The sequence below is a fragment of the Cyrtonyx montezumae genome, unplaced genomic scaffold, assembly GCF_038088225.1.
Source record: "Cyrtonyx montezumae isolate F1298 unplaced genomic scaffold, pur_monq_1.0 scaffold_17, whole genome shotgun sequence".
Taxonomy (NCBI): domain Eukaryota; kingdom Metazoa; phylum Chordata; class Aves; order Galliformes; family Odontophoridae; genus Cyrtonyx; species Cyrtonyx montezumae.
The window spans coordinates 29,149,611-29,208,882 of record NW_027071903.1 but is presented as its reverse complement, the minus strand read 5'-3'; the positions used below and the strand labels follow the sequence as shown (position 1 = coordinate 29,208,882).

General features: G+C 49.6%; 3 protein-coding genes across 5 annotated transcripts; 1 reads left to right on the top strand and 2 right to left on the bottom strand.

The window, feature by feature from the left end:
• Positions 1-21,231: 21,231 nt before the first annotated feature.
• MRPL46 (mitochondrial ribosomal protein L46) lies at positions 21,232-23,677 on the bottom strand. The gene is made up of 4 exons (XM_065733993.1): positions 23,501-23,677; positions 22,996-23,200; positions 22,346-22,519; positions 21,232-21,673 (listed from the first exon to the last, which is right to left on the bottom strand). The coding sequence occupies exons 1-4, from the start codon at positions 23,675-23,677 to the stop codon at positions 21,423-21,425; spliced, it is 807 nt and encodes a 268-aa protein (XP_065590065.1). The 3' UTR covers positions 21,232-21,422.
• Positions 23,678-23,729: 52 nt separating this feature from the next.
• Positions 23,730-27,191, top strand: MRPS11 (mitochondrial ribosomal protein S11). Its single transcript, XM_065733995.1, has 6 exons — positions 23,730-23,832; positions 23,937-24,029; positions 24,142-24,231; positions 24,801-24,930; positions 26,339-26,404; positions 26,866-27,191. The coding sequence occupies exons 1-6, from the start codon at positions 23,780-23,782 to the stop codon at positions 26,971-26,973; spliced, it is 540 nt and encodes a 179-aa protein (XP_065590067.1). The 5' UTR covers positions 23,730-23,779; the 3' UTR covers positions 26,974-27,191.
• A 7,903-nt stretch (positions 27,192-35,094) lies between these two features.
• Positions 35,095-48,560, bottom strand: DET1 (DET1 partner of COP1 E3 ubiquitin ligase). Of its 3 annotated transcripts, none has more exons than XM_065733990.1 (5): positions 48,519-48,560; positions 46,779-47,890; positions 43,676-43,866; positions 41,852-42,043; positions 35,095-38,086 (listed from the first exon to the last, which is right to left on the bottom strand). In XM_065733990.1, exons 2-5 carry the CDS (start codon positions 47,859-47,861, stop codon positions 37,897-37,899), a joined length of 1,656 nt encoding a protein of 551 aa, XP_065590062.1. In that variant the 5' UTR covers positions 47,862-47,890; positions 48,519-48,560; the 3' UTR covers positions 35,095-37,896. The 3 variants fall into 3 exon arrangements, with proteins under 3 accessions (XP_065590062.1, XP_065590064.1, XP_065590063.1); XM_065733992.1 differs by having other exon boundaries at positions 48,481-48,541; XM_065733991.1 differs by lacking the exon at positions 48,519-48,560 and having other exon boundaries at positions 46,779-47,955.
• Between the last annotated feature and the right edge of the window lie 10,712 nt (positions 48,561-59,272).

Here is a 59,272-nt window from a genome sequence, read left to right as displayed (position 1 = left end):
AGTCATCAAAAAGTTGCAAAGAAAAGCAATTTCCTTTCTGCCATTCAGCACTCCACGGCCGTGTTCCCGTTGGAAGATTTGTAGCGGACCTTGGGTTGACGAAGCTGAAAGCCACTGTGGTGTGTGTATTAATGCAAAAGGGGAAAGAACAAGTGAGCATCGTCAACAGAAGGGCAGCTCCTGCAGGGAGGGAAGATGTGCATGTGAACAGAGGAATTCATGGGCTGCAGCCTGGCTGCGTGCTTCATGGGGTTTGCTTGAGTGTTTCAGAATGAGTTTTGGAATGGCACGGATGAACTCCAGCCACTTTATTCCCAGAAGGAGTGCATGGAGTGTGATCCTCCTGGAAGGCTTTGATGAAATATGTGAGTTTGGTGGAAGGAGATGAAAGCAAATCTCACAAATGTCACAAGAGCGTTCGCAGCAAAGTTAGCTGCTGGAAATTAACTGCCGTCACCACAAGCCGCAGGCTGGGATCTTAATCCCAGGCCTTGGAAGGATGGTCCTGAAAAACACCTCTAAAATAAGTGGGGCAATGGAAAGGAAATCTCCGCCTGAAAAAAATAAAAATGTGTCCCCATCTGTTAAACAGCATTCAGGTGCTCCTGCATTTACGCTTCCTCCATACTTAAGCAGTAATGGCTTTCGAAGGCAGATTGCCTATGTGAAGAACAGATGGAGGGAGCAATCCTCCTATCCAAGCTCTGCACCAGAACTGAAGAAGTTTGTAATCTGCTTCTTGTTCACAGAGCCAAGGCTTCAAACACAGCCCCTCTGCTCCAACACTCTGGGTAGCTCAGGAGCTTGCATACTCTTGGTTTTCCTCATCCTTCCCTGCAGATTTTTCCACTGAGCACTATTTTGTGAGTGCAGCAATGGTGTCCAGAATCTGTTTTGAGTGGGCAAAGGTAACAGGGAATCCAAGCCCAAATGTCCTGCTTCCCCATAGAGATGGGAGAGAATCTCGTCCATGAGCTGGTGAGCAAAGCCTCCCAGCTGCTCACACACTGCCCCAGCTTTTCATCTGCACCAAATTCGCAGCAAAATAGGAAAAGTCATTTTGTGAAAGCAAAATAATACACAGTCACATCAACATCTCGCCTCTCAATCTCTGTTTTCTGCATCTCCGTTGACGCTCCAAGGAAAACAATGTGATTGTTAATTGCAAACTGTTTTGAATGCATGCAAGGAAGCAGGAAAGCTGAGGATACAGCATGTGCCAAACTGCTTGAAAGGGCAGCAAGTTCCATTGTAATGAATGCTGATGCAATCGTCGTTGCAGACACAAGGTGGAAGCGTTACCTTGCGCAGCTCCCCACTGTTCTGTGCCTGTTGGGTTCTGCTTTGGACCCTTGAAAATGCTGAAATATCAAGGGAGCACTTTGCATTTCAAAGTTAGTGCAGAAATGAAGGTGTGACTCATTAGCTCTCTACCAATGCATTGTTGTCCCGGGCTCCACAGGTACATTGGCAGCTCATGGTCCAGCCCACTGTGGGGAAAGTAATCACAGCAACCTGATGATGTGTGGGGTGGAAGAGGGTCTGGATACCATAACAAGGTAACACACATACTGGCATGGAGCACACATAGCACCCCTGTGTGTATTTGGGAGAGTCAAGAACAGGCTCAGATGCATGGACATGTGTGACATGAGACCACAGAGCAGGTCCTGGCAGCAGCTCATGGTGCAAGGATGCTCGCTGGCTCTCAGCCATTTGCTTGGCACAGTTCTGACTTACCTGGGGTTGGAGGCTACCAGGCCACAGCAAAACTTGCAGCTGTCAGCAATGAATACGGGGAAAAGAGGGCTTTGCACTCCCACCTGCCCTGGAAATAGGGCAGCTGCTGCTTTGTTGCTGGCTGGGCTGAAGCTTATTTGCAAGGAAGGTGATGGTGCTTCTGTGGTTGCTCTCTCCTCCAATCTGCTGCTCTAACACTCTGCAGGACTTGGAAGCTGCAAAGAAGGAAGTGGTTGTTGAACAGAGCTCGTCTCAGAGCTGAGCTTTGTGTTTCTCAGCCAGGAACGTGCAGTGGCCCTGGGCCAGGCAGAGAATGGCTCTGGGGACATTGTCTGGGGAGACCTCTCCCCAGCCCCCCCGAGGCATCTCACTTCCCCACGGGCACCCATCTTCTCCAGCCTCACACTCCCCACTAGGCTCTTCCTCCTACTCAGAAAGTCCACAGCTCCATCCCAAGGGAAACACTTCAGCAGCTCTGCCTCCTGTCCTCCCACGCTGCTTCCCCCTCTCCAGGTTCTCCTAGCTGGATTTTTCCAACCTGCCCAGCCTCAGGATGCTGCCTGAGCCCGTTGCCATCATTTCAGCCCCTACCACATGCAGAGGGACAGCCGTCAGCTCCGCACTGTGGCTGCGCTCCTCCTCCTCCTCTGCTCACAGCCTTCCTCCTACAGGAACGGTGACTAATGCTGCTCCTCCACACAGTGCATCATCCCGTGGGGGTGTGCGAGGGTGAGGAGCGGGCGTGGGTAGAGGAAGCAGGGAGCACAGGTGCCAAACGTGAGACAGCACCAAGGGACAGCAGCTGAGCTGGGGATGTGGAGAGGTGGCACTCGGTAGCGGGATGTCATCACCAGGGCCTCGTGCACATGATTGACCTGGAGGAGCTGGGTGCACTGGGTTGGAATGATGCGCTGCCCTACTGGCATCACACGATAAGGAGTGGTGGGGCAGCATGAAATGAGACCCTTCGCCATCTCCTTGTCACAGTGCCAAAGGGAAACTGCAGTGCTTTTAAACAAGCCGGCTTAACACGCTTCTGCTCTCCCCAGGCACGTGGGGGTGGTTTCCTTTACCAGCCCACTTAAGAGTGGAGGAAGGCATGAGGGCTGGCTGCTGGGCCAGCATCCCTGCGGGGCCCGGCGCCCACACTGCCAACCGCAGCCCTGAGCCCGGAGTAATGGCCTAAATGGGGGGAGAAAGAGAGCAGTGCTAATGGGAGTGGAGCAGGCAGCTGCCTGCCTGCTGCCTCAGCCTCTCCTCCTGCCTCCATCAGAGTCCTGCACTGAGGGGACTGAAAGGGATGGAATGAGGATATAGGCAGAAATGGGGTTGGGGATAGGAATGGGGTTATGGGTGAGAATGGGGAGAGGAAGGAGTTATGGATGGGAACGAAGCTGCGGTTGGGGAGGGAGATAAGGTTATGGATGGGGAAGGGAATGGGGTTATCGATGGGAATTAGGATGGGGAAGGAGATGGGTTTATGGATGGGGGTGGAAGTAGAATGGAAATGGTAATACGAATGAGGATGGAGATAAGGAAGCCCCTCTCTCACCTCACATCCTTCCATGGGAGGTTCTCCAATGTGGTGATTAGGGGCAATCCCTGCCCTCGCCCTGTCCAGCCAAGCCAGGGGTATGGAGGAAGCAGGATTCAGCTTCTACAGCCAGCTCTGAGGCTGGGAGCTGCCCGTTTCAATATTCACAGCCTTGGTCCTCTCTTTTATCAGTGGTGTGTCACCTTCAAAGGGGACAGGGATGGAAGCAGAGAGAGCAGAGATTCTTTGCCCAGATCCTGTCCAAATCTCACCAGAAACACACTGTGGGACAATAAGGATAGGTTTAAATATGCTGAAAGCATTCAAGGCTCTGTTTGCAAAGTTTCAAGATGCAGCAGTTGGCAAATATTGAAGCAGCAGTTTGGTATCAGCTTTGACTTAAAGGATTTCTCACAACCAAGAATCCCAATCTCCAGCCCCACCACCAACTCAGTGACCACAGGAGATGTGGCCCCACTATGGTGGGGAGCTGCCTTACAAACCTTCTCCATTAGCAGCAGGACGGAGTCCCAGCAGTAGGTTTCATAGGCAGTCCTGAGCAGTTCTGGGCACCCATTTGTCTCAGAAGTACAGTTCACAAGGCACCTCCAGTCACAGAAACAGACAGAGAAGCAACAAATCCTCCTCACTCCTTGTTGTAAAAGCAAAAAGTATGTTCCTCCATAAAGGAGGAACAGGAGCATCTTAACCCAAGTGTCAGCAGTCCAGAGGGTCCTGCCCCCACATCACCCCACCCTCAGCTGGTTCATGCCTTCAACCCATGGCATGAGGATGGGGTTTCTCATCCATCCCTCACTGAGACATCGGGGCTTTTGGCAGCTGCTGCACCACGAGATGATTTCCCACCTCCAACACAAAGCTCTGTGCTCAAAGAGAGCCCATCAGATGACCAGACAGAGGTTTTGTGCTGAAGCCTGCAGCTCCTCAGAGGATTGGGCATTCCTGCTCACAGCAGCATGACTGCAGGGCGTCAGCTGATGATATGAGGCTGAAACTGAAGATAAATGAGAGCAGAAGGAAAAAAAAAAGAAATCCCTCTCTTCAAAACACATTTGAAGTCACAATAAAGAAAAAAAAACAACTCCGCACTGAGGGTTTTTCTTTTCTTCTCCCCAAACTTCAGGAACACGAATGTGGGTGTGAATATCACTTTAAGGATTTATAAAATGACACATGGCCTCACCTGTCAGCATGCCAAAATCTGAATGTCGGTTTTAATTACACCGAATATTTTACTTTCTTATGCAGAGGCATAATCAATTATCTTATTTAAAGGCATTACGATAATGTGTGTGTAAAATGGAGCCATTCCCTGTATTGCATTAGATTCTCTAATTATAGAAGAATGTTTGGAGCTAAAATGTCAGCCTGTCATCTGGCGGGTGTGTAATTCATGATCTGCATTCGCCGGCGCGGATGGAGCTGACAAAAATTGCATCCATTCCCTTCCACCACTTTGGCCTCTGATTTGCTGCTCTGGAGGTGACAAATCCCATCCGCCTGAGCCCTGCCCCATCCCATTCCCATTCTGTCCCCAGGAAGGGGAGCAGAGATGGAATAAATACTCTCTGCCTGTGGGTGTTGCTTGTTAAAACTGAGGGTGCGCTCATCTGTAGGGCAGCATGGCATCCTCCTCTGAATTACTAATAACCCCCTCCAGCTCCCCAAAGCTGAGGGATTATACAAAAATAAAGCCTGATCCTTGGGAGCCCAGCCCTTTCCATGAGCATTACCCAAGCAAAAGCAGCCCAGAAGCTTCCCTCCTGGTCCCAGCCAGCTGGGTTTGCCAGGACATTTCTCAGTCACGTCCCCACTGGAACTTGCAGATCAGCAACCAGGATCAGAGGAACCCCTTTGGAACAGGGGGGCAGACAGGCTTCACGTTTTGTTAATCATTCAATCATTAAGGTTGGAAATGATCTCTAAGATTATCTAATCTAGCTGCCCACCTACTGTCAACATTGCTCACTAAACCACGTCCCTAAGTATCACATCTCTTCCTTCCTTGAACACCTTCAGGGACAGTGACTCCACCACCCCCCTGGGCAGCCTGTGCCAACGCCTCACCACTCATTCTGAGAAGGATTTCTTCCTCATATCGAATCTGAACCTCCCCTAATGCAACTTGGGACCATTCCCTCTCATCCTACCGCTGCTACCTGGGAGAAGAGGAGCCTCACCTCACCACCACCTCCTTTCAGGGTGTTGTAGAGAGTGATAATGTCTCTCATGAGCCTCCTCTCCTCCAGACTGAACCATCCCAGATGCAGCTTATCATGCAGCTTTCACAGCAAAACAAAAATCATGCAGAAATAGTAGCAGTCAGGCGGGCACTTGGACCCATCGCCTGTCCCATAGGGCTCAGCAACATCATCCCTAAGGCATCCCCATCCTTCAGCCAGGGACAGGGCTGAGCTCAGCTGGGCACCACTTCAAATCCTGCTCAGTCTCAAACAGGAGAAAGACAAAACCTGGAATCGCTCTGACAGCCCCAGAGCAGGGATGGCGATGCACGCATGAGGAGCATCACCCTTGATGTGACACCTCAGCAGCACCATCACAAAGAGGACGGTCCCAATGATGAGGTTGGTCTGATGGTAAGGACGACCCTGATGATGAAGGAGATGGTCCCAAAGAGGGGAACACAGGAGCTGGGTACATCCTTTGGCTCTGCATCACTCCTGCATCTCCAATCTTCTGGTACCTGGCACCACCTCCGCCTTCCATTACTCACCCCAGCATGTGGGTACTGTAATGGAGGCATCCCAGAGCTGCCAAGGAGCTGCATCATGCCATTAGGAGGCTTATTAAAAAGTGATGCTCCAATTTAACACCTATTAGCAAGTGTGGTGCCCTTTAGCTGCACGGGGGAGCCTGCAAATGGAAGCCCCAGCTCCCAGCAGAACCCTAAGTGGCCAGGTTTAACTTTATGGCTCCAATTAGAGGCATGCTAAAGCAGCCCTGGTGCTGAGGATTTATTCACACTCGCTCCATCCTCAGGCAGGAGCTGTGCCATGGAGGGCGATGCTCTGTGCCACATGATACTGCAACCCAGCTGAGGCACGCTGTGGGATTTAGGGGAGCAGCCGCCTTCCCATGCAATCTGGAGTCACTTAAACAGTCTGCTTGTTCCAGGAGGTTCACAGGCTGCTTTCGCCTAATAAAGACATTTCTTTTTAGCAGCTCGCATCACCCTTGTTATTCGTCACAGCAACAGGACTAGCTAAGAAGGATGGCAATGGGGGGATGCAAGCTGATCTGTAGGGTGGGGACTTAGCATTGTGTTGGGAATTCCCCGTACACCTGTGCTTCCCCATTTCCCCACCACAGCTCCATAAAGGGGCCACGCTCACACTGCAGGGATGGGAGGCAACGGGGATGCCCTGTGCCCCATTCTGGACCCCACAGCACATGGCACAGGGTCAGAGCTTTCTCCCATCTGCAGCATCACTCATGTCACCTGGAGTGCCCTCACTGCCTCACACTGAGTAACATCCAACAGTTCTCCATTCACCAAACAAACAATTCCAAGCCCTCGCAACCACAGGAAAATTAGTAGCAGGTGAAAGCAGATTATAATGAGATCAAATTGTTCCTAGCACAGACTGGGAATAATGTTTCCTCCCTCTCCTTTTTGCCCTTCTGTGGTTTGTATGGGCAAAAAAGCAAATGAGGGAACAAAGCACATGCCTGAAGGAGAGCTGGTCCTGGGCACCTTATCCCCCTGCTCTCTGCATGGACCCAGCACGCACCAAACACTCACCCTACAAACAGGGAACTTCACAGCCCAGCGATGAACAGAGAAAACAATAAAACTTCATTCCAGCTCAACTGTTTTGCTTCATGTATTAAAGCAACATTATAAGGTATTTATAGCTCAGTTGTGCTTGCTAAATGCCTTCTAGGAAAGCAGTTAATCAAAGTGCCTACGTTCACCTCTCCTTTAATTCCCCCTGGGCCATCTGCTGCAAATGCTGGAAACCCATACAAGCTCAGCATCACCTGTGTCAGGACAGGCACATGGGGACATCACCTCTGCACAGCAAAACACCTTTTGGTGCCATGGTGCTCCTGCTGCTGGGCTGGGAGCCGCACAGAGCTGAAGTGGTCTTTCCCAGCCCTCTGTCTACCAGCACACCCTGCACAGAATGCTGCCCAATTCGTCCCCTGGATGCTCAGATCCCCCCCAACATCGGCACTTCGACCAAACCCTGTGCTGCTCCCTCTTAATATAGAGGAGAGAAACATCTGAGATCACTGTGGTTTTTTTTTTATTGTCAGATTTGGCAGCCTTTGCTATTTGCTTGGATTGAGACATAAATTGAATTTGGTTTTCTCCCGCTGACTCAGTTATTTGTTATAGGAATAAGCATGCAGTAATGCATTAGACAGGGGAAAGAGATTTTCAGGCACGGGCGAGGTGGGATTTGCTGTCCCTGCCCCATGTTCTCCTGGTGTGGCTCTGCACAGCCAGTGACGTCACAAGCTCTGTCCCTTCTCCCTTCAGCCACAGCTGGCAATGGGATCTTTTGGGGAAAGAGGAGCGAGGACATCTCCAATCTCAGCGCACAGAAAATTTAATCAATGATGAAATCATTTCCTAAATCTGCTCCCCACCCATATCCATCCTCCTCCCTCAACCCCTATCAGTCACTTCACTAGAAACATCACAGCAGAGCATTTCTGAGGTTCTCCATGTCTGCCTGCAGCCATCTCTCTGCCCAAGGATTCTCCAGGCTCCCTTTGCCCCCTTGTCTCCCACCTGCGCAGACCAGGACCAGCACGTGATCCTCTCTACACCCAGTGCTGTACCAGCTGTGCTGTGCCATGTTCACCTCAGAACCTTCCACTGTGCTACCAGCTAAGGACTTCCCATGGGAAAACCACAAACCCCTCCCCATCCCAGCTTCTGGCCTCGCAGCATCCCTGGAACCACAGCACACTCTGCAGGCACTCCCACCACAGCACTCACCCCAAACCCTCAGCAAGTCTGGACCATCACAGCCCTGAGCCCCCTCCAGCCCATGCACCCAGGGATGGGGATACCTCCCTGCATTGGGGTCCACGCGTGGTGCCATGCTCTGAAGCAAGAGGGACAATGGGGCTGCAAGGAGGCCAGAAGAGGACATTCCTGGTGCAGGGCTGCTCAGCTCTGATTTTGTTCTAATGTCATAAAACTTCACCAACTCTGAAGCAAATGTGTTCTCGCAGACTGCATCACTGAGCTCTGTGCCTGCTCCCAGCTTTAAGGCCCCTTAAGAAATCATAGAAACCTACAATCATTAAGGTCAGAAAAGACCTCTATGGTCATCTAGTCCAACTGTCAACCCATCAACCCATCCCCACTATTCCTACTAACCATATCCCCTCAGTGCCACATCCCCACAGTTCTTGAATGCCTGGAAGTACCGGGAGTTCTTCAGGACACCAAGATTGCCCCCAGGTGGGAAAACTAAACAGAAAAACAAGCAAGCAAGTTCCAGCCTGATGGGTTTTGTTACAGAGGTGCTGGGCTGCAGTGGGGCAGCTCAGCCCAAGCCATCCACCATGAATGTCAGACACGTGTTTCTCTTGCAAGTATTTAAAAATAGAAAGAATAACAACCTCCTCTAGCCTTCCTGTCTAGTTGGAGAAATGGCTTAATTAGTTAATAAGGGGTTTAATTTGTTGCATCACTGTGCGAGGAATTTGCAGAGGGCAAGTCAACAAGTCAAAGAAACAAGCATCAGTGGGGCAGGAAGGGCTTGTTGGAAAAGATCCCTAAGATCATTTAGTCCAAGCGTTGACCCACCCCCCACCTGCTGACCACATCCCTCAGTGCCACATCCCCACACTTCTGAAGCACCTCCAGGGATGGTGACCTCCCCACCTCCCCATGCAGCCTGTGCCAGCACATCATCACTCCTTCAGAGTAGAAGAGTGAGATGGAGAAGCAACACTTTTCAGGGCCAGGGTCAGCTGGCAGCCCTGGGGAATCTGAAGGCTTCTCCCCAGGCTGCAGTGAGCCAAAAGAAAGCCGTGACCAACTCATCTGTTGTCCCTTCCATGTCCCATCTGGGTGTCACTGGAGGTAATTCCCAGCTTGACACCTCGCCAGAGGCGGGGAGGGAGGCCCCAGTTCAAGGAAAGACAAAAGGGCTCTTTCTTCATCAGCATTAACCTCGGGCAGCTCTCAAGAAAAATTCTGGGCAATTAGTGGAGCATAAGAAGATTTATAATTGAAATCTAGTTTGTAGCACTACAGGCAGCTCCCTCCAAAGACATTTCTCATCAACCAAAAAAAAAGAAAGGGAAGAAATGAATAGAGAGACAGAGGGGGAGAGAGAACTAGTTAAAGAGTTTCAAAATCTCGACGAAAACTCCATTTAGTTTAACATTGCATGATAGCTTTCATAATTCAGAACAAAGTGCAAAGCTCTTTAATGAGGCCATTAATGACCCTTTAATTTACTCCATCAGGGCTGAATTCATAAAACATTTATGTCCCATTTACACAGGATTTTCCTGCGACTCTGTGGGGCAAGTCACCACCGCAGCGCAGGTGGGATGGAATGAAGGCCTGGTGCTTCTGTTCCCTCTGCTCTCCTCCTCATCCTGCTGCTGCAGCTCTGCGTGCACCTTTTAATTCTGCTAGAGAAACTGCAGGGACCCCGGGGGGAAAAGAACCATTTTTGACCCTTCTGCATGGTAAACAGATGCAGAGCATTCTCTTACATTTCTGCTTTAGGTACAGCGAAACCCTTTTTAATATCTGACTGGGGCAGCCAAAGCCAAAGCTTTAATTTTCTTTTTTTAGATCATTACAGCCCAGCTGCAGTTCAACACTCACCTGTCCTCCCTATAGCTCTAGCAGGTTTGCTTCTGGTGTAACACTGTTGATCACGAAGCACTTGGGGGGAAGTGCATCCCACCAGACTGGGACAGTAAGGCAGGTGTGGGAAGCTCCCCTGAAGCAACCAAGCTCTTTGTCTCTCACCAGTTTTTCTTCTCTTAAGGGTTTCAAGCAAGGAGAGACACGCAGGAATACGTTCAATGCTTGCATCAGTTGAAACATCTTTAAAAAAAATAGAAATTCTATTCCTTGTTTATCCCAAAGAGCTTGCTCTCATGGCTCCAGAATACATCAGTCTTTAAGCATCTTCAGATAAAAAGAGCCACTAATTATTGCAAGTGCACTCACATCATCTGAAGTTTGCTCTTAGCCTTCTCACATTCACCACTTCTGGTCTGCTTCTGTCCTTGATGAAAGGAGGGTTTTTTGCACCAGCAGCCTACATTTCACTTCAAACTAAACTTCTCTTGGTACCTGTGCTCTCCCCAAAGAGAATCTCACCACACCTGCTGGGGCAGGACCATCCTAACAGGTCCCCAAGGAGAAAATAGGTGGCACTGGAGGCTGGATGGGACTCCGGAGAGGGATTTGCAGAGAGAGCTGGCCCATGGTCACCAGGAAACCCCCAGTCCAGCTCAGGAGGACGCATGTCCCACAGTGCCCTCAGAATCCTCTGCAGAGAGGCAGGGAAGATGCTTGCAGGCTGTTGGCAGAGGAAGAATTTGGAGTCCACGGAGAATACGTCAAGAGTCAACATTCACAATGTCTGCAAATGACAGGAACGTTCTGTGCCTGAAGGTTTGAGAGCTGGCTCTCCCTGCAGGATGGGTTTGGTGAGGAGTGGGAACAAATGCTCAGTAGGAATTCTATTTTCACAGCACTTGCCCTCTTCCCCTCAAACTCAGGTTGTGTTACCGCTCTCATTTCCCTCTTCACCTCCAGTTTTGCTGACGCAGGTTGGAAACCTGATGGCCCATCAAGGTACTGACACTGTTTGTGTCAGGATGGTTCATGAGTCATCCTCCCTGCTTCACAGCTAAAAGGATTGCTGATGCTGATGGCCTCAGAAGGGACACATCAGCAGGAACGGGGCCACATTTGAAGCTATGTCAGTGCTCATCAGCACTGGGCTGTGCACACAGGTTTATTATTGTAGGGTCTCCAGCACAAACTGGGTCCCACACACCAGGTTTGCTATTCTGGGGTCATTTTCTTTATTTATTTTTTAAACTTTGGGGAAGGAAGCAGAGAGAAAGATTGCTTGACCTACCTGGTTCATTCATGCAGAACTGCTGTGCAACATAGGGTCAGATTTGTCAGAACACTTACATCACAAGAAGAAACCATGGCCAGAAGAAATTTTAAGCATGGTTAAGAAGAAAAAAGCCAAACAACAAACTAGTCCACAGATATATGCTCCTAGGGGGAGGAAAATAGGGCACCACTTACCCAAGTACTTTAAGTGATGCTGGAATCTCACATTCAACACTGATCTAAGCACTGGAAGTGGCAGGAAGCTGGCACAATACACAGGATAAATAGAATCCCAAAGCACTTAAGTCTGAATGGGTGGATCTAAGTTTCCTGCTGAAATCACAAAGAGCAGCAGCACTAAGGAGACTCTCTGGATAAGGGCAGCTGTCCCCAGTGCTGGGGTCACTCCTGGGACACTGCCCTGTACAATGATGGTTTGCAGCAGAGAACGGGGACCAGAGCCAGGTCTGAGATCTCAGAGACCTCGTGCTGCTGGCAGCTCCAGGGGCTCGTGCTGCCCTTGGCTCCAGCAGCAAGGAGCCCTGACTTTATTGCTGAGTGACTCCCAGAGTCACCAGACTCTGGGTTGTCTACCAAGCACAGGCTGCTATTTAGTTAGAAACATACAGCCTCGTACTATTACATTTTCCTGGAAAAAATATTATATTTGAATTAGAGAGAAAAATATTTAGTGAAAATCAAAACAACCATTTGCACATGGAGTACTTGACATGGCATAAATACTCCGTTCCCTGCTCAGCACATCCCTACTTACAAGACCATCTCCAGGTAAGCCCACAGGCAGACGTTGGGTTGTCCACACTGACACAGGGGCAGCAGCTACAGGCAGGCTGGTGAAGCTGCCCAAGTCTGCACTGATTATTATTATTATTTTTTATCTTTTCCAGGTGGTTCCAAGAGCTGTGATGCCCTTGAGGGCATGCAGCATTTGAAGCCAACAGACACACCACAGTTATGAGAAACTTTTCATGTTTTAGCCATCCCAGGGATGGGGCACCCACTGCCTCTCTGGGCAACCTGTGCCAGTGCCTCACCACCCTGATTGTAAAAAACCTCTTCCTTACATCTAATATAAATCTCCCCCTCTTTTCATCTGAAACCATTTCCTCTTATCCTACCACAACAAGTCCCACTAAAGAGTGTCCCCCAATTTCTTACAGCCCCTTTAGATACTGACAGGCTGCTCCCAGGTATCCTTGGAGCCTGCTCTCCTCCAAGCCACACAGCCCCAGCTCTCAGCCTGTCCTCGTAGGGGAATTGTTCCATCCCTCCAGTCATTTCTGTGGCCCTAAGTAGGATACAATCAGTGCACCAGTGGGAAAGCCCTGCAGGGCTGTTTTTCTTAGCACAGCTGCTGAATCTCCTAATCAAGGCTATCTGATACACTGATATCATGCTCATAATGGTATAACTCTACATCAGTGTAGTGGCACAATGGATTTACAAAGGAGCAGTACATGCAGAAATAGGCATTCATGCTTGCTAATCCCTCATAAGCCTGTAATCCTGAATCTTTTTTTTTTCCCTAAATAATAAGTGCAGATCTATTAAGACCCTATCACTCCCTGCATGCTAAATTCTTTTCTTCCTGCCTGGAATCTGATACGTACCCTATGCATGGCAGGGCATGGGGTAATATGCCACCAGCAGCAAAAATGGAATCTTACCCTACAGCTTCACCTGCACCACCAGCAAGAGCACATGGAAGCAGTCACAGCTCTTGTTTATGGAGAGCCTGAGGATGCCTTCTGGAGGGCATTTCTGCATCAGAGTGAAACATTTATCTGCAGGCAGTAAGCAAGGGGACTCTGTCGAGGTCTGACGGCCTCCCCCTGCCAACCCTGGCAGAGGTTTTCCACATTCCTCTCGCTGGCTGTGCTGCCAAATCCACACCTCCAGCAGCAGCCCCAGCCACAGACAGCTACTCCTAGGGAGCCCCAGAACCAAACAGCTTTTTACAATCATTTTGCAGATGCCACATGCATACAAACTGGAAAGAGCCCTTCTAGAAGTAACAAAGTAATAGTCACTAATTACACAATTAATTTATTCTTTGACACTAATAAAAAAATAATAATTTCCATTACAAAGGAGGGTAAAAAACAATCTAAGGCTTTGTTTAATTAAAACTACAACGTACTAAAAATACAAATAATCCTAATGATACAGACAATGTTGTAATTGTGTAATTAGTAATCACCTAGAGAAACGATGTTTCCTTGCTTCTAAAACCACTAGTTTTTCTTCTTGCTGCTTGTTTTTCCCCTTTTTATTGCATGTGACTGTCCTCAGGGCACACAAACCATGGCAGCAAACTGCTGCTGGCTCCACGTGCCATCCCTTACCTGCAAGCAGAGGCATTGCATCCATACTGCTCACCTTCCCAGTCCCCAGCGAAGAGCTCAGAATCCCTCTGCCCACGATGAATGCTTTCTGTACCAGTGCAGAATTGGGACTCCAGCCACGAAGAGCTGCTGGGATGGAGCTGACAGGCAGAACAGCCACAGCCTTCTGAAAAGGGAGCCAAGGAGCAAACTGTTAGCCCAGCACTATATATATATTATGCTTATATGTCCTGGTGTTAAACAATGTTATATATATATATTTTAAGTATTCATATATTCATGGCTATAAAGGCCTTTCCTCTACTTGAGCTAAATTGTATAACCATGACCTATCGTCCCAGAAGGCTTTTTATTCATGTTAAATGGGTACTGAGATTATAACGCTCCTTGGTAGTAGGTGCAGCAGCATTCTGGAGCAGACAGGGAAGATGGATGGTCCTATTGAAGCTCAGCAAAGAGGGCAAAGCAACTCATGACACAAACATGAGAGCTGAGCAGCATTGCAGTGTGCTTGGCTACATGTCAAACCGCCCCCCCCCCCAAAAAAAAAAAAGCCATCAAGAAGCAACCAAACAGCAGCGTGGGCTGGCTGTGCCCTGGGAGAAGGCAGGACCATCACACAGCCTCACCCCCTTCCTAGATGTGACTCCTGGGATTTGTCACCTCCATGCTGTCAGCAAATTAGGGACAAGGCTGGCACTGGTGCCAAGGTGCACAGCGGTGACCAGGGATGCCGTGTCCCTTTGCTCTGGCACAGGCAGGGTGCAAGTGGCAGCGAGCTGGCTGCTATGCTGGTGCCAGATGGTGGATGAGATTAAAAGAATTTGATTTTCAAATAATCCATAAACCTGGCTGAGCTAATGTCGTTTCATATGCATTATCTTGTAATCCCAGGGAAGAGAACATTTCAGAGCAAAGAGCCTTATTCTCCCTCCCTGCAAGGACTCTAACAAGCTATAGATAATCCCCTTTTTGTTGGAAGGTGCTTAGGGGGACCTACAACACCCAGCACGGGGCTGTGGAGGCACAGCTCCATGCCTGGGGGGACAAGCAGCTGCTGGCACCGCAGGGGCTGTCTCACCCTTAGCTCTGTAGGGTCAGGGGCAGCAGTTGGCAGAGCCAAAACCACCAGGAGATAAGGGAGGGTAAGGAGGGATTTTTGCCACGCCTGCCCCCCTCGTGCCACGTGGGAGCAGCTCCAAGCATCCTCTGTCATCGAACCACAGTCGCCTGATTCCTACCTTATTTCCCTGTCCTAGAGATCCCACTGAGCACACGGTTACCCATTGAGCTCCGTGGAGTAAACGCGGCCCTCTGCTGGACCTTGGGACCCTCTGGAGTTCAAGCCACCAGGTTAAGAACTAGAGATCCTTACTCCGGGTTTAAGTTCCCCGCTCAGGAGCAGGTGATTTTAAGGGGAAAGGGATAGGAAGCTTTACAGTAGAATTTCCCAGTCACTGCCTGCCACCTAGTGCCCAGCACGGAGCTGTTCCACAGGCAGCGAGCAGCACCCGACCCCATCCTTGGGGGGAATTTTTCTCTGACACTGGAGCATGACTGTGCTATCCTCAAGGTCATCATGCCGTTGTCAGCAGCTCCAAGCAAAACGGTGCACACATGCATTGTGTGAGGAATGCCACAGACAGGCTAAAAATAGGGAGCGCGAAGGAAAGGGGCAAAGGGTGATGCTTGTCAGCAACGTGGAGATTGACAAGCTACAGAGCAAAAAAATATACGTATATCAGGAAACAAAAATTAAAAAACAAAATCAAGAGACACCAACCGTAACTCAGATGCTGTAGGTGTTGAAGATAGACACCACTGAAACTTTCCATCCAGTTCAATCCATGGGCAACCACCACGGCAGGAACGTGGCACCAGCAGTCACCCCATCACACCTCACTGCTCTCCTACAGCTCAGCCAACATTCCCAGCCCGTGCCCTGGGTAATACCACAGCTCAGAGGCAATTGCTGCTTTGTAGAGGCACACTGATGTTTGACATAAACAGGCTGCACCGGTCATTTGGAAAAGCCAGCCAGGGCAGCAGCTCACAAACATGCAGAGCCACAGTTACTGATTAGCACAGGGCTCCAATTTCTTTCAATGCTTCCAAAAAAGCACTAGGCAACATTAACGAAAGGATTACTCAGAATTCAAAAGCAAATGGGATTTGTGACCTGTTGTATTAACCAGGGACTGGAGAAAGCTCTACAGATAGAGAACGCTGGCGGCAGGTCACCAAACCAATTATTAAGAGCTCACAGATCACAAAGCTGGATATATACACACATCAAGACAAATTTCTATTTGCCTGCAGAAGCAGGATGCTGGCTGGACCACCCTCCCAGCCCAGCGTGCTTTTTCTATGTGCCTATTAAACCTGGATTAAACTTGGTTACTTTCCCCAATAATTCACTTCCCCCACAGGTTTAATGCAGAGGAATAACATTTGGGAGGGTAAAACCTGAAAGGAGAAACTTAATGGGCATAATTACTTTGATAGATGAGCGAGAGCAGAAAGCTGGCACACAGCACGAGGAGGCAGCAGTCTGCCCCAGGCTGCAAACTTTTACCTGTGCAATCTTGCAAGTTTTGTCTCTTAATTATGAGATGGAATGACCACAGTAGCTGTGGAAGTGGCTGGTTTCTTCAAGCATCCTTCTCGCTTGTGGAGGGGCCACTGCAAAAACCCTTGACTGGGTTCCAAAGAAGTTTCATGTCAATGTTGCTGAAAGTCCCTTCGTATTTCAATCAAGAAATGCCCTTGTGTCTCCAAGCACTGCCTATGAAGTTCTGCCAAAGGATTGTATAACCCTTGCAATCAGTCAGGGGAACGTGGCCTCAACAGCAAAGCTGCATCCAGGACAACCTGAAGGGCTTCCTGCTGTCACCATTTTGTGCTTAGCTCACAAATGCCCAGGCTTGCTTTTTGTGGGGTTGGTGTTGAGGTCTGGGTATTAACAGCCAAGCTTCCGGAGCGATTTTCCCGACTCCCTGTTTTCCATTAGCTCTCCTTCTTCTATACCAGTCCTTACCTTTACAAAGATTCACTTGAGTGCAGCACCCTGCCTGTGCCACTCAGGGTTCATCCAGAAACGTGAGGGAAAAGGCACTGTCAGAACAAAGACGGGACATAACCCAATCACATCACTAGTGAGCTACCTCAACCAGACCTCCCATGCCTTTTTCTGCTGGGCCTCCTGGCTGTCCCAAGCAGAGCATCCTGTGATGTTTTCCTTGCAGGCTTATGCAGTGCCCACAGAAACCCTGGGAACTGCTAAAAGACTCCTTCCCACAAGGCAGACCCCTCCGAACACACACAGGAGCTTAGACAGAGCAAAAGCAGGTGACTGATGCTGCTGGAGCCACAGAAGATCCCTCAGCCTATGGGACAGGAGCTGGGGTGAGCCCAGAAGCTGGTACAGCCTCACTTACCTAAGCCAGCCTATCCCTCACTCCTGCAGGAAGGGCCACACAGGGCAGCTTTCCCTGTTCTAACAATAAATAAGTTGTATTTGGGAGCAATAGCATCTCTCCTCATTCAGGTTTTCAGAGAACAGGAAGCAGTGTAGCCTGTGGCTCTGTCGGCCTCTCCTGGCTCTGAATGAATTTATCTTCCAAATATTGAAGTATTTTGGTTGCTTGGAGCCAGACAGGAGGAGAAAAAAAAATAAGTTTCCTGTTACATGAGAAAGCATGCAGTTCTGAACAGTCTGGTGTTACTGTATCACAAAACATGCAAAGGTGGTTCTGCTTAGAGGCCACCAATTCCCAAAACTCCTGTTGACAGGGCAGGATATCAGCTAAGGAACATATTTTGTAGGGGAAGCAGCAGAAAGCTGTTCCTTGTGAAGTTGAGACGTCGTTTTATTAGGACTTGTTATCTCTCTGTTGCTCGAAGGGAGAGCTAGCATCCAATCTGTCACAAAGAAAACCTTCATCTCTCTCTTCTAACATGGTGACTGAAGCAAGAAGTCAGATGCAGGAGTTTTAGACTGCAATTGATACTTACATTTATTTCTGCTTCCAGAGGTTTTTGCTATGGCCACTGCACTGCACCAGGGAAAGGTCCTCCAGACAGCTATGCATCTTTCCTCTTAGAGGGCAGAATGATCTGACTTTTGCACACCACCCTCACAAACATTTTCCTGTGCAGAAAGTAGCTTTGAAGAGCAGAAAGTCTCCACAGTCTGTCAGCACTCTGCAGCTTCCTCCCCAGGTTGTGCAGTCTGAGGAAGATAACACTCAAACAATGGCCTCGGTGGCTGCAGTACCAACCTCACGTTGGATTCACTCAGCTGAACTCCGTGCTGCTGCTCTCAAAGCAAGGAGTCACAGGCCCTTTCCAAAACACAGCTCTCTGACACACACTTCACAGGAGAGCTCTTCAATTGATCTGACTGTGCCCCGCACTAGAGAGCTAAAGCAAGCCTGGTGTCTTTCCAGCTATCCACTGCCACTGCTTCGCATTCTGATGGAGATATCTCACAAGTAGGCAAAGCCAAAGTGAAAAAATCTTTCAGGCTCCAGGTGAAAACAAGCTCTGAACTTCCCAAACAGGCGGGCAAATACTTGCCCAGTTCGCTGTCACGTTTGCAAGGTGAGCTTCGTGGTTTTTGCTCAGCATAACTCATATACCTCCCCTGCACTTTGTGCTGGGCTGCATTCAAGGCAGCTCTCTTCTAGCCACGACTTGAGAGGTTTCTTCTGCTCCAGCAGAGAGAGGAGCACTCTCAAAAAAAGTCCCAGGGTGCTGCGCTGGCTTTTCAATAGATAATGATAAAACATATCAGCTACCTGACCAGACTTCTGCAGTTCCACGAGGGATGTGAGCATAAGTTTGCTCTGAGTGAAAAGACAACCTTTAGCCACAGGTTTCAGAAAGTTAAGTAACTACTGCTGTGATCTGCTACAGGACCTTTGGGAGTAGAAACAACATGCAAAAAGCATCCTCTCCCCTAGGAAATCTCCGTGGTATGCTGCCCCCTCATCACAGAGTTCAGTGGGAAGGGGAACACGCAGAACAAGGAGCAAGCAAAAACACCCAAACAAGGGGATCTGGGATTGTTTGCAGCAACTGACTGAGGGTTTCAAACAGAATAAACTGCAGGGGAAAATAAATAAATAAATGGCTATGTATTTATGTAGATTAAGAACAGGAATTCTTGTTGCTTTCTCAGCACCTAGAACAATTTCAGCTTCCAGAGGAGACCTGGTTTCCTATGCACCTGTTGCCCAGAGACCTGATCCTAAGGAAGAAATAAATCAAACAAAAAAGCTGTAGATTCTCATCTGTCCATTGCTCGAGGGAGCTACACCTCTCAGCACAGACTCACTGCTCTCAGCCTGTCCTCGTAGGGGAGGAACTCCTCACTGCTTGAACAAGCCAGAGAGTAAGAACTGCCCAGGGTTCAAGATATCCATGCACCCTTTTTTCTCTCTTTTGTGCACCCAGCTTTGAGAACAAGTAATGATTAAGTATCATCTTAATACTTTGAAAGTCTCATGCCACACCACAGAACCTGCCTTTGGCATGAGAAATGGGATAGAGAACTTGGCAAGGAGCTCAACCTGAGCCTGTACCTACAAAGCTCTGCTCAGAAACTGCACACTATGCTACAGAGGTAACAATAGCTTGAAACAAGGGCAGAGAAAAGCCAAACCCAGGGCTGCCTGCATCCCTTCCCCCCAGAACCCCTGTCTGCCTGGGGCAAGGACTCACCTCACCCCTCCACAGGAGCTTTAAGTTTCAGAGAAGGCAAGAGTCCCTCCTTGAACAGTGCTGACCTCCAGACAGCAGCCAACAAATCTGCAGTTGCAGACATATATTCTACTCCACATTTGTCTCCTCTTTGTAAATGCTTTCTTCTGCAAACAGCCTCCTTTGCCAGGTCTGTAAGGGTGTTTCAAGAAACTAAGTTTTGTTTATAGTTTACGACAAGCCTGCAACTCTCAGCTGCCCAGCATCAGAAAACAAGGCAGGCTACTGAGCTACTCCCAATCCCAACACTTTGTGGAGTGATTAAGAACAGCTTTAATTTGAGGTCTGCAGCTCTCAAAGGACTGATGAAACACATATAGCAATCTCCAGCTCTGCCTCTGGAAGCCAAACACTTGACTGATGATTAACAACACCCATTTCCTCTCTCTCCCTGACCCCAAAGAAGGCAGGTTCCTTGCAATGGTTCACATTCTGACTAACTGTAATACTGTAACGTGACAGAAAACGCAGCAATCACAGTGGAGTAGCAATGTAGCTGCAGCAAGTGAGAATGTGCTGAAATGGAGCAGCCACGAATATAGAAACAAAGGAAAAAAACTGCTTACATTTGGAAGGCCTCAGGTATGCAGAGATCTCCAGCAGAATCCCCTCACCTCCACTGCCAACTCTTAAATGAGGTCTGGGAAGGGGTAGATCCTGGCTCCACCCCTTCTATTCACTCAGGTGCATTGCATGCAGCTGAGCTTCCCTGGGTTGGCCCTGCCTTCTCACCAGGTGTTCAATCACTGGTTGGAGCTGGTTCCACTACACTAACAAACAGTTTAGCCTTTCAGCCCAGAAAGAGTTGCTGATCAAATGGCTCTCCCCTTAACTGTTAACAGAGCTTCAGACCCATGGGGACAGTAGCATAGATGGGAAAGTATCAAGTCACCCAAAGAGCTACTGCCTGCTCCTATGTCTTTCCCCTCAAGGCCTCTCCAGACACAGCTCCAAAATTGATTAAATATAACAAAGCTTTGAACAATGCAGCTTCCAGCTCCCCAGAAACATGCCTTGCCCGGCCTTGCGAGCTCTTACTTGCTGCCTATGATGCATGCAGAATTCCCACTCTGCAGTACCAGCCTTGTTGTTTCTGGCTAGGGGAACTTACACCCATGAGTGACAGTGTAAGGAAAACTGGCCTTTCTCTCAATGAGTGGGGACAACGAACTGCTTACCCCTGGAGAAGCTGGAGAGTTGTACATCACACGGGTCCAGAGAGTTCAAAGTGTTCCTGGAAACACTGGTGGAGCTGCATCAGGACTGCAAAAGCTAATCCTTGGATAAGCAACTGACTGCTGCTCTGCTGCACAGAGCAATGTGCATACCCTCCCCAGGGCAACATAACAACTCTAAGGAAAACTACAATTTTAGAGGCTGGAACAATGACGAAGAAAATCAATCCCCTGTCAGGTATCCCATTATCTAGGTGGCTAATCCCCCACTTACACCGAAGAACATCTTCTTCCAGCTGGAAACAAATGTAACTCTCCAGTACTGCTCTTAGTAAAGAGCAGTTGTCAGGGACAAGCATTAGTCATTGTTCAGATAAAACCATTTGAGCTCCAGACCATGACACGAGTCTGGCGAGAACAAACCTCCTGGGTACCATAGTCCCAGGGAACCACATGCTTGGGAGAGGAACAGATCACAAGACGCATTTCCAGAAAAGGTGGAGGAGGATTCAACAAGAGCAAAGAACTCCCTGAGGAGAGCTTCACTTGGGAGTATGGACTTTTAATATTTATTTAATACAAGCCTGGTGAAGAGAACTGGGAAATAAGCAAAGGCAATTTATCCTCCAGAGTCCTGCTTAACATCCCATTCACACAGACCACGCCAAGCAGCAGCTGTGCTCCTCCCCAGAGTCACATTCCACATCTTCCCCATCTGCCATAGCACAGTCTATCACTTATAAGTCCAGAAGGAATTGATTGACTTTTTTCAGGTATTCCGACTTCAAGTAATCTCCCAGCTCATCCTTCGTAACCCACAGATAATCTTTCTTCAGCTCTGCCTGGGACAAATCAATGCTCTGGAGGAAGGCTTTGTAGAAGAATACTTTGGCTCCCACGTTATCCTCAGTCCTGATGGCCCTGGGGAATTTATACTTGTAAATCCCATATGGTGCATTCCCCAGGATTTTGGCTTGAACGTGATCGCCTGCAAGACCCCAGCAGCACAAAAGAAAACAGAAAGCAAAACATAAGAACACAGAGCAATAGTAACTGCACTTTCTTAGTAAGAAGACAGACAGCATTGACTTTATATCCGTTTCAGACTGTTCTTCCTTCCTGGCAGAAATACTGCCAATTTTAAGCCTTTTCTCATGAAGTGACTTGTCTGAAGCTCAGCAAGTCCTCACAAAAGAAGGGAGAGAGCATCACACTCTGCCAACACACATCAAAAAGCAAGGAGGTTTTTATCCCCAGGGATAGCAGGTTTGCTATCCCCCATCTGGCACAAAAACTGATACAAGACAACAAGAGTGAAAGAGAGGCTGTACACTTGGATCGACCATTCAGGGGACATCTAGTGATGCTCAAGCATCAGACTGCAAGAGCCTGGCACTGAAGCTGCTGGCAGCCCAAAATCCCAGCCCCCAGCCTGCTGGCTCTGTCAGCTTCTCACACCACAGTGCAGTTGAGCACAGGATCACCACTCTTGCCAGAAACCCCATCATATTGGGTATAGCTCTATGCCACAAAATACCTCTTCCCAGCAGATGGGAGGCAGTTTTGCTACAGATGGTGAATATCTCTCAGGTAGGGCAAAGGAAAAAAATACAAGTGGGACAAAGGGGAGCGAGAGACAGGCACACAGCAGACTACATACCTAAAAATGTAGCCATGGCTCGCTCAGCCGTGCTTCGCAGAGTCTCTCCAGGCTGCCATTCCACTTGAGGCAGGAGCCACAGCTCTTGGTTACCAATTTTCTGTTTGACCAGCAACATCAGGTTACTGTCCAGCTTTCTGTTCAATGACGTTCGATCATTTTTTTTATCAGCATCTGCCAAAAACCAACACATGCTGGAAACAAAGTCTCCTGGCTGCGCTGGAATCACTGTGATTCATCATCTCTCTTTATCTCACACCCTCCCGACAATACAAGCACAGATATTTGAATCAAGACAGGAATCTAGCCAGAAGTGTTCTTGGACACTCTGCAGGCAATTGTGCAAAGGCAATCTGTGGCAAGAAGCTTGAAAAAAAAAAATCAGTAAGAGCGATGGGTAAGCATAGGAACCAAGGTTTCTCTTATACAGAAATAGACACCATTTTACCCACTTTGTTCTCACAAGGTTGTACAAGCATGTCCATCTTCACAACACTGATTCCATTCTCAGATGATTCATTTTGCATGTGCTATACCACATTGCCACAACAAAAAGTTTAAAACAACTCAGAAAATGCCTCCCTCCATCAAACAGCCCTCAGCAGAGGACTGGGGTGTTCTCCACCAGGGCACAGCATTTTCACAGGTACCTGTAACCCGCGGGGCTGGGCTGAACTGCAGCAGCTTCTGCTCCCACTTCTCCTCCAGGTCCTGAGCCATGACAACCGTTTTGCCCAACCGTTCATCATCATCATCATCATCATCATGCAAGCTTTCCTTCCTCCTTCTGAGCCGCTCCTCCTCCTCCAGCTTGCGGATTTCATGGTCAGAGTAGTGGCTTTTCTCCAGCTCTATCTATAGGGACATTGCAAAGACCACTCAGCCACCAACGCGATCAGAGAACCACTCAGGTTAGAAAAGACCTCCAAGATTACCCAGCCCACCCCAAGGTGCCCGCCGAACACGTCCCCTAATGCCACAGCTCCACGGTGCCTGAACACCTCCAGAGCCGCTGCCTTACTGCACTTACTGAAGCCCAAAACCGAACGCACGACCCGAGGTGCGGCCCCACCGTCGGCCTCCCCTCACCCACCACACGTTCTCTCCCATCCACCCCCGCGGCCTCCATTTTCCCCCCGGGCAGCAGCCCGCTACCTGCTCCATGAGGGCCGCCATCTCCTCCTCCTCCTTCCGGAGGGGCTGCGTGATGCGGGGCAGCCTCAGCAAGCACAGAGCCCCGAAAAGCTTCCACGGCCGCGGAGCAGCGACGAGAGGAGCGGTACTCAACCACCGGCCGCACCCCGCAGCCCACCACACGCTGGGCGCCACCATCTTTCCTCCCAGCGCCGCCATCTTTCCTCCAAGCTCCCGTCGTGCCTGGCGCGGCGGCGCGGGGGGCGCGCTGCGGGACGTCGCTGTCGGGACTGGGCCGCCATGCACGCTGCGCTGGCGGTCGCCTGGCAACGGCTGCGCGGCGCGGCCTGCGGGTGAGAGGAGGGCTTGGGGGGAGAGGGGGGATGGCCGGGGCTACGCGGTGCCCGGTGGGTGCTCCGAGCGCTGCTTACGCCCTCGCTTGCCCTTGTTCCCGCAGCTTTGGCCTAGGCCGCGGCGTGCACGCAGGCGCGCGGAGGCTGCAGGAGTTGGCGGAGAAAGGGGCGGAGGGCCTGAGCAGCACCGACCTGAGGTGAGCGGCCCGGGGAGACGGCACGGAGGGGACACGGGGCATCGCCGTGTCCCTTGTTTACTTCCTCGCATTGAAAGAGCTGGTGGCTGATGAGTGTTGTCTTGCTCCTCAGCCCCTTAATCCTGCAGAGGAGCTCCATGAGGTGGGATGGAAAGACCTATGAAGAGATCCCGATAGCTCACATCAAAGCCACGTATAACAAGTGAGCAAACAGCTTCTCCTGTTCTGTGCAATGAGGGCTTGTAACACACTGTAAGGTTTGCATTTCAAATGGAAAACCCGCAGGGAAGTTCATGACACAGAGTGCCAACCTCAGCTGCCCAGAGAACTGTGGGTGCCCCATCCCATCCCTGAAGGTGCTCGAGGCCAGTTTGGGTGGGACCCTGGGCAGCTTGAGCTGGTGGAGGCATCCAGGCCATGGCAGGGGGTTGGGGCTGGGTGGGCTTTTAGGTCCCTTCCAACCCAAGCCGTTCTCTGATTCTGTGAAATAGAAGAAGTAAAGTGCTCACAGTGAGAAGTGAGTGTGAAAGGATTAGCTGTATCTTTGGGACAGTGAGTAGGAACAGGTCGTCCACAAAGGTTCTGCCATCTCGGATTCTCCACCATAACCCAGAATTTCACTGCTGGGAGGTCCACGTGAGTAGAACCGATGTGCCTTGAAACATTTCACATGCTTTGAGAAGAGAGCCAAGTTACATGGCAGAGCCATGCACTATGAGAGTAAAACCCTCTTTGAGCTTATTTCTTTCTTTTGATTCCCTGTTGCTTTAGTACCCACATCCAGGTGGTCAGCTTTGACAACAGGCCGTTTGCCCGTACATCCTGCGGCACTGAAGGCTTCCAGAATGCCAAAAAGGGAACTGCCATTGCAGCACAGACAGCTGGCATAGCAGCAGCAGTGGTGAGTCTGCACTGGTTATTGTCACTCTCCTGCATCCCCCTGCTACCTGGGTCCATGGGGGACAAGTGCAGTAGTTTCATTTGTCTGCAGGAGAATAGAGCAGGGCAAGTTTTGCTTCTTGTTCACATTGCTGTCCCTTGCTCATGAGCAGCACTCCAGACTTCAGCTCATTAGCACTGAAGCAGCACACTTCCATGTGCTGACAGCAAGCATCTTCAAACTGATGTCTGAAACGTCAGTTAAAAATGCTGAGAAAGTGAGCTTAGCTGTGCCTGCAACGTGTAGCCTATCATTTCCTAGCTCCATTGTTGAAAGGGAGCATAGCTCAGCCATTTTGGAAATATAAGCCCCTGAATCAGCAGCAGTTTAATTTTGCACTGTAGGGGATTGAGAAGTGGCTGTAATTACTGTCTGGATGTTTTATATTTGTTCTTTGCCACAGGAGAAATGAGCTGCTGCCAGCAGTTCCAGTCAGAGAAGGTGATGTCCATACACATGTAATCTCCAGATGTGTAGAGTTTAATGTAAAAAGACTACACAGGTGTCCAGGTGACAGGAAAAAATGAGGCTGACTGTGTTAAGGGTTCTCATTACAGCAAAATGAGGCAAAGTTGCATTGAAAATACTCATCCTAAACTACATGGAACCTTTCGTGGCAGAGCTGTTCTGTGCCACTGCTGGCCAACAGATTATTATGGTTGATTCGGGAGAATATAAAAACACTTTCACTAGTTGTTTTTGCTCATTGGAGCCTCATAAAAGCTGCATGACTGTGGTTGACCAGATTTGTTCCTCTCCCTGCTAAAGTTTGTAGTAGATTAATTATGCCCAGACACAGAACTGAGACCCCGAGGAGCTCCACTTGGTGGCAGCACTGCTCTGCTTTACAGCAGGTGTTTTTCATTTTCAATTTACAAGCCCCTAGAATTTTTACACTGTCTCTGTGGACTCCTGCACAGTGAATATAAAGCTTGACTGCTTTTCTCATTTACCCTCTAGTAGGAATCCACTGATCACAAGATAAAAGTCACTGCATTAGATAAGGGAAAACAGCCTTGAGTTACTCCTTGTTAGTCAGGTAGCCATGGATGTGTCATTTTCTGTCCTGTCTTTAGGTCGTGGACAGTTTGATCTCGAACACTTTCTTTGTATGCAGAGTTGACAGCTCACACAAGTTTCCTTGAAGCTGCCACTGTTTATCCAGGACTCCTTTACTGCTGGTGTCTGGTTCTGTGCAGTAATCACCATCTTTCTCCTTCACATCCATTACCACCTACTTTTTATTTTGAGTTAAAGAATACTACAGGAGTGGGTCAAAAGGGAATTAAAGACTCGGGGGGGGGGGGGGGAGGGGGAGAGCAGCAGCAGATTTGTCAAAGAGAACACTAACCAGTTCTTCCTTTCTCAGAAAGCACGTGGAAAGGGTGTGCTGCATGTACGAGTCATGGTGAAAGGACTGGGGCCAGGACGCAAAGTAGGTGTTAGTTTCCTTTCCTATCTTTTTCTTTCTCAGACATCATCCATGTTGTTTTGTTTTTTTTTAAACTGAGGCTGTTCTCAAGACTGTACCAGTTAACTTGATTTGTTTTTCTGAAGGTGATACAAAGAATTCATCAGTGAAACGCCTAGTGAAGAAAACACAGAATAATAAAAATTCCAAAATCATTTCCTTCAGAGACAGAATAAAAGCTGTATTTGTTTTCTTGCCACTTAAGCACCAAAGCTGATGGGAAGGCTGACGAAAGGACTGGAGAGAGAGATTTAAAATGGTCCTTCTGATATTAATACTTTCAGATAATTCCAAAGTACAACTGTTGAAACAAGTTGATTTTCAGACAGGGGACCAATCCGTTTGCCCCTCAGCTTTTTCCCTTTTCTGCTCTGCACCGTGTTGATAACAGGGTATCTATCATCTGCTGTTTTGCTCTGTTCCAGGCTGCCATCAAGGGGTTGACTATGGGAGGTTTGGAGGTCATCTCCATCACTGACAACACCCCAGTTCCACACAACGGCTGCCGCCCACGGAAAGCCAGGAGAATGTGAGGAGGGAGTGCAAGAGACACTGCCTGGGTTGTGTCCTGTTCTGGAAGACCACCCTCCCTGGAATTTTTTGATGAGAGAATGCTTAAGAAGAAAAGGACCATCCTGGGCCTCAGAAGCCCAAGAAGCTGGTAGTAAAAGCAGGAATACATGTACTGTCTTAGTGGGAAGCCTCTTGTGTATAAAGTTTCTTGATTAAAATGTTGGTCTTTTGACAGTCATTCCTGCTGTGTTTCTAGAAGTATTTTGGATTATTATTGCTTCTCAACTGCTCTATTCCTCTCTCCACAGTATGTGGCTCTTGTCTAGCCCTCAGTGCTATTACTGTTCTTGTTAGGTAGAAGGAGGAACATTAGGTATGTACCAAATCAGATCTCCTTTCAGTCTTCTATAGTAAACAACTGCACGGGGTCACTTCATCTTCCTTCCGTTTTTTTCTCACTGCACACATTTGGAAACAAGGCATGGGGTAACTCTTTTCCACCTGGCTTGCAGAGCTTACTGCAGTGTGCGTGAGGCAACTCTCACTGTTTACACAGCGTGGAGCACCACAGTCAGATTCCATTACTGTCATAGGTCTGCTGTGGTGCTTTGTTGCACTCACACTGCAGCGAGCTTGTCAGTGCTGCTGGCAGATGGAAAATGCCAGTCCTTCGAAGGAGCTGGGATTGTGCCAGTTTTGCTGCTTGCAGTCTCTTTGGTTCTGCCTTGCACACCACAAACTGGATTTGCTGGAGCGAGCAGGGGTTAGTAGGCCTGAGAACAACAAAATGTTGCCAAGAAGATTTAAAGCATTTACATCTTGAACTGTGCTTCTGTTCATCCACAGGCATCACGGGCTTGTCATGGATCTGTGTTGCATTACTGCTGTCCTACTTCTGTCCAGAGAGAACTGCAGCCAAACAAAGATGTCTGAGTCTCTTTGGAACGTTAACCAAGGAAAGTGACAGCAGTAATCGACTACAGGCTCAATCTCCTGGATGGCAAAAACACATTGCCTAGCATAGGGCAGCTCCTTGAAATCCATACTGCCAGAGAATCCTTGGCTATATATATATGCAGCATACGCTGGGCAAACGTTTCACTTGTAAACAGTGTATTTTGGTGCAGCCAGCAGTCTTATCACAAACCCAGAATCTTCTTTTCTATTATTTCTCTTTGTCGTTCCTCCTTCGTTTCTTAAATTGCATAATTAACTATTCTCTTCCTCTTTAGAGAAAGGGTACCATGGCAACAAGGCAGTGAACCTCCTTCACGGGGCTGAATGGCATACAGCAGGTTTTGAAAGAAATCGGTCTGCTTAGAAGAGCCTTGAGTTGCATCTGACAGAAGAGAATAAAATAAGATCCAGATGAATCCCTTACCTTACTCCAACTGTCTGAATTTGAATAGAGGAGAAGTTATCTTGAAGGGAAGTTCCTTGAGCTGTCTCAGCTTTGACAGCAAGGAAGAGAGGTTCTTCACAGATGTCTGACTGACTGGAAGAGCTTCCCCGTTGCTCCAGAAACATGGCCGAGCTTCTAGTGACTCCATATTACTCTTCTGAAGGAGCAGATACTATGAATCACAAAGATGAACTCTCCGACTATCTGGGCAGCTAGCTGGCAAAGGCAGCCATAAGCAGTGGTGTGCCTTGGAGCAGACTGCTTTCTGCAGAGCACTGTGACTAGCTCTGACAAAGGAGGAGCACCAGTCGGTGCTGGCAGGCTCATCAGTGATGCACTGCATAGTACACGCTGAGAAAACCATTCTGTACCACAAGCTGCTTGTTGCAGCAGTGCAGCAGAAATGCCCACATTAGATAAATACCGTGGAATGGATTGAAAAACAAGATTACAAAAACATCTGTGGTCTTTTTGGAATTCAAGGGAGAGTAGGTGGATGAGTCGAGAGTCAAACAGCAACTACAATAAATCTTCCTCTCATCCAGACTTAGAAACAAGGCTGTGCCCTTTACAGAGGCTGCTCTGTAACATCCCTGGTTTCTGAGCATTTTTTTCTGAGCTCTACTGATACACAACCACTGTTAGTACAGTGGGGTGTTGTATCTCCCTAGCCGCTGCCTGGTTTGGGTACCTACTGCTACTTCTTCCTCCACCTGACATTTATTTAGCACTCTCCAGCCTGAACAGAAGAGGCTGATGTTAGTTTCACACTTCATTGGCTAGCTCCTTACAACGGCAAGCAATATCTGTCTTCCGAACCTCCAGTTCCACGCATCCTCCATCCTCCCTAAGCTTTCCAGAACAGTGTGCAGCTTTTCACTGGTTACATTTCCACCCACTTTCACTCCTGTTCTGATGGAGCACCCCCAAAGCTGTGTCCTAGCTAAACACTTGGCCCAAGCTGTTTATTTCACAGCAAATCCCAGGTTTCAGGGGCAGCTGTCAGCGATATGGGAGAGCACAGCTACACAAAGCAAGCTCTCCCTCCTCGTGCAAGGGCTCAGGCGCACACACTGTACTGCAAAAGAACTCTTAAAACCCTCTATTGTGGTTCGTCTTGCAGGGAATTAATATACACCAATAGCACTTAATGATTTCCTTACCCTTCAGATGAAGCTATTAATTAAAGGCCTAGTTTTAGTCGACCACTGGTATTTACCAGTCTTAATTGCTTTTCTTGGTGCCTGGGTAGAAAACAGTTTTCTACTGGCTCACATTCCTCCTGAGCAGCAGTTACTTGAGTAGTATGACCACGGCATTAAGCACTGTCATTAGGGTCACATCCCCTCCCTTTGGGCCTTCCCGTTTCTTTGGGACATCTTTCTCTCCACTCCTGCCTCTTCGTGCTCATCTTTGATTCCCTACATTCAGAAAAAGCTTTTTGCTTCATCCCAGTTCTACCACGGCCTTTCTTGGGTATTGCCCTTCATTTTAAAATACCACATGCACCTTCCTCCATCACACAGGGTGTAAAACACAAAACAGTATTCTGACTCAGAGATAAAACGTTACCTCAGGTCTGTTTCCCCCTTAATGAGTGCCTTGGGGAGACAGTCTAACCCAGTTACTCTTCCCTTGGCCAGGGATGACACCTGGTGGCTTGAAAAAAATAGCCCCCAGCCTTCCCTCTAATAGCATATTATTCTGCAAAGAGGAATTATTTCCTTCACCCCTACAACAGGGACTTTCTACCTAGAGTGCAGCTTTATTTGCTGAATTGGTGATTTACTATTTCCTACGCGAGCATCTCAGTGGCAGGAGTCAGGCAGCCAATTTCGATCCCTTTGTGAGATTCAATTAAACCATTAATTAAGTGATGTCAGTGTCCTTTAACAGCTGACTGTATACACAAGCAAGGAGAAGGGGACAGACCCCGCGGTGCTAATAAACTGTCGCAGCAGGGGTGGCTTACCGCAGCCCAGCTGCAGCTGTCGGGGACATCTGTGCAGGTTTTGCCTGCTTTCCCTATGGTGCAGGAATACCTGGCTCGAACTCGGCACGAAGCAGAGCTCTGACTAGGTGTTTATAACCCCAACGTGCCCCTCGGGAGCCTCTGAGGAGCTGCAGTTCAAGTCGGGTTATGTTTTGCACTCAGACTTTCGAGATAATCAGGGATGTGCAAAGCTGCTGCTTTCACGCCCCATGTCCCTGCGCAGCCTCTCCTCCCCACAGCTGCCCCTCGGCCCCAGCCCCGACCTCTCAGCCCAAAAAGAGATCAAGGGCCCTCAGATTGTTTTTGTGCTTTCACGTTGTTCTCCTCTCCCCTCAAGAGGCATTAATAGGTACTCAACAGCAGTGGGAACGGCTCAGAGGTTTTACTAATGAACTGCCTAATAGCATCCAAATCCCGGGGCTGATGATGGAGCAGGGCTGCAGAGTCCTCTTGGGGAGATGCAGCCTCACTGTATTTCCTTTTCTTGAAACCACTAGCCTCCTCTGCCGTGCTCTCCCCTTCTGCTGCTGCCACTTTGCAGGGTCCTTTTGTACCTTTGACGCTCACAACTCGCTTCCTGTGTCCCACAGCTAAGAGCAGGACAACGTGCATGGGTCCAGGACCTCTCCTCAGACAGGGAGCCCCAAAAGCCACTGCCTGGGGAGCAGTTCACAGCCTGTTTGCTAGAGAAACTGGGCAGAAGGAAAAAGCGTTGGGTGTGAGGGGCTCAGTGCTAAGCAAGGGTGTGGGCAGCAAAAAGGTGGGGCAGCAAAGAAGGAACGGGGAGACAAAATGCGGGAAGAGAAAATGCAGCATGAAAAACTTGCCCAAGATCTCTCAGCCAAGGACCTTGTGTCCTCCAAAATCTCTGTGCTACACCACTTCATGGCTCATTTTGCAAAAGCCAAACTAACATCCACCATGCCTCCCATCCACATCACCACCAATTCCAGCTTTCAGACCCTGTTCCCCCTGCTTGCTCCTGTGTGCAGGGGCAGACTGGGCATCCCAGTGCACGCAGGTAACAAAACACAAGGCCAGGCAGCTTGAAGACGTTTGTTCACCCCCCACCTCTCAGCAGCAGCCCCAAAGCTGAGGTGGTGAAATACTGCTCTCATCTCTCTGTGCAGCAGCCTGCAGGCAAACAACTCGCTCTCCTAATTGCCAGCAATGGCCCCCCGTGCCGTTCCCTTGCAGATACCTGGCTGCTGCCTTTCATTTTGCTCCTGCCGCATCCACAGCACAAGTAAATTTTCTGATTTCCTGAGCTGTCAGGGCCAACCACTACCAAACAACATGAGCAAACAGGGAGAGCCAGGCAGCCCCCCAGGCTCCCTGTGAAGCACGCAGCAGGGCAGCAGCCCGCCTGAGCACTGGGAGATGCTGTGAAACGACCTGCACATAGATAGACATGTTGGCCAAAGCTGCTCCTTTGGTGGAAATCCCTGCAAGAGGGTGGGCTCTCATCCAGGGGCCAGTGTAAAACTGGGACAAGGCCAGGGGGGGTGCAAGCAGCCCTGCAGCAGAACTGCTCTGCTGGCCCTTATCACAGCCCTCTGGGGATGGAGATGGCATGGGCAGGGCTGCTGTCTAGGGGATAAAGGGTGAGAGGGAGGAAGGGAAGAGATTAGCTCTGACCTTGCCGTCCAGAGCCAGCCCAGCTGCACCACACAGCCCTGACATTGCTCTGCCCTATGTTACAGGAGACCTTGTTTGGCTGCCAGCTTCCCCTTCTGCTTACAGAGAGGGATTTTGCTGGCATTAAGGACTCACAGCCAGGGCTGAAACAGTGACTTAGCTACACAGCCTGCCGTTATCGGCACAGCTCATCGGGGCCTCACCCTGACCTCAAGACTAGACAAAAAAAAATAGGGCAGCAGCAACAAAAGCCATCCTTATGGCGAGGGCACGTGCCAGGGGCAGTTCCAGAGCTTAAAGAGAGGTCTCCATCACTGCACAGCACTGCGATTTGGGCCAGGAGCATACAGCAGGGTCCCCTTCCCCTCCAAAATTGCCACTTGAACCGTTTTTCCCCCCCGACTCACTGCACGGAGCAGCAAGGCCGTTTCCATGTGGATGGCTGCTTCTCCCTGTTGCCATGGCAACGGCGCTGGTGCCAGAGGGTTGGAGGCGGAGGGCGAGCGCCATATCTCCCGGAGCAGGCCAAGGGTACATCTAATCCGGCCCCACGCCATTTTGCACCTTTGAGGAGCTATCAAATGGCCAGCAGGATGGCTTTGGGTGGAGACATGGGCCCACTGCTCTTCTTAATGCCCTAAATCACATCACAGAGCTTCCAATGGGGCTTCCCATGGAGTGCTCTCCCTTCATGCCACACAGCCATATTGCCACTGTCCCTAGGGTTGGGTTCTCCTATAGACCCTGTGCTCAGTGCTATCACCACCAGGGCATCCTTTACCAGACCCACGCACAAGAAATGTCCACTCAATTGATGGAGGCAGGGTCCTGGGGCACCCAGAGTGTCTCTGTAGTGCTCTGCCTGCCTCCTTGTGCTGCAACACACCAGGACGGATGGAGGACATGGCACATGAGAACCAACTCACAAACAGCTTTCAGAGAGGAACGGAGCACTGCCGAGAGCTGGGGGTCAGCAATTCCCCCAGGCAAAGCCGGGGCTGCTTTGGTCCATGCCTGGCATGAAAAAAAAGGAAAGCTAAGGACAGCTTTAAAAAGGCTTCTTCCTTCAATCTGTCATCTACAAAAGGTGAACTCCTCTGAAGGCTCCAGTTTGTACTTGGACAAAGCAGAATGCAGGAAGCTTTGCAGTGTCACCCTGAATTTCCACTGCCTCACTGCGGTTCCTGTAGGATTTTCTTCCAAGGCAGCCAAACACCATGCTGCTGCTCCCTGCAGAGAGCTTCCCCAGCACGCTCCTCTCCCTGCTGAGGGCACCTAGTGAGCATCTCCTTGCCATTCAGCTCTGAAACAGTCCCATTTCCTTTAAAACTGCCCTCAAATACTCATGTGGCACATGGCATCTTCGCAAAACACTACCCAGATGCTGCAGCCCAGCCCCAAATGGTTGGGACCAGGGGCACTGTGCCCTGGCCCTAACTTCCCCTTTTCAGTTCTCTCTCCTGTAGGAATGCAGCAGTCACCCACAAGTTACTCATTTCCAGAACACCAGTCTAAAGACGGTGTGGTATTTTTATGTCATAATATCAAAAAAAAAGAATGTGCAATTCAGGGTTTTTCCACATCAGTATTTTTCTAAGAATTCATTTCCTTGCACAATAAGTACAGTTCTTCCCCGGTTGCTACCCTGAAAGAAACACAGGCTAATCAGACCTCAGCCAGAACACAGCTCTAGCAGGGGCTGCTGCTGCCTGATGAGCAGTCAGCCTAGTTGGCAGGCAGTGCCAGGTTGTTACTGCTACAATGACTGACTGCACAGCTCAGCCCCCGCAGCCCAGGAGCTACAAAAAATAAATAAATATAAAAGCCCTTTTCACCATTCCCTCCTCGTAAGGAAGTACTTGGCCAGAAAAGCTTTTACAACCGCACTAACAAGACAGGAAAGTACAAGTATTCAGGCACGTTAACAACTATGAAAGCAACACAAAAGCAAACCCACAAAATCCTGTCCCATTGCTTGCCCATCGGACTGACTTTTCTAATAAAGGTTCACACCAGGAGGGAAGCTGTTGGAGGGCCACATGTCCCATTACCTTCCACACATCATCTCCAAAGTCCTGAGAGATCCTGCAGGAAGAGCTGGCAGAAAAGCAATCAGACAGAAACATGAAAAAAAAACCCAACAAGAGAAAACATATGAAAGCACCATAAAGCCGAAATAAAGCTTCAGAAATCTGGCTCTTCTAGCTGGGTCAAAAGAGAGCAAAGGAAGCAAAACAGACACACCAGCACCCGAGCAAAAGGTGAGTACACAGAAATCAGGGACAGCCACTCTGGGCTGGGGGATTATCCACAAAAGGAGTGTTCAGCAGGAACATGCCATTAATGGAGACATAGATTTGACTCTTTCGGGATTTCTGTGGCTTGCCGACTAACGCAGTTTATATAAGAAATATTACATTTTACAGGTTTGTTTTTAAAAGTGAAGGCAGCATAAGAAGTAATAAAGATGGGATTCCACTGCCTAACAAACATGGTTTCGAAGTCAAGCATCTCAGCATCTCCTGTCACTTAGTACCTCTCTGAAGAGCTGCAGGCTCAAGAGCTTTCTGACACGCTCAAGGTCTCCAAAGGAAAGCAACAGAGAACTGCACGCATCAAAACCGAGGAAGACATCAAAAGGAGCTCTGAGGGCCAAGATGCAGATGTATATAGAAACCAGTGCATAAGGCACAACGCTGGGTGGTCACACAGCAGCAGTGAGTTAACAAGAGGGTCCCAGTCCAGAAACGTTTGCAAATTTTCAGCCACGATGTAGTGCAAAAGATGCTTCATGTTTGAAGCAGCACACGGCTGGAAAATGCAAGTGTCCTAAAAAGCAAAGGCTAGGTGATGACTTCTACTGAGCAAGGTGTATTGCTCAACCTTTATCTCTTGATTACAGAGCATGAGCAGAAAATGGCCACGCAAGTGCTATAAAATGGTCTAAAGGAAGAGTCTGAGTACAAGACGGACTAGCAATAAAATTAAGAGAGGAAAACATAACTGAAGGCCAAGTATTCCCTCCCACAGCATTCTTCTGGAGAGAAGAATGAGAAATCTGCAGCAGCTACAGAAATGCCCTTGGTAGGAAGCACGCTGGTACTCCAGATGTCGGGAAGAGGCAACAAACTAGCACGTAATATGCCTGCACAGTCCAGCACACACCCCTAGCACCTCTTCCTAACAATGGGATTCCCAGCTGCAGCACTAAGGCTTTGAGAAATCAAAAGCAATAAATCAGGCTCTTAAAGCAAATTCTGTTTATTCCTTTTTTTTTTTCTTTCTTTCTTGTGCTGCTAACAAATCTTCACTGTAGCCTAGGAAAAATATCAGGTAGAAAACATTTCCCCCTTCCTCCCACCCTCCCCATCGCACACATTTATTTATTTTTAAATAAAGAATCAAAATTTCAAGCACGAGAGACTTTTTTTTCCTTCCCATACATTTCTGTAATAAAATTAACTCTGTTGTAGATATAAAACGCAGCAGCCACGACCAGAGGATCTGCAATGCTACCCAAAGGCAATTAGTACCCAGAATGAATCAACCAGTTTGTCTGCAAACATAATAAGAAAATACTTAGCACTTACCCAGCACTTTTTATCCATGAATCTCAAAGTGTTTTTACAAAAGCTGAAAATATGTTTTTGGCCTCGTTTACAGAGAAGAAAACACCGGATGGAACAGGAATAGATTTGCCCTCAGTGACAAAACAATTTAATAGCAGAACTAAGAAAAGACCTCTGGTCTCTCAGCCCCAAGCCCAATAACCCACACCACACTCTCCGCTTCACACAGGACAGCCTGAATCCAGCAAAAGCCCCCACTGCTAAAATGGTTTATATTTTTTGCCACTAAAAAAATAAATAAATAAATGGAGATCTGGCAGCTATTTTAATAAGCACTGACCTCCCAGGCTGACACCAAGGCATAAACCCAGACTTGGACGGAACTGCTGAGAGCTGTGGAGGAAAAGAAAACAAAAATAGCCTCGTACTGAAAGTGTGAACAGATGTGAGAGTGGTGCAGGAAGAAAGTAATTCCATGATCTACAATGTGCAAATGATTCTCCACTTGGAGCTTTAATTGAGTATTTGAGGAACAGATCACAGGATAAAAACCTAAAACCTTGACAAATAGTGTTATTAGATGGAGAGAAACCCAGACCTGAAGCACACATGGCCTGATGCTCCCTCTATTAGCAGTCTTCCAACCTGAAGTCATTCCTGACAGACCTGAGAAACCCACAGTGCATAAACCAGAAAAGGAGCAGTGAAATACAGTGTCTTGTCCTAGAACTAAGTTTAGCAAGGCCAGGAGAGTGAACACCATAGAACAGAGTGTAAAAGCTGACTTGAGGACCCTCAGTCCCCTTCCTTTGCAAGGTCCCACATTCATGCTTTATGCAGGAGCCACCAACACAAAGTTATTTTCTTATGTATGACTTCAGTACTGTTCTTCACAGGCATGTGGCCATAACACATCACCCACAGCCCATTTTGGTCCAAAGATGACACCAACAGGGTCATTTAAAGTAGGTGCCTCCCATGTTTTCTGAACGAGTTTTCTGAAGTCCCCTCTGTACCTCACATGGGACATCTGCATTGCTTGACAGCACACAGTTCTGTGTGCAGCAAAACCCAAATGTGGGTCTACAACCAAAAATTCCATTTTTAATAGAGGAGGGCAGGCCACATCAACTAACAGGACAAGCAGTATTACACCTAGGAGCTTAATTTCTAGGTAGAATAGACACTGTAGCGGTCCAGTCAGCACCAAGCTGAACACAACACACCAGCCAGTTGTGCTTTGAAGCCTGGGAATACCCAAAAGGGTTCTCACAGAGAACAGTGTATCAACCAGGGATAGGTAAGCAACCTAAGTCAACAAACTCATCTCTTAACTGCAAACCTGCAGCAATGCACAGTAATTCAGGTCTCCTTCCTCCTTCCCACAGAAACCCAAACGCTATTAGTTCTCTGTGGTCATTCTCCAGCACACAGGAGGGTGCCAGCAGCTGGCTCTCCCTTCTCCTGAGCAGCAAACCTGCAGACGCCCATAAGGATTCCTGTACACTGTAGAAAGAAGTCCTCCAACAGGAGCAAGGAGCTGCTGTTGTCCCCCACACCCCTCCCAGCCACCCACCTTCCTTCTTGCCCACTTTTTCATACGCTAGAGACGCAATGAGCTGCACGGGCTTTCTGGTATTAACCTACCACCTTCCACTTAGGGGCTTTATGGATACTAAGGCACAAAGATTAAGTGACTTGCATAAGAGGTGGGAATGCACCTCATCTCTCTCAGTCCCAGTGATTCCTTGCAGCTTTTTTCCTAACCTCTTGCATATTAAAACCATGTGAGTAGATTGTGTGGATGAGAACAGGATTTCATTTCCCTAGTAATACTGGAGATACAAAACACAGGTAGCTGTACTTCTAAGCCCTCCCCGTGGCTTCTATCCATTCCCTCTAGGACAGGCTGTTTGTCTTGACAAAGTAGGAAAGCATCAGTGCAGAAGGGAGCACTCCACAGACATGTTGCAAAGCTCCACAGCTGCCATCCTAAGACATACAACAGGAGAGAAAACAGACGTGCCTTTGGGAAACTGAGAAACAAAGCTCAGCTACACTTTGTTCATCAACAGGAATAGGGAACAACAGCAGCGCTTAATGCAGTGAGAACCGCTGCGGCACGAAAAGAGTGAGAAGAAATATTCACAGGTCTGACTTGAACAGATCACCTTTTCTCAGCTAAGGGCACTGCAAGATGCCAGCAGGTGGGAGCTCCCAGGTGAGATCTCTTGATGTGAGCGATGGTTTGGTTTCCTAGAAGGCGCGAGTGCCTGGCTTTGGTCTGTGTGTGGCAGAGGCTCAGACTGGAGGAGAAGAGCTGCCCTGCCCACACGCTGCCCTACGTGCAGCCGTGCCTCATGTGGAAGTTCACCACGTACTCCGCGTTCGTGCGCTGCACTGAGATGGCAAAGGGCTCGAAGGGGTGGAAGGTGAACGCAACCAGGCGTCGCACTGTGTGATTGATGGGTCGCCCCAGGAGTCCCGCCTGGATTTCAAACTTCAGGAGGCCAGAATCACGAGCGTAAAATCTGAAAGGAAGAGAAAGTCAATTATGGCTGTTCCTGACTATTGACTTCACCATCTGGACTCTTCACAAACAGAGACAAGTGCCTTGTTCAGCCTCTGGCACTCCCTCGGTGGCAGAAGATCCTCAGCTGGGTGTCTGGCTCTTGGCAACAAAGGAGAGTTCCTCCCGGGGCAGCTAGCTTTTCCACTGTCTAGAGAAAGACTTCTTTTTTTCCCCTATCAGTGAGAAAACTCTGTCTTCCTTTGGGTGGATTTAGCTGACTTTACAATAGTAATTCAGTTCGGTTCAGACCCCACGTGTGCTGATGCTCTGTACTCTCCTAATGCAAGCTGCTCCCCTTGATGCCTACAGCAGATATACTGTACAGAACAGAGCTCGCCTCCCTCAGCAACGGCCTTCACTCCAGCTATAAGGACAACCTTCTTCTGTCCTGCTGCTGTCAGTATGCTGCTGTGCTTTTGTTTAGTTACACCCCTGTTCAGCAGAAGAAGGTAAACAGCTGGATCTAGTTCTCCTCCAGAGTGCCAGATTCCACCTTACACAAGGCTTTGCAAGTCCTGTGAGATTTCCAACAACAAAAATCACAAGCAAGGCAGCTTGAGCAGGAAGTGCCTGGTGGACAGCATTCAAGAGACAATCACAGCAAGGGCAGAGGTAAAGGCAAATGGATGTGTTTCTCTACTGTTCCCCATAAATCTGGCTGTCAGTCTGAGGAAGCACACTTGTCTCCAAATAGGTGAGAACACTTCTACAAGAAGTGAGCACTGCCAAGGGGATGAGGCAACACACTGAAAAGTCAAACTCCAAAAAAACATTTATTTCTTGAACCATCTCTGCATACTAGAAGACAGGCTCACTTTCTGCAGCAGACATAAACCCAGCTTACACGTTATGCTGCACTGCTGTGGGAACAGGGGACTCTCTGCGATGACCCCACTCTTCCCAAGAATACAGTGAAGGTTTTGGGGATTTGGTACCTTCACAAGGCAGCTGAGCTCCAGCTGAAAGGATTCAAGTTCTCACCCGAAGAACTCATCTCCTTGGAGCATTTTCTGTGCTTTTTCAGTTTCGGGAACAGAACTGCCATTTTGTCTTCCAGCTGTTTCCTTTTCCACCACCACTTTGTGGATGTGGGCATTTTGCATTTTTCCTCTGGTTTTAACAGAGAATGCTTTTAATACTAGAGCACATTTCCCCCCACTTCTCCTGGCAAGCAATACAATGCACTCAGCTCTCAGCCTGGAAAGAACAGGTGATGACAGATACAGGCAATGCTGTTTCAGGAGCAGACATACTCCACATTTTAACAGCACAGCCTATTGAGATCCTCATGTTCTTCCTGGAGGGCCACTCTCCTCTCTCTTCCTCTGAATCAAAGTGCCAGCCAGCTCTGCCTGAAAATTGCACACAAGAACTCAGCAAGAGAGTCACAATCTTGGTATTTGGCTTTTTAAAAGCCCTTTCCCTCCTACACAAGGCTGGGTATGTGGAGGGTCATTCTTTAAATAAAGCACAGTCCCCGGTCTGCTCCTCTCTCTCCCCAATTCACAATAATTTACTACTCAAGATGAAGCTCCCTGTAATCTCAAAGATGTGTTCAGTTTGGTATTTTTAAATCTATTTTTAAAAGTGCTCTGCAATCAGAGGCCATTTCCATGGGCTCTCACTCTGGGGATAAATTAGGCACTGCAATATAAAATTGTATGTCAACAGAAACAGCAAGACCAGCCTTTTCAAACCATATGAAAATGGAAGATTTATCTGCAGACCAATTTTTTGGTTAAATGGCTCCTTATTAGCCATCTAGATGGATTTTAGAGACCCCCTGCTATAAGTAAAGCCGTGGTAGAGCCTCTTCCTCACAAGTCCCATCATTTCACCCACTGAATTTGTCTTCGAGCCTCCTGAAAAGATATTGGAAGATGGCAGCGATGGGGAACCTGAAGCCCTTCCCTCCTGAAAGCAAACCAACACTGGCCTCTCAAGTAGCCAGAGATGAGGGCTGAACCTACAGAACACAGAAAGGCAGCACAGGTCAAAAGAGCACCAGGCACAGAGGCACTGCAACTGACAGAGGCCTTCATCTCACAGATGTCATGCCAGGAAACCACAAGCAGTTCACAACACCCGTAGCTGCTCAAGGTCTCTGCACTTCAGCCAGTCACAGTACTTACATTACAAATCCCATCACCCCTCATTTCCAAGCTCTCCAACCACAACAGGCAGCAGTGTTATTTTATTAATCCCTTTGTTTTGTGTGTGAGAAACACAGCAGTGCTACTTGAGCTACTGAATGGTTAAGGTTAGTGCCCGGTCTTCTGCTTACTTCCCAAAAACCAGGAGCCCCACTGCTCCCGAGGCCCTATTCAAGCCCTAATTGACTGCACAGCTTTGAGCTTTAAAAGCTCTGGCTCTGAATCGCGGCTTTGCTCAAGGGAGGGAGGAAAGGTGGCACCTGGCTTTGTTTACTACAAAGACGGTAACCACAGCAAATGACTGAGGTTCTGCTCCCTTTTGTCTGCAGGAGCCATACACAGGTTGGCACTGGCAAACAACCACTGCCCTGCAAGTTTTCCCAATGTCAAGCATGACAAGGGGGAAAGGGCAGGCTTTTCTCTGCAGATAGCAGAGAAGCTGGAGATTAAACCAAATCATACAGGCAGGGAAAAAAAATAAACCAATCGATTAAATATACATAATTTGGGAATTGAGAGCACAGGAATAATGAGAAGATCCCGAGCACCTGAGTCAGGGCCAGGGGAGACTTAAAGTCAGGTTTTGAGAATGAGGGATGAAAATAAATTTGGGAAACCATCCAGAATGGACTCCTGAGGCTGTCAGAGCCCCCAGCAGTCGTCCAGTTGCTAAACAAAGCACTTAGACATTGAAAGCTCTCTTTGTTTTTCGAGTACAGGTTCATTTCCCTTATGCAACACTATAAGTGGAAAGACTATTCTGCCTGGAGATCTCAGCCCCTTTGATTTGAGCCTTTCAGGCAGGAGATGTTGAATTTTTAACCACTACTGCTTGCCGCCATAGCTGCAGCCAACAAAAAGAAATAAATAGGCATGGTGTTTCTGAAAGAAGCACTGCAAACCTCCTTATTCTCAGGCTTGGAGTTCTTCCTGCTGCCAGCATCGAAGACTCTGACATAAGAGGAACAGAATGGCTTTTACACCTGACTAAACTTCTACTACAGAAACAAATTTCCTATAGATCATAGATAGAAGGGGGACATGAAGAGGAGTACAGCTCCCAGGGTGAGAAACGTAAACAGGGTAAAAAAGCAAGTCTGAAAATAGCAAAATCAATACCAGAAGCTTTATAAATAACACCTAACCCAGACAATATTTTATTCACAGGACAAACTAGGTGATCCTCACCAGCTAACCCTACGTGCTCAGAACGAACCCTTCTAGCACTGGAAAACAAGCACCCAGAAACATATCTGCAGCCCACACAGGAAGGCTGAACTGCATCAGAAGGAGGAACAAGAGCATTCATACGGAAAAGGCTCACTCTTCATGACCCAAATCTTCCTTAAGGCATTTCAGTGACAAAACCTGAAGGGCTCTCCCACACGTATAAGGTGAGACTTATCACAAGGAGATTGGCCAAGCTTTGTGCAGCTACTGAAATAAACCCTCTGGCCAAAGGATGTCCAAAGAGAAAGGCACCAATGTCTATTCTTCCTACAAATTTCATGCTGTGTGGCAGAGGTGATTTAGTTACCCTCACATACAGCTTTTTCTGACCTGTTTCATACCTTATAGGGTGATCACCGCAGGTCTTGGGCCGCTCCATGACAGACACCCACTTGTCATCATAGCTGAAAAGGGAGAGGTCGAGGTATGGGCTGCCACTGTACGACTGAGCACTGATCGGGAGCTGGCCCAGCAGCCTCCGCACGGCCTCCGTGTGTCCTCCATACTTGGCATTCACAATAGTGTCTTTGAACCTGAAGCAAACCAAGAAGCAGGTTTTACTCACAAAGGCCACGGGTGGAAGGCACAGCTTTAAAAAAAAAAAAAAAAAAGGAGGGAAAACTGATAAAGAAAAACAGCAGCGAGTGTAAGAACTAGAACAGCTCACTTCCAAAGATGTATCACAGTGATTCAACCATCAGCCAGCTCTGGTGACCTTTTTATCCTCCCTCATCATTACTGTTTCTGCTCTGAAAGTCCAAACTGATAGAAGGACAAGACTGTGCCTATCCATAAGGTCTGGCCTCAGCTGCTCCACAGTACAGGAAATGAACAGGATCAGAAACAGGGAGAGGTGGATTAGCAGCTTATCAGTCAATCCAAGTTTTACCACAAAGCCTGTAAACAGCATAAGCAAAAGCCAGTATGTTTCACAGTAACAGTTGAGCCCTTAAGGTTGATTCTAGAATCCCCCTCTCTCTAGCCATTGTGTTTTAAACACGTAAAGGGAGAAACCTGAGACGAGGAAGAACCTTGAAGAGAAGCAGAACACTCTTCAAAAACACAGTGAGCTCAAAGCTCCTCCTGGTGAAGAGACTAATGCAGGTTGGATTTCTCTTCCCAAATAAAATTTGAGCTTTCCACAAAAAAGGACAGATCAGCTGCATGAATGTCATACACCACAGACAGTAAACTGTTTCCCTTTGAACAGAAACACTCAGCCAAAAGCCAGCTTGCTGTGTATACAGCACTATTACACTTTGCTACTTAAGTTAAACACTCCTGTTGCAGGTCCTTACAGCCAAGAGGATGAAAAGATTCTCCTTGCTATTTCGACACAAGGCAGAAATTGTTCTTTAGGTGTTCACAGTGAGCTCCCTCGTTCTTTTTTACCCCTAGGCGATTGGGATTTTATGACAGGGAGCTGTAGGATGCTACAGTCACCTTCCTCTTACTTATGGGATGTGGAACTAAAATCAGCCAAAGCTTCACTCCCATAAGTGATTGCCAAGCACTTTGGATGATGTCAAACAAGTCACCAGAAGAACAAAACACCCTGAGTCACATAAAAACACATTCCAAGAGAGATAGCACACTCTGCCTCATTAAAACTGCATTTGACTGTTAAAGAACATTCTGGAAACCCTGGTTATTTTGATATTTTGCTCAGTTTTCACAACAAGTCTAGGCAGATCCACTTCCTTTCTCCAAGCTGAGTTCAATGAGAACCACAAGCTGTTTACTGCTCTTACAGAACACAGCTTGCTGCACATTAAATTTAAAGAAGGCCACTTGGCAAAATACATCCAATTAGATGATGTAGCATCTTGATAAATCTTGTCTACGGGGCCCAAAGCTACTAGGCAGTACTGTTTTAATGATCTCCAGAGGAAGCACTGCTCAAAGAGAGCCAGCAACATCTTGCCCTTAAAATTCCTTTCCCTGCTAAGCATCGAATTGCACCACTGCCTTCTTCAGTCCTGTGAAAAGACAGGAATGCAAAACCAGGTGCACAAGGCTGCAGGATGAAGCAGGTCCCAGCCAGACCCCTGCATCACTACAGGACCTGTTTGTGCCAGGGTTGCTGTCGTTATGTGATACTAGCCTGGAGCTGACGGGGCTGAGCGTGTGTCTGTACGGTATAAAGCATGCTCCGAATGGCTCACCGGCGCTGGATCTGCCTGGCAAAGTTGTTGCTGGAGGCCGAGCAGGGGAACTGGACTGCCTCGCTGTGCAAGGTGGCGTTCCTGAAGAGGTCACAGAAGTTCTCAAACAGCTCCAGCAGCTCATCAGACGTGTTCTCAAACACAGCTATAACCTCTGTGGTCACCATGTTGTACACGACGAAGAAGGAAGGCTGGGGAGAGAGGCAGAGGTGAGGTTAGTCAGAGAGCATGCACAGGGAAGTCGGCCCTTCCTCCTCCCAGTGTGAGGCCACAGAGCCTATCCAGATGTCTTTGCAGTGCAGGAGAATCCCACTCTGCTATTCAAATGCCTCAGCAGGCACCAGATCATCCACCTGTTTACCGTGATGTGATTATTTACGGGGGGAAAAAAAAAAACAGCTGAATGGGCTTCCAATTTTTCTTCTCAAACTGGATGTCAATATTTCTGCTTTCTCTTCCTCTCTGCCCTCCACCAAATTCAAAATGCTTTCCAGAGTGCCAAATTTAATTTTCATTCCTGCTGACAGAATGATTTTAAACTCAGTGCTAGCTGGCAACAAATCATTTTTCCCTTTATGCAGAAAAATTATTTGCTTTCCCTTCTTAATATTTCCACCACACACAGATGAGCATTTTCAGAGCACTGCGCACTACACCACTGCCTACAAAAAGCTGTGCCCTGCTGACATAGAAATGAAAATCTGAAAGACATTAATGACTTCTTTTTAATACCAACATCCTTGTGCAAGAAGGCCCAGGCACCGTACTGTACATCAGCAGTGTCAATACTTCACAGCATCAGCAAGCCAGAGATGGGGAAAAACACTGTATTTGTAACAGCACACTTGCAACAAAGGGAAAGCACATTCTCACCCCATCAGGAAGGGGTATATTTAGTTCTCAGTCACCAAAGGTAGATTTTATTAAATAGGACAGGGCTAGACTTCGAGCACCACAAAGCCTGTCCCTCCTTCAAAAGTAACTAATTCACTGGGCACATGCACGTATCAGGGTAAGTCTTCTGCTCTTAAGCACCATTTCTGAATGCTTCACATCCCGCTCCCAATCAATGCTCAGTGATGACAGCAGGCAGTCTGCCCACCTCATCCATCTGTAAATATCACAAGGTTTATTTGTTTTACTACCTCAAAATAAATTGTCATCATACAACCCGACCCCCACACGTTACAATGAAGCACACTAGAGGAGGTTACTCACTGAACCACTGCCTGAGGAAAGGAAAGCCCTTCTGAAATACACCTTTGGAGCAGCAAGAAAATAAGAGACAGCAGAAGTAAAAACTGTTCACATCTTCTAAAACTGCAGGAAATCTCCTCCAACCTTAAATAAAGAAGTTCCCTTGCCAGGATAACACACAGACACCCATAGGATGCCCTCAACTAGCTAAATCTTTCTCCCTACGTGTCAGCAGCAGCTGTGACACAGGCAAAGCACAAGCACAGTACAGACAGCAGAAGCTGCTACAAAAAGCATACAGCGAAGCTGGCAAGGCTGAAACACAAGCCAAGAACAACAACCCCCTAGCTACATATACACAGCAGTACACAGGCAACCTACAAGTGTAAACAGCAATTTCCTCAGCCTCCTTGGAAGAGGAGCCTAAAGGAAAAGAGGATCCTGAAACCAAACCAAACTCATGTCCTGTCCTGATAGATGAAAAAAAATAAAAAGGGAGCTTTAGGTATTCTTGACCGAAGTGTTCTTCACAGAGCTCTAACGCAAAGACTAAGCTCAGGCAGGTCAGGCTGCTCCACATCTGGAATTATCTTCTCAAAGAAAGAAGAAGAAAGATGCTTTCCCTTCAACAGAAAATACATCACCTGAGGAACAGTGCAAACAAGCCACAATTTGCATCTAAAAGTAACCTTCAGGTGAAGCAAGTCAAGAACAGGCTGCAGCAAAGCAGGCACAAAAACCTTGGTAACCACAGCAGGGAGCAGAGCTGACACTCCCACAAACATGCACACTGGGGTGGCCTGAGGCTTGGGTCAGGAACACCACTCCGGATACAAGCTACAAGCTACAAGCTGCAAGCCATGGCCACAAAGCTTTCATGTTCCTGAGACAGCCACTCCATTTTACACTAGGGGGTAAAACAGTTTTAGCCTCATTTATTCCCTCCCAAAATAATTTCCCCATAACAAATATAAAAAAGGAAATCACAGTCACAAAGAATTACTGCCCATTTCCTTTCGGGTCTAAGTTCTGGAAGCAGCAAGATGGGAGGGATGGGATGGGAAGGAAACAAGCATCTAGGGAACAATCTGACAGACTTCAGCTTGAGATATATTAATTATTTTTGCCAAATACTTCCAAAACAAACCAACAACAAAAAGCCCAGATTAAAGGACTAAAGTAGGCTAATGTGAAAAATATCTTGCTCAGCTTCACACAGCTCAAAAACTGAGTAACAGTAACAGTGGTGAAAAGAGATGATCAACATGTGGGATGGTGAAACGCCTGGAGGGACCCAGCACTGTCTGAGCTACATTTACTCTAATTTGACTTCTTTAGTACTAAACAGAAAGGAAAAGCAATTGGCACATTAGCTAGATTTAAGAGCTGCTACTTCAATTTGGAGAGATCATAAATACTAGCTCTGACAGAAGCTTGAAAGAGTACGTACGTAGGCAGAATAGAAAAGGTAATTCTACTGGTGAAAAATTGAGATATTATATTTGAAAAACATGCTTGAAGATGCAGGAGAAAAGGGAGAGACTACCTCTACAATGCAAGTGTATTACATGAAATAGCAGCTAAAAAAATCAGCTGGGGAGGGAAAGAGCACTGTGAAGCACTTGTGAGCACAGGGAATGATCCCTGGAGATAGGGGACTGGATAATACCTAAGATCTGTCTCATTTTCAGTTGGGAAGAACGTGGTGAAATCACGAGAGCAAAGATACTGGAGCTATTCAATACCAAGGGCATCAAACGTTCACACAAGGATGAAGTAATGAGGTCCCAAACAACTCATCCAGAGAGCATCCACAGGCTCAGCAAGGAAATGATGCTCACAGCCCCGAACCTGCTTGAGAGCACTTGCTCCCAACCAACAAGGAGCCCCAGGTGGCAGGCAGTACCTGTGAAGGATCTGTTACCCGCAGCGTGACCACGTCTTCACTAGTGTATTTGATAAACAGATGGTTCTCATCCAAAAGCTGCATCTTCCACATGCGGAGCTGCCTCAGCTGATCAAAGTACTGGAAGAACCTCCTCTTCGCTATGGCACTGCCATCCTGCTCTGCCCTCCTCCACAGGTACACCAGCAGCCTGTGCTTCAAAGAGTTTATGAAGGGCTCTTTGTAGGGGTTCGCCATCCCCGTCTGAGTGTCCCTCTGCACCTCTGGGTACACAGCAGACAGCGTCAGGAGATCATCCTCATAGCAGAAGCGGCCAATTGTCCGCACGTCGATGAAAGTCCCCTCGGGCGTTACCTGAAAGACGTGGATAGTCTGCTGCTGCACGGAGAGAATGGCCAAGATGTTCTTATAGAGGTACAGCCCCTGGTTATGAGAGAGGATGACTTTGTCGCACTTGAAAGTCCTCGTGTCACAGAGCCTGCCTGTGTGGAGGTCAATGATGTGCAGGGAATAATCTTCCAGAGGGGAGCGAGGATTAGGGGTCACCGACTCACTGTTGCGATAAACCTCAAAGAAGGGCGGGTGCGGCTCCTCAGGCAGGTAGGCAGCAGAGCCAACGATGACGTACCGACAGTCATCGGTGAACAAGCTGCACTCGCGGTTCAGGTGCTCCCCGTTAGAGGCCACGTTGGTGATATGGAGCAAGACAAAGAAGCGCTCGAAGAGCCGCCCTCGGATGTTGACAGATCTTTGGTCATTGCCATTAGCCAGGATCTCCCCTTCGTAGCCTTGAAGGAGGTCCTCTGCCGCCTGGCAGCCCTGATACTCATAGATCTCCAGGGAGGTCTGGTCGGAGGAGAAGGCAATGAAGTAGCGCCCATCGGGGGAGAACTTGCGCAAGAAGCAGGGCGGCTTCTCCACGTTAACCACAGTGAAGTTGGGGAAGACGTTCTGGTGGAAGACACGGACCTGGTGCCAGTGGGTGCCGGCCTTGCCAGAGCTGATCCGACGGCGCTCCAGGCGGTGGATGACATTCTGGTTCTGGATGCGGCGGGGCTTGATTGTGGGGGCATCATGGTCCATGGTCAGAGCGCTACTTCATCTTCACCCTGCTGCAGACGGCACACACACTCACTGTGGGAACCTCGCTGAGGCTGGCGAGTCCTGCTTACAGAGATGGGAGTCGTGGGCAAGCCCACAGCTCCCTGAGGGTGGGGGCCAGCTGAAAAAGCCCTCGAGTGAGGGGGAGAGACTGGGAGGGTTCAACGGGACAAAACAGGGAAAACGAGAGGTACCCAGAGGGAACCCAGCAGGGCAACGGGATCTGTAGAGCTGCCTGCTGAAGGGCAGGGCGCAGGGAAGCGAGCTGCGGAACGCAGCACACACTCGCGGGTGCCACAGGAATGAAGGGACATTCAAGCACCGGGAAGGGGGTGGAGGCAGACAGGGACAGCCTGCAGCTGCGACAGAGAGAGCCCGGGGAGGTGGGCACGAAGGGATTCCGGGGGAAACGGGGCAGCCTGAGGGGACACAAGCCTCAAGGAGAAGCCCGACTGGAGGCTGCGGACCGAGGGCCTGCGTTCCACAGGGAAGCGGGGCTCACGACCATGCCCTCGGGGGGGGAGGGGAGGAGAGCTCGGAGCCCTCCGGCTGTGGAGGCCACGGTGTGGCGGAGCCCACAGAGGGCGGAGGCCGCGCTCACCACCGGGGCCCGGCGCTGGGCCCGCCGCCGCCGCTTACTCTACGGCCGCTGCCATCTTTCCGCCACCACACAACGACTGCACCGCGACGGCGGCGAGAAGGCGTCACCCTCACCACCCGCTTCCGCTTCCGCTCGACGGAGCAGTGAGGCGGAGTGGACCAGAGTGTCCGCAGAGAGAAAGAGGAGAGCGCCCCCTGGCGGATGGAGGAGCGCTGCGGGGCGCGTCCGCGTGCATTGGGAACCGCCTGTAGGGTGCCCTGCAGCCCTGCAACGCCAAAATCCCGAACCCGTGTAAATCTGCACCCCTATAACCCTGTACCCATTCTGAACCCCTATAATCTTGCAGCTAGTAAGCATGCATAGCTATAAACCCACTCCCCCATAAATGTGCATGCATCCTGCGCCCCCATAACCCTGCACTCCTATAGCCCCTCGCCCCTAGAAACCTGCACACATGCTACATTCCTATAGCTCTGCATCCCATAAGCATGCTTCTCTATAACCCCACACAACCATGAGCAAGCATCATTATATCCCTGCACCTACACTCATCATGCAACCCCATAAATGTCCACCCATCCTCCACCCCTTCAGAACAACATCCCTATGGCCTTATCAGCCTACAACCATCCTGGGCACTTATAACCCTGCACCCAAAAATCTGTAGCCATCCTGCACTCCCTGAAAGCCTGCATGGGTCCTACATCCACTCCAGGACCCTCTGTATTCACCTCAATACCCTCATCCAGACACCCCCTGCACAGTATCCCCAGGGATGCTCTGAATTTTCAGGGTTTGCCTCTCTGTCTCATAAGCCCACCAAGTGTGTGGACCATTCCTCCACTTCCAGAAGCCCCTCTGCTGGCCCAGGGATGAGGGCAGCAGTGGCCAGGCAATGGCATTAGTGCCACAGAGCTGGGGACATGCTTGCCCACACTGGTTACTGTCCTGCAGACCACTCCCCAGGTGGAGGGTCTCAGCCCCATAAAGATCTCCGTGACATTGCTGTCCCCATAAAGCTCCAGGGACGTCACTCCAGTGGGGGTGGCAGTGGGGTGCCAGCACACTGGGGATCTTCATAGCCCTGGGAACCCCTATATAACCCCAGCGCCCACCTTGTGCCCCCACACATCTGTGTGGGAAGGAAGCACCCCATGAACCAGGGGAGCAGCATCCCCTATGGGAGCAGGATGAAAGGACCCACTCTATGGGTCTGGGGGGTCTGCCATTTCCCAGTGGTTTCTCACAGCAGGAGAAACGATGACAAGCCGAAAATGAATGGCCTCAGTGCTTCTCTTTGTTTCCCTTCCTCCCGTGTAATTAATTGGGATCCACCTTAATAGGATAAAACTAAATACTGAAGAGCATCCAACCACACGGCAGCTGGCAGGAAAATAACCGCCCGGCACACACACAGACAGGCAGTTCAACGGACAAATGAGCCATTAACACAGCAGCAATCAGTGCTCCTGAGCTAATAACTCAGTCGCAGCAGCCAGCCAGTGTGGGGGCTCGGGGTGGTGGACCTTTGTGGGAATGGTTTTGGTTTCATTCAACTGCAGGGATTTGCTGATGGGGTTTAAGAAACCTCAGCAAGGCTGGAGGGCTTGAAGTAGGGAGCTTGGTGGGATGCTCAGGGGGTTCAGATGGGATGGAAATAGGTAGAATTGGGCTGGTTGCTCTGCTTTTAGGAAAGGTTCTGTCCATCTTCCAGACACAGGCAGCTTCACAGCAGGCTGGGGGGAGGCTTTGGTGGAAAGCACCCAGAGAAGCAGGTGAGTGTTGCAGACAGAAGCCTACACAAGACTGCTGCACTCTGAGCCATCCTATTTGCTGCTGGGGAAAGTGATAGGGACATTCCCAGCACAGCCCCATGGATCTCAGGCACAAACAGTGCAGTTCTGCTCCCAGCTGCACATTGTCTGTCCCATCTGATGGCTGTCAGCATCAGCTCCCCTATGAAAACCACCCTGTTCCACCCCCAAAACCTCAAACATATCTATGTCCTCATCATGGCTCCTTTGGGATGAGCACAGATATTTCCCATCCATCCCCACAGCTAGCATGGGGGACTAAAAAACAATGAAGCAGAGCTCATTTGCAGTGTTTTAGGTGGTTTAATGAAGCAAGAACCCTTCTGCCGCTGTGTACCAGGTGCTGCAGGATGAGTGGGGCGAAGGACTGAAGAAGATAAGAAAGGATGAACTGCATCACCACACAGCCCCAGCCATCCCCTCACATGGACACTCACAGGGAAAGAAAAACCTTTCCAGGTCCTGAGCATCACTGTCCCCTCTCAAGGCCCCATCCACACTGTGCTGATGGAGGAGAGAAAAACAAATCTTTCCATCAGGCTTTGCAGAGAGCAAAGTTGATGCACGTAGCTCTGCTTGAGGCTGTGCCCTCTCCTAAGGTGCTCTTTCCAAATGTGCACAGCTGCAGGCACCCACATGCAGTAGGAGAGGTTGCTGGGTGATTTAGGAACCACAGGGAAATCCCTTCTGGAGGTGTTTCTCCATGGATTGGATCTGGGGAATTCTTCCAGGAGGAATCTCCAGCAGTGTTTTCCTCAGAAAGGAGAGGCGTCTGTGAGGCTTTCCCTCAAGCAGAGCATCCCACATGCCCCAAGGAGCAGCAAGCTTCTGTCGGGGACATTGTTGGGGTGAGGATGCAGCCAAAGGGACAGCCCTGGGCTGAGGACTCCAACTCCACTTTCTCTCATTTTTCCAAGAGAAAAATAAGATCTACCTTCCTATTTAATTCTGCCTCGATCTAGGAGAGAGAATTCATTCATATTTACAGATTTTTCAGATCCCCTTGCATGAGCATCCAGGCACCCATTCTTATCAAATGGGACAGAGAGGTCCCCATCAGGGCCCCCCTGGCTCCTGTTTCAACTCTTTCCAGAGCCACATGGGGCCAAGCTAGCAGGACTCTGCTGGGACCACCGCCTGGCACCAGTCCCCCCATCCTGCCCCCAGCGCCTTATCACTGCCCTCAGCACCTTCCCAAACTCTCCCGACCTTTACGCAACACAGAGCCCATGCAGGACCTCGGGCAAGGAGCGCCCTGTGCCACCCGTGGGTGACAGCCCTGTCCCTGCTGTGCCAATCGTGGGTGACGGCCCCTCCCGCTGATGCGCAGTGACATTTGCAATCTGTTGCCATGGGCGCTCGGGGACTTTTGCTGTGGAGGGGGATCGCGCTTCTCCCCCCTTTCCTCCTCCTCTCCATCCCTCCCTCTCGATGACGTCATGGATGACCACGGTGGTGACAGGGCCACCTGTGGGCTGGTGAGGGGTTTAAAGAGACAGTCTGCAGCTGCAACAGGAGCCCTGGCTATTGTCTGCGCACCTGGGAGTGGGGGAACCTGTAGCCCCCCGACCACCATCCATCCACCCTCTCACCCACCCATCCCTCCATCCATCCATCGATCCCATCCCACCGCATCTCATCCAGCCAGCCATCCCATCCCACTGCATCCCACCTGTCCCCATATCCTGCACAGCTCCTGCGGTGCTGGGACTCTCCGAGCCGGTTCATGCCCGTGCCAGTGCCGACCTCCCACCACCGCAGTGGATACCCCAAGGTAAGGCTGCGCTTCGTGGCCCCACAGTCCCTCCTGCCACGCTGCATCCACTCCCTGCAGCCTCGGCTCTGACAAAGGGATCACTCTGTGCCACCAAGGGGAGGTGGTGGGGACACCCAGCGCCGGGTACCTGCTGCGATCCAGCCCTGCGGATGCTCCTGCTGCCTCTGGGGAGGGCATGGGGATGATTCCAGAAGATAGGGCAACCTCTGGGACAACGGGTTCCCACTATGGAGGCAGAGCCCTGCCGACACCGAGTGCTAGGATGCTTTTGCTTTGGGCAGCACCAGGCTCAACAGAACCCCATCACCTCCATGACAGCTTTCACAAAGCACCATTGAAAGAATCTCCCATCCCCTCATCTGGGCACCTATCTTCCTTCCTCCTAATCCCTAGCATGTCCCATATGGTGCCATGTACCTGGAGAGGGTGCTGGCAGGTGGTGGTGGGTGCTGCAGGAGCCACGGTACGTGGTAAAAGAACAGAGAAGAGGGATTTCCCATCACCTGGGGGGCAAGAACCAGTCCCCACTGTCTATTCCACTGTCCTCCCAGCCTCAATGGGGTGAGAAGCAGGTAAGTGCCATCGTTCTGGCTGCAGATTTTGATGTCACTCAGATGTGCAGGCAGGGAGTTGGCTGGGAAAAGAGTCCAGGAGCACCTCAGAATGGAGGTCCGTGTGCACGGAGATCAGCACGTCTAGCCCCAGTGAGAGGAAGGGTTCAACCCTTCCCATGGGATGTAACCCAGTGGGGACCATGTAGACTATCCAGATTCTCAGCAGATCCCATCAAGGACTTGTGAGTGTCCCCACATCCCACATCCATGGGGGCTGCATCGGACCCCACTGCCAAAGAGCTGGCAGCCTCGTAACGGGAGTGAGGCAATGGGGCAAAAGCTGTGAGCAGCACTACACAAGGCTGTGTCTGCAACCCTCAGCAGACATCCAGACAGGAAGGGATGGGAACGATGCAGGGTAGGGATGGAACCATGCGATTCTGCAGTCCAATCTTGAGAAATGAGGCCAAACCCACTGCCCAACCAAAGATAAGTGCCACAGGGAGAAGCTGGCTCCTTGCATCCTGGGATGCAGAGAAGCGATGGTAGAAGAGGGTGAGAGCTTGGGCTGGGCCTGGGTTTGAAGTGGAAGAGGCAAAACCAATTGTTGGGTAGATGGAAACTAAGAGGGAACCTCAAGAAATGTCACCATGGTGTTTGTACATCTGGCCATCCCACAGAGGAGTGCACAGCTACAACGTGCAGGGAAGGGCAAGACCCCTGGGGAACCCCCATGCATAAGAGGAAGGGGGTGGCACGATGGAGCAGCCCATGCCTGCCCTCTCAGTGTATGAAGCAGCAATGAAGGGGCACTGACATGGCTGGTTGGTCACCCGATGGTGCTGGGGTGCCCAAGGGAGACTCAGGACCATGCAGGGGGCACATGCTATGTGGACATAATCTTAACTGTGCAGGGAGCTGGAGCTGAGCTGAAAAGAACCGTAGTCTGTCTAGATGGATACATGGAGCAGGCAGGGTACGTAAACACAAGAGGCAGAGAAAGCAGTGGAGTGCAGGCTGGCGAGGGTTGCTGATATCTGCAAGAGCCCATTCCAAGTGCAACCCAAAGAGAATTTGTGTGTGCATGTGTGTGTGTGTGTGTGTGTGTGTGAACACACCCAAATACACATCCGTACACACGTGCCATACCCAAATACGTGTCAGCACTCAGCACATCCGTGCGTCAGCCAATTCCATCCCACCACCTCCTCCTGCAGACACCACTCCTGCAGAGGGACCCTGAAGTGTGGGTAGCTGATAGTGATGTTGTTGCATGGTCTCATCTCTTAACCCATGTTTCTGTGGCACACACTGGACCGTGTGATGCCAAACCTGCAGAGACGGCGATGGCAGTGATGAGCATCCCTCACATCTCAGCCTCCCTCAGCATGTGTGTAGTCTATTAACCCCTCTAATTATACTGTTTTCACTCATCAGGCTTCCCCGTGCCCCCTGGGAGAGGGTGGTGTGGAGCCCGCTCATTGCTGGGCTGCTCTCCTCCAGGGCTGTTATTTTGTGCCCAAGCTGGGGGTTGAGGCTGCCCACCCGAAGAGCAGGACACAGTGTGGAACAGCAATGGTGGCACAGAATATCTCCCATGGCATGGCCATGGCCATCTCCAGCCACAATATCTCATGTCAGGAGCAGCTCCTGCACCCCAACCACCGGGGATAGGGCTGACCCTGGTGTAGATCCCTCAGCTCAGAACCTTAGGACGTTTCCCCAGTGAGATGCTCCAAAGGCATTCCAAATGCACCTAGCCCACTCCCATCCAAAATATGCTTGTCTCTAATAGAGATGCTGATTTGGATGCGCCACAGCTTGTCCCTGCTCTCCTCTCCTCCTCACCTACCGCAAGGGACTGGGTTAAACCTGGAGACTTCGGGGACGCCACAAAGCATCCCCCACCTCCTCCCCATCCCCAGGCCATCTGCCCACACTCATCCATGTTAAACAAACATCGGAGTCTATTATCGAGCCCTGCCTCCCCCTTCCCCCCCGGACAGATGGAGGCTGAGCACACCCGGAGCCCCGGCCCACAGCATTCATGTGTGTGAATGAGAAAATTGAATTATTTATGGCCATGCGAATAAGGCTGGCGGCTGCGGAGGCCGAGCGGAAAGGACTCCATTACGCGGCGAGTACCTGTTGCTATGGAGCTGGGGCTTCTTCTCCTCGAGCACTGCCTCCATCCCTGCCTTGTCCCCATCCCTGCTCCTGTCCCTAGGGTTGTCCCCATGGATGGTGGTTGGAGCACATGTGCCTGGCAGTGTGCATTGGAGTCATCTCTCATCACCCCATATTTCAGAGCACGATGCCTGGGGCGATGCAGGTTTGATGCTGGGGGTTGACATGATGCTGGCAGTGGTCCCCCACGTGCCATGGGCTGCAGCACACATTGAAATCACTGGTGAGGGTTGGGATGGGCAGAAACACCTCATGGCTGTGTCTGGGCGGAGGGGTGACTTTCAGTGAGGGCTGTGCAAAATTCCCCTTAAATCTCCCTTCCTGGAGGCAAAGGCAGCTGTGAGCCAAGCTCCTCTGATTCTCTCCTTTCCCATTTCAGTGGGAAGAAAAGCAGCTTTGCACAAGCACCCTCTGAAATCCGCCTGCATTGCAGCCGCTCCTCGGGAATGCTGAATCCTGCAGCAGTTGAGAATAGTGCTGGGGTATCCCCACTTCTGCTTTCTTCCCAAATCCTCCCATCCACCCTATGGACCTCAGTTCCTCCCTGGGGCCAAGCTGGGCTCTGGGGATAGGATGACATTAAAGCAGTGGTCCCCACTCTGAGCAGAGACTCCCTCTCCCTCCCAGCTCTGTGAGGCTCCGCAGGGCTAAGAATAGACTCCAGCTCCGCTCCTGGGGCTGAGTGGGCTCTGCCGGGCTCAGAGGAATAAAAAGCAGGGAAAGGCTTATTTTAGTCACTGCAGTCAGCAGCTGTGACTCTGCTATACGCAGAGAGCAGCTTTGTACCGTGTTTACCCAACTGCTGCCGGGAGGCACTGAATTGGAGCACGCATCCTACCCTGGGTCAAATGGATGGCCAAATCCTGGCCAAATCCCAGCCTTCACTTCCAACGCTCCTTCCCTTTGTGCCCCCTTCCATCCTCCTCCCACCTTCCTCCTCCCATATTCAGGGGGTGCCTTCCCCCATCTCCTAGCATTCAGCTCCTGCACTGCTTGGTGGAACCCCATGGAAATGTTTAGAACTTGTGTAGGACGTGCCCATGGCACCCAAGACAGATGGATGTCCATGTGTCCAAGCGAGGGACACAGCCAGGATGCTCCAGTGTGGGGCTAGGGGCAGCTCCCACTGCAGGAGAGCAGCCACGGGTCTGCCTCGCACCCATCACCCGAGGGAAAAGCAAGAGAAAGCTAATTGTTACCATGGCTACACCAAGTGGCCTTTCTGCGGGAGCCGCGTCATTGCTGCTGTCACAAGGTTAAGGCGGTGGGGAGCGGTGGCGGTGGGGAACAGGAAGGGGGGTGTGGGGGGAGATGTGTTTTCTTTGGAAAAACCATGGCAACAGCTATTTCTAAGGGAACAGCTGTGCACAGCGGGGCCATGGGGAAGGGGCTGGGGTGTCTCTGTGCCAGCCGTGCTCTGCCGGCAGCGGTGGTGGGACCAGCGGTGCTGAGGCTGGAAGGTGGCTAGGGGCTGTGGGGAGAGGGAAACCACTGCTTATCCAGAGCAAATAAACCAGGGAACCAGAGCAAATACTCCGGGGAAAAGCCCTGCTGCAGCCTGAGGGCAACTGGTGAATGGCGTGAAGTTTGCACAACCGCAATGCAAACATTGGTGGAGATTGTAGGCACGAAGTCAACGCCACAGCTGGTGTGGCTTGCGCTGCTACAATGGTCTTGTGCAGCTGGTGCAGCCTCTTGTGATGGGACCTGAAGTGCAGAGGGCAAACAGGTGCTTTGGGAGAACTAATGCAGCCGTACAGGTGATAGGAGTGTCCTGTAGAGCACTGGGTGAGGGCCCAAGCCAATGGGATGCACAGGGTGCTGGGCACAAGATGAAGTTGTCTGAGGAACCTTCACCCAGCTTTGCCCTCGCTGTGCAACAGCTAAGTGAATCCAGTGAGGAGAAGATGGTATCAGCTGCAACCTTCATCCTGGCTCCTATCGCAACACAGAGCTGGAAATTATCTCTCTTTGCAAGACAGGCTCTTAATTAAGACCATTTCCCTGAAGGAAGCCAAGATGGAGAGCTTCACTTCTCGATATTCCAGTGCTTTCTGGCATTCATTTCCACACCAATTAGGGTGTAAATTAGTCTGCTGGAGTGCGACTCAGTTGCTGCACTCAAGGGAGGCTCTTCAGCACCCGTGCCGTCTTCTTCAAGAGCTCAGTTCACTGTGGCATCATGGCCACACTGGGGACAGGGTAGGGGCAAGCATGGCCCTCAGAGTGCCGTGGTCTGCAGCTGGTGAAAACAGCCCTGGACACAAAGATTGGGGCCTCTGAGAGGTTTCTGTGAGCTTCAGGCACTCTCCTTGGCTGGAGGACTAGCACAACACGACAGATCATGTCAAGAAGACCAAGTATTGGGACCAAAGAAGCAGCTGAAGAATTGTCAGTGGGCATCACAATGGCAACAGGAGAGGGAAGAAGAACAAGGACCACGCCACCTCAACCCTTCCGCAGAGTTGTGCTCTCCAGTACTGCTGGCAGAGAGAGGTGTCTCCAGTTACCTTCTATTGTGAAGAACACACCCAAGACACGACACTGTTGGAGAAGTAGGGCCCTCAGTACAACCACAGCTGCTCATTTTTTGGGTTGCTTCATGAGCAGTCTTTTCCAAGTTCACACCTCTTTCCCAGCCAAGCAACAAAGCTCTCTTTATGAGGAGGGCATTGAGGATAAAATGTTTTGCTTTGCACCCTGAGTATCCTCCTGTCCCACAGGCATGGCCACCCCTCAGCAAATGGGACAAGAAGCCCCTCCTTGTCACCTTTGCTCTTCCCCTTCCCTCCTGCATAACCAAGCAGTGCAAGAAACCCTGTGAGGAGCTGCCTGCTCTTGGGGCATGCCCTCCTACCCCCATTAGTCAGTGGTTGTCTTAAGCACTGAAGCATTTGTAGCCTTATTCTTCCTAATCCTGCCTAATGTAGCTGTGGCTGTCCTCATTAGCCACATAATTGTCGAGCAAACACAAAACAGGCCCTGACACAGTCAAAGGAAATTGGTTTAAAAATACAAACCAGCATTCTCAGATGTTTTCATAGGGGGGCCCTTCTATTTCTTTGCATTCACAGAGTGTTGTGTGAAATGATAACAAAAAAAAAAAAAGACTTCTCCTCCAAATGTTTTTTTTGTTGTTGTTGTTGTTTGTTTTTGTTTGTTTTTTAAGATTTTCTTATGACAAGATGAGTTTGAAACAGCAGAGGGAAAATCCTCCTTGGTTCCTGTGCTGGTGGAGGACGAGTGCATCTCCTGCTGCTCTCCCCTGCCACACAAAGGGGTTTCCACGCACAGAAGATGGTATCACCCATCCATGCAAACACACACCACTCAGTGGTGCGGTTGCCCAGGGAGAGGTTTTGCCATTCCCATCTCTCAGTGATAGAGTCAAAGGGGCTCCATCCAATTCTGACAGCAGATGACAGGGCTAAGTTAATTGAGGCAGCAGTAAGAAATCTAATTAACCTGCAGTATGTTGTTTAATTTGTGCAAAGTTGTTGTGGTTACTCAGCTATAAACTCCATCCCGGTTCTAATGACAGCGACACACGTGGCAGCAGCAGAGCATCCTGTTGGTGGGCAGCCACCTCGTGCTCACCCCTGAAGATGCCCTCAATTAAGTGCAGAGTGTTCCAGTGGTTGCCTCCATCTGCTTCTTCCATGGCATTTGAGACCCTTCCCTAGCTCCAGCCTTTGGAACAGGCACCTTGTGCTGCTTCTCCACCTGCTCTGGCATTTGACACCATTGCACAGCTTCCAGAAACCAGCCTCCATGAGCTGGTGGTGTCAATCTGTTGATTGCACTGAAGTCTAGGAGATGGGCTCAGGTCGCTGAGCTCCCACCGCAGCTCTTAGGCTGTAATTACGTTCAAGTCTCTCTGCTTCAGTTATTTCTTCTTGCTAATGCTTGGAGCTGCTGTACCACTCTTTTCTTCGAGGCTGACCTCCATGTAGCTTCCCAGGAGAGAGCCAAGCCTGTTATTTCAACCAATTCACAAACCATCTCCCAGAGGTCAGTTACCCATTATACGACTTTCTGAACAGCAGGAATTTGCAGGGCTGCTGGTGCCGAGCTCTTTGTGTTGGCTGGGGGAGAAGCAGAAGAAAAAGGATGGATGCTGTGTGCTAGCATCGCTCCCCGCATTCACCTTCCCCAAAGATCCTGGACCAACCAAGAACTGACCGCGGTGCTGAGCCCCGGCACCTCCATACCCTACAGGACACCCTTCACATCCTTGGATGGAGAAGCTTTTGAGTCAAGATGAAATTCCTAGCAAACAAAATTCCTAGCAAACGGCATTCCATGCAAGCACACGGGTGCACATGTGTCTTGATATCCAGAGATGAAGCAGCACCCTGAGCAGTGCAGCGTGAACACAAACACAGGGAATGCCTTTTTTAAGTTGAGGAATCCCATTGCCTGGGATCCTTCTGAAGCTTTTGCACTGTAAACAATGCTGG

Bases quoted from the DNA above. Each gene is read 5' to 3' on its own strand.
- MRPL46 (XM_065733993.1), bottom strand. From the start codon at position 23,677: ATGGTGGCGCCCAGCGTGTGGTGGGCTGCGGGGTGCGGCCGGTGGTTG. The intron at 22,520-22,995 runs GTACCTGTGAAA...GGTTTTTGGCAG, and splicing joins CCCAGCCCCGCGGGTTACAG to ATGCTGATAAAAAAAATGAT. The intron at 21,674-22,345 runs GTATGTAGTCTG...GGGGTCTTGCAG, and splicing joins AGCCATGGCTACATTTTTAG to GCGATCACGTTCAAGCCAAA.
- MRPS11 (XM_065733995.1), top strand. From the start codon at position 23,780: ATGCACGCTGCGCTGGCGGTCGCCTGGCAACGGCTGCGCGGCGCGGCC. The intron at 23,833-23,936 runs GTGAGAGGAGGG...TTGTTCCCGCAG, and splicing joins CTGCGCGGCGCGGCCTGCGG to CTTTGGCCTAGGCCGCGGCG. The intron at 24,030-24,141 runs GTGAGCGGCCCG...CTTGCTCCTCAG, and splicing joins CTGAGCAGCACCGACCTGAG to CCCCTTAATCCTGCAGAGGA.
- DET1 (XM_065733990.1), bottom strand. From the start codon at position 47,861: ATGGACCATGATGCCCCCACAATCAAGCCCCGCCGCATCCAGAACCAG. The intron at 43,867-46,778 runs GTACTGCCTGCC...CTCTCTCCCCAG, and splicing joins GGGTAACAGATCCTTCACAG to CCTTCCTTCTTCGTCGTGTA. The intron at 42,044-43,675 runs GTGAGCCATTCG...GGTTTGCTTCAG, and splicing joins GCCAGGCAGATCCAGCGCCG to GTTCAAAGACACTATTGTGA.